The following is a 72089-nucleotide window of genomic DNA, read 5'->3' as shown; positions in this document are numbered from 1 at the left end:
AGCAGTTAATATTGTTGGCAAGAATATTAAACGCGTTAGGATACTAATCTTGTTTAACTAAATGTTGTGTTGTTGAGGGTCGAGGGCAACTTTGTTGGGCGTTAACTTTTATGTGTTTAATGAGACAAGGGCTACCGAGAGTTATTGTGGAGTCATCCGTGATTTCGGAGTCATCAAAGCTCAGCAAACGATAAGTTAGATAGCCTTTACTGGGGACATTTGCATCGTTTTAACCGCTTGTACATAGTACTTCATGGTGAAAGCTTTTCCTTTGAACTGCTGTGAGGGCTTCCGTGACAAACTGAAACTCGGAGCGTGCTGTTCAATCATTGTACGTGCCATTTATTTAGCAACCGAAGCAAGCGACGTCGGTAAAGCCGGTGGTGCTCCGGCCCATTTTTTTTTTTTTAATAGATGTTCGAACGTTTCACGAATCTCTATTTGATCTCCAAGAACCCGATATAATCATCGCAACACGTCATAAAATGCTCGACCTCGAGCACCGCGTACAAGCTTCACAATTTTTGTGTGTTTCTCCCTTAGACTTGCGTGTATTGCCTCATGGTGTAATAAGCCAAAACAACAAGAACGAAAATGAAGGGAGAACTAGACAGGACACGGCGTATTGCATGTTGTCAAGCAATCACAGCCGGTGAGGCCAGTGACGGGCTCCCGATCCGCGATCCAGACTAGCACTGTGAGAGTTCTAATGCATTGCACCCGCGGAGTGCTGCACGGAGAACAGGCCCGGAACGAACTTGCCGAATGCACAGAGTGCAGACTGATGCTGTCGCCATAGATCTTGTAGAAAAGTACCGACCTCAAACCGAAACTAGCGCCTTTTTGTTCGACGTGATGGGTGGAAATGCGAGAGCGCCAGTCGCTGCCATTGTTTATCTATAAACGTTGGTTGTTGCAACGTGTAACTTATATTTGCGATGACTTCCAGTTAAGGAACTGGGCTGTCAGCGATATCTACAGACCGCGTAAGTTTCCGAAACAAGCCGACTACAAAACAGCGTACACTTGAGAAAATTGATGGCACTGTACGCGCAAGAGCTCGTTTCGTTTTAAGCATAGTATAATGAGTGAACCACTGAAAGGATACGGCTTGAATCTAGTTCTTTGGAACATCTAGCATAACGTTTCGTAAGAATTTTTATTTCCCTGGTGAGGGCACTGAGAACGAGAGCTTTCTCAACACAAAATACGACGGGGCGAGATAGCTGCCGTTCAAATATAACTTGGCTTGAGCCTCGTGCAACGTCTTCATGTTTAGCCTTCCCGGACGCTGAGTGAATGCGTCACAGGTTTCTGCTGTGGGAGCTTTGTCGAAAAATGGTCCACTTTTCACCCGCACGCAGATGATGTGAGATCTTGCGGCCTCTGTGTTTGGCCTGGGCCTTCCATTACACACTGGTAGGTTTCAGCGTCTGTACGGAAACATAACGACTCATTTTGCAAATAAAACACGGGTCGTCGATTCCTCCCTTCGTGAAATATCAGACGCTTACAGTTCAAGCTCGCGTTTAAGTTTGTGGCCCGCGGGACGCGATTTCGAGCAGAAAACCAACTTTTTCTTTCAGTTCCTCTGTGCGAATACCGCATCGTAGCAGACGAACTCTCGTCGTCTGCTCTCGCTCTTTGCCTGGGCGAGGCATGAGGGGATTGTCGGCACTAGAGAGCTCTAAGACAACGCACAGCGAGCGGAGTGAACGCTCGCCTCCCCGCGCTGTCTCGTGCTCTCGTGCAGCGCCTAGGGATCGCGGGGGATTTTTCGTCAAAAGTTGCGAAGTTGAGCGCGCGCAGGGGGGAGGAAACTTTGCGGCGTTCTTTTGGTCACTCCCCCGCTACGTCAAAAAGCGAAGAATGTTTTGCCCCACGAGTTTAGCTACTCTGGGTAGCTAAACTCGAGGAGCACAACTTTGTGTCCGAAAGTTGCGGAACGCGCTAATTGGACTCTCGCGACGCTGACGTCAAGCCGAGCGAGGTGTCAATCATTCAAGCTCTCTCAGTGCTCAAATTCCAGCGAGAATGTAAAACACAAAGTAGTAGCGAGCTCCATCGAAGCGCGTGCGAACAACACCGTGGTGCCAGCCGATTGAACGGCTGCACTGATGACGTCTCGCCCGAGTTTCCCTACATCCTTACGCCGCGTTAGAGTCCAGGATGCGTAGATTGTACCTAGGCGGCCGGTAAATACTCTGAACTTTCTCGTCGCAAGATCGTCGTTTGTGGAAGTTATTGGTGACGACAAAGTGACGTTTCACAATTTTGGGAAGGAGTTTTTTGAGCCCAAAATCTTCGCTTCGGAATCGAGGCGAAGATTGAACTTTGGGATGTTGTGGAGCCGTGCGCGGTGTACGCGGGCGGGTTTATAGAGTTCATCTTCCGCCACTGTCAGCAACGCCACCCGAGTCACCCACAGGCGGTTTGTGCAGAGACGTCGGTAATGTCTGAGAGATGAGGGGAAAGAGGGGATAACAGAAAAAAATCCAAAGAAAGGGGAATAAAAAAAATTAAAGACGTTTACAAATCTTAGTAATGCGAAATGAGAGCTCAACGCTTGAGGAGGAATAAGGGAGGGTACGGAGGGGAGGGTATGCCTCTCCTCCTCCCCTCTTCCTCTCGTCCCCTCCTCCTCCCATTCACTGTCTCCCCTAAATTTAGCAGGGAAAAGGACATCACATTAAAATCTAGTGGAGAAGTGAACTGGCGTTGAAGTCGCGTAGCTGGGAATTGAATTGGTGTTGAGGTCATGTGACGTCAATTTCGCGCTAAATTGAGCGGGCCGTTTACGCCGACGGCGACGCCCACGCCGCGAAAACCGGAAACGGGCGCCGAAGAGCTGCGCTCTAAAGAAAGAATTAAGGTTTAAAGAATTAAGACCATGTTTTTTCTCGAGAGGCAAACTGCGCGGTAGTGCCACTTCCGTCGCAGAGGATTTTTCCCCCGCCACTTGTCTTGCTAGAAGAAAGCTGCTCGAATTCGCTAAGGCTCATACACAGTCTTTTAGTCTACGCTACAACAAAGTGTTTTTTGACGACAAATGTTTTTCTTACTGCGCGGCCAGGGATGCCGTTTGTGAAGTCCGCGATTATATCACGCCGAGTACGAATTCCATTCCTGTAAATGCTGACCCTGTGGTTGGTTTGTCAACGTCATCACAATAACATAACCTGATACGGAACAACTCTAGTCCTTATCTTTCAGTGCTCTTCACCAACATTTGAAGTGTTCTTCGCAATCGGGATGACTTGTCTTCTGCCATCGATTCTTCACTCGCCGACATTGTTGTACTCACTGAAACTTGGCTATCTAGTGTTGTACGTGACAGCGAAAGTTTTTGTTGCGAGAAACGTTTCTCTTTTTATCGATGAGATAGGCTATCTAGGCGTGGTGGTGGTGTCATAATCGTGGTAATTGATAGCATTGAGTCTTGTCTTGTCAACATTGTTACATCTCTTGAGTTTATTGGCGTGAGCTTGCGTTTTAACCATAAGCAGGTTATTTTGTGCTACCGTCCTCCCAATGCCGCAGCAAACTTTTTTATAGATTTACACGATGCTCTGAATAATATTCGGACAAGGTTTCCTGCCTCGCCTTTGCTTCTTTTGGGCGATTTTAATCTCCCCGGCATTGAGTGGTCTGGTCTATATCCTACCATATCTTCAAATTCTGCTGCGTGCTCCGAGTTTTTGAGTGTCTGCTCCGATTTTTTGTTAACGCAGATAGTTACTAGGCCGACTCGTGTTACGGCAACTTCTGAGAACGTGCTGGACCTTATTCTTTCTACTGCGCCTGATCTTGCATCCTCTCTTACGTATTTACCTGCCATCAGCGATCACTGTTTACTTCACTTTCACCTAAGCGCTTTTGTATCTGCCTTTACAAAAGCGAAAAATAACTTTTTTCTTGATTATGGCAAAGCTGATTTTGAGGCTATAAACAGCGAGTTGGCGCAATTCCTTGACGTTTTCCTATCCAATTTTATTGAACGCTCTGTCGAGGTTAATTGGGCAATGTTCAAAAATAAAGTCAATTCCCTTATCAATTCTTTCGTCCCACGTCGCTTTCTTACTAATAGCTCCACGTCCCCGTGGTTTAATAGTACCTTGAAAAGACTTTCAAATAAAAAGAAACGCCTGTTCCGCACTGCTAAGCGTGCAGACACTGTTGAGCGCTGGGCGGCTTATTACAACGCTGAAAATGTATACAGAAATGCAATTAAGGACGCTAAACAAACTTTCTTCAGCCAAACGTTGCCCCGTCTGTTATCAACTGGTGTCAAAATGTTTTGGAGCGTTATTAATGGCAAGAAAGACAAGGATATTTTGCTTTGTGACTCTGATGGCATTGTTATGTCTAACAATGACTCTGCAAAAGTCCTCAATGAGGAGTTTGTACAATCGTTTTCTAAGGATGTAAGCTGTTCCATTGTTACTTACCCTAATTATGATTTCTTTCCTGTAGACCCACTTGTGTTTGATTTTGATGGGATTGTTAAGCTGATTGACAACATCAAAGTGTCTTGGTATTGATAATATTAACACTAAGTTTCGAAAGAATACTAAAATTTACAGTGCAATTTTTCTTACTAAGATTTTTGTGTAATCTATTTTTACTGGTGTCCTTCCTGAAGATTGGAAAACTGGCAAGGTGGTTCCGCTTCATAAATCAGGAAACAAACACTGCCCCGAGAATTATAGACCCATTTCCATAACCAGTACTCCTTGAAAAATGTTAGAGCATATCATTTATTCACATCTTGTTAAATATCTCGAATCCAACTCTTTTTTCTCGTCCTCACAGCATGGCTTTCGTAAATTTCTTTGTTGTGAAACACAACTTCTTGTCTTTATTAACGATTTATTTTCATTACTTGTTCATGGATCCCAGGTTGACTGTATTTTTCTTGATTTCTGCAAAGCATTTGATAAAGTTTCTCACCAACTACTACTCTTCAAGTTTAGCAAACTCAATCTTGAACCTCAGATACTAACTTGGATTGAGTGTTTTCTTACTAATCGTTCTCAGTTTGTTCATGTAAATAACTCTAATTCTTCGGTGTCTTCTGTTACTTCTCGAGTCCCTCAAGGCTCCGTTCTAGGTCCTTTGTTATTCCTCATTTACATCAATGATTTGCCGTTGTGTGTCTCATCATCGCTTAGTTTGTTCGCGGATGACTGCGTTATTTATCGTAAGATTACTAATGATTCTGACTCTCACCTACTTCAAAACGACTTAAATGCTGTTCTTGATTGGTGCGACCTGTGGTCCATGACACTTAACACTAAAAAATGTAAAACAGTGAAGTGTCTCGCCGTAACACTTCGCCTTTTATCTATCATCTTGATAACGTTTCTTTAGAATGTGTGACTTCATATAAATACCCTGGTGTGCATATTACTTCTAACCTCTCCTGGCATATTCATATTAATCACATCATTGCTAATGCCAATTCTATGTTAGGCTACCTAAAACGTAACTTTTCTCTAGCGCCAGTTTCTCTCAAACTAATAATATTCAAATCTTTGGTTCGCTCGAAATTAGAGTATGCAGCTTCAATCTGGGATCCTGGTCAGACGACGCTCACTTCTCATCTCGAGTCAGTTCAGAACCGCGGCGCTCGTTTCATACTTAATAATTATCACCGGACAGCTAGTGTATCATTCATGAAATCTCTTCTCTCCTTGCCACTGCTTTCTTTACGCCGTAAGTGTTCTCGTCTATGTCTTTTCTATAAAATATAAAATTCCAACCCCATTCTTAAAGAGAAGCTCTTCCTCGTCCCACCTTACGTTTCTCCACGCATTGATCATCAGTACAAAGTCGGCGTTCCTCATTCTCCAACCTCAGCCTATCACGATTCTTTCATTCCTAGGACTTCACCAGAGTGGAACCACCTTCCGGCGTCATTAATATTATTAGCCTCGTTAGATGTGTTTAAAAGTGCTGTTACTAATTATTTTTGCGAAAGTGACCCGTGACTTATAATGTCTTCTATTACTGTTTAATTGTTGTTTTTTTTTTTTCACTCACTCCCCTCTGTAACACCCCCAGGGCCTTGAGGGTATGTAAATAAATAAATAAACAAAAGGTTTGACGAACACACACACACTCACAAACAAATAGGAGTCTGAAGAAGGGTTCTAGAAATTGGGAATTTTGGATAAAGAGTGGGCACGTGGAAAGTGACGTGGGTGTTTTTAAAGTGTATATAAGACTATGTTTTTCCACAAATAAAACTTCAGTTGCGAGTGCGCCTTGTGTCGTCGTCTTCTTACCTTGTCCTAGTCTTTCGGCGCTTGTCTTTTCCCATTATGAACCAACTGATCCAACTCACCATTTTGTTTTAGAAATTGTTCGGGAGAGAGAGAAAGAGAGGAGGTGATGGTGGTGAAGGAGGGGGATATTCCTTTCCCCTAATATTTTATTATAACTCTCTGAAATGCTATGGTGGTTCGGGGCTGGGGCGATACCCCCCTTCCACCCTTATGCCCCTTGCCCCCTCTTTCGACGCAACTGGGGGAGGGGGGGGGGGCTAAATTTCCCCTCCCCATCCCCCTGTTTCGACGACCCTGCTTAGAGGTGTTCCAATGAGCAATGACGAGGAACAGCACAGCCCGCAATTTTCGAAATAACGGTTCAAGAGATTCTGGAATTAAAACGGCTCGCGTTCCATGAACTCAAGAGTGGCCATTACAGACTTTCAAGCGAAAGACTCGTGCCAGGGCACGTATACAGTGTGCGGGCGCGTTCAGTGACGTCATTTTATCGTTGATGCCTTTGACGATGGGGTCAGGATTATTAGTTGTGAACGACAAATTTGATGGTGCGTGTTCAAATCGACGATGTCAAGTTTAGTGTCCTTGAGTTCTTGAAGCATCACCGCCAATATTGACAACCTGACAGTACTTTTATTTCCTTATTTCCTATGATAAACATACTTAATCCCAAACTGACTGATCTTCGAATGTCTACCATAAAATGATTTTATCCCGCCGATGAAGGTAAAACTGCCCGGAGGCGAAATTCGCCCGAAAGTGGACAACGGTAGTCAGCTGGTTGTGACCTAGCCACGTCGGGCTACACTTTGGCCAGATTCGATAGGCCCAGGATAGCTAGGTTCGACATTGTACATGTACCTTTTTTCAGTACACGGAAGTGACGTCATCACGTCTGATTGGTTGGAAACAAAAGTGACGTAATTTCCCTAGAAAAATGTGGGCGGAGTCGGCAAAACTGGGCGGAGTCGGCTACCGGACGGGACAACAAAATGATGTTTCGTTTTGTACCGAGTAGGTTTCAAAAGGTACTTGCTCGAAACTAGGTGTCATTGGCAGCATATTTTCGGCGTCGAGGCGTCGCCGTCTCGTCTATTCGACTTTTTCTTTAATAGAGTTTTTTTTTTTCGCCCGAAAGGCTGTATCGGGAACACCGCGATGCATTCGAGCTCCCGGAGGAGATCTTTCGGAAGCAATACCGCCTGCACAAGATCCTGGTGCGGTGGTTGTGCGACGAACTTCGCGAGGAACCGGAGGTGAGGAGAGTGCGTACCTCGTGGACGGTCATGACTGTGGAGCTTCAAGTGTTGTGTGCACTGCGCCTCTACGGCACGGGGAGCTTCCAAGGCATGGTGGCGAGCGACGAACACGTAGCGCGGGACCAAAAGACAGTCAGCGTTGCGGTCCGCGCCGTGTCCGTCGCTATCGTGCGTCGTCTCGGGGTCCAGCGTGGCTGCATTCACTTCCCCGAGACGCCGAGCGAGAGGTTCGACGCGGAGAAGGGCTTCAGGCTGCTCGGCAGGATACCCGGCGTCATCGGTTGCGTGGACGGGACCATGGTCTCCATCGTCGGCCCGTCCAAGAACGACTCCACCGTCACGAAGGCGGCGTACTGGTGCCGCAAGTACTTCTACGCCCTCAACGTGATGGTGGTCAGTACACTCATGTTACGTTGTCAAAATGCGCCCCAAATCTGTAGAAAAAAAAACAAAAAAACGTAATGCCGATACGGTTTAAGTATGCCGTTTTATGACTGCGGGCTGTGGGGTCTCACGACTGCGCGAGAGTGTGCTCTACGTAGACTGTGAGCCGTGAGGCTCTTCTCCCAAAAATAATACTTGTCTGTTAAAGCTTCCGTAAAAAACAAAAACAAAAAAAAAACATTATTTTTGTTTCAAGGCACCTTGCATCCAGGAAGGTGTGTTGACATGCATGTGTCAGACAAAATAACTTAAAAGGTTCTGAAATTGCGACTGCTTTGTGAACCATAAGTACAACCTACGACTTGTGGATTCAGGTAATTACATGTCAATATCTCTCTCACTTTCAGGTGTGTGACGCCGACTGCCGGATAATGTGCATCGGCCCACGGTATCCCGGGTCGGTGCACGACTCCTTCGTGTGGAAATTTTCCTGGCTCCGAAACCAACTCGAGCAAGGGCAGCTGCCACGCGACGGCCGGTTCCTGCTTGGTGAGCATACTAAATTCATTCCTTACGCACACGGTGGCTCCCACTGCTTGAAAGCCACAGTACCACACGTACTGTGCTTGTTGTGAGGCACACAGACACAGTTGCTGGAACTCCTTGAAGTGAGACGACACCCAAAGTTTGGCCATTAACCTCTGTTTATGTCCACATAACTCTCACACTCTGCAGGCTACGAAAGCCACACTACACCAATCTCACGACAGTGATAGACTGCGCAAGGCATGCAACCGCAGTGCGAGTCGCTGTCCAGTTCGGCCCACTCACTGTTGCTGTCTGCCTGTACTCTCTTGCTGGTTGGTTTTTGCATGAAGTTGGAGCTCTTTCGCCGATCCCTGGGGGCTCGCCTGGTCGCTTTGAGTCAGTTTGTACGGAATGGTATCAATTCCTCCTTGGCCACTTGGGGCTCGCCAAATCTGTCCTCGTATCGTCTCTGTCCCACACACTGGATTCTTTTCCTGACCCTTCTTCTTCGGTCTGCCTATATAGCTCCTCCTATTAGACCCTCCGTGTCCCAACAGGACCTGACTCCTTTCCAATCTAACCACCCCCTCTCTTTTCCCCATCTCCAACTCCACCGAGGATTAGGAAAGAGGTTCGTCGAACTGGCGCCTTATCCCCTTGCTTGCCAAAGACAAGGCCAGCGTGTTCTGCTCTGCCCGTGCCTAAGGTCACGGCTACACTCCCAAAAGCAACAGAGCTGTTATCTGTCGGATGCAAGGGCCTAATAATGCACTTGCATACAACACAGCACCCCTAAGGAATCGTGCACACATCCCATACAACCCACCACGAAAACATATAGTTACATGAAATAACAGGGAGTTTGCAGGCAAGCTGGTGCTAATTAAATATGATGTAAACTGATACTGTAGTGCAGAAATATTAACACACTTTTAAGTCACACTTAGGTTACATTATAATTGACATAGTTGCACACAGCTGTTTTCTTGCCTTTCATTTTAAAAGTAAAGAATGTAATATGTTCCATCCTCTACATGTGCAGGTGACAGCGGCTACCCCTTGGAGCCTTGGCTCATCACCCCTGTCCCCGGGAACCACGCGACCACCACCGCTTGCGGCCGGTTTAATAAGGCGCATTCCTCGATCAGGTCTGTTGTGGAGCGCTGCATCGGGCTGTTGAAAAACAGATTCCGGTGTCTGCAAAGGCACCGGGCTCTGTTTTACCACCCTTCAACAGCCACCGCCATTATTTCGCATGTGCAGTGCTCCACAACATCTGCCTTGCATCGAGCGAGCCAGAACCGGAGTCAGACTCCGACCCTGAAGAGTCAGAGTTGGAGTCTGAGCCGAGCTCGGACGGTTCTGAGCCGAGCTCGGAGAGGTCAGCGTCGGCTCCCGAGAGGCTGGCTCCTGCCGGCCCTCCGGTCGGCCTTCCGGTCGGCCTCTCGGACAGGGGGAAGGCTCTGAGGCAGCGCCTTGTCGCCCGGTTCGGAACTCGCCGCAGACGTGCCCGTGCGGAGCGCCACACGCAAGGGGTCCGCCGCCACGACGGTAGTCCCGACCACCAGGGACACCGTCCGGAAGCCCCTCAGCGCCCTCGCCGCGGTGGTGCCCAGCACGGACGCCGCCAGCGACAGGGAACCTCTCGCCACCACGACTGAGGTCCTGACCACCCAGGACCCCGTCACATCCTTGCCCTCAGTGAAGCCCTCCCCGTGGAAGCCGTAAAGTGCACACTTCGCTTCCTGCTCCACTGTCATGGCCGTCCACAAGCTACATACTCTCTTCAGCTCCTACACCTTGTGAAGTTCGCCGCACAGCCAGCGTGCTGCCTCCGGATACGTGTCGAGTGCATCGCGGTGATATCGATACAGCCTTTTTTATTTTTATGAGCAGAAGGCACGAGACACAGTCGACAGTGACAGAAAAGGTTCGCAGGTTTAGTTGCCAAACGAACAGGTCATCTGGATTGCCCCTGCAAAGAACTGAGAATTAATTTAGATTACCTCTAGAAAGAAATGCTTGCTTTAGCAGAGGTTGCTTTCTTAGTTGCTGATTGAACCAGGGATGTTGTTGTCGTGGACATTGTTTCATATTACAAATGCTTCAAAGCGTCCTGCCTTCTGCTCCATTTCATTATCTCTTTTATGGCACTTCATCAAAGTTAGGTGATTGTGTTATCTTAAGACAGTGCACAGGTAGTTTGTTTTGAAAATTGCTTTATTTCTTAAAGAAAAACCAACGGACCCCTGGACTAAGGGCCCCGACCGGGACTCGTCAGTCTCCTAACCTTTTGAAAAATAAAGTTATACCACCACCACCACCCCCTGTGACTTCATGAATAAAAGTGTGACAACATGGAATGTAATATTTCAATCATGGAAGTAAAACTGAGCATTGACTGGAACTTTGTAAACAATTGGGCAATCTGAAGTATATATCACAGATATCTTGTTGAACACTCTGGTTTTATTTGAGCACAATAGTTAAATCTCGAAAGGAAAAACAATATATATATGCTCTGACTAGCATACCACCATATAAACACTGGACCACTCTGAAAGAATTATCACAGATGTTGCTCCAAACATTCTTATTTGAGCTTTGAGCAAGTTCTCGAAAAATACAAAACTTATTTCTGACTAGAGATGCACCATATAAACACTGGGTCATTCTGAAGAAATATATCACATGTTTTAAGGACACTATGAAGCACATAGTCCCTAGATTGCATATTGTCAGACATATGACAATGCTACATATAAAAAGCATAAAGACCAAGTTCAATGCTTAGGTAAGACAAAATGAATGTAGCTGCTATTGCAACCCATGACTAGACTGCAGGCCTCTTAAGTTCTCAATGAAAAATTTCTCGACAATGGAAGAACACTTCCTATAGTTAGCGACGGGTTAAGAATTAAACGGAGGCTCCTCCCACCTCTTCCTACTTCAGCAGAGCAAAGGCTGGAGAGGAGCTTGCTTCCTCTCTACTGTTCGCTCTGCTAAAATGCAAAGAGGTGGGAGGAGCTTCCACTTCACTGTTAACCTGTTGCCGAGTATAGCTGCCGCTGTTCGTCAAACACAAGACATGGCTTGCTTGGGCATAAATCCGTTGTTGCCCAGCCAATATTTTCTACTTCCTTCACGGGTCATAGCCAAGGAAAAAGGACTAACCGAGCTCTTGGCAATTGCTGTAATCTGACTATTGCGCCAATCTCGGGCTGCAAAATTAAATGGCCGGCTTGGCCATGTGGATTAAATAAAATAAATAAATAAATAAATCTAATGTTCACTTTCAGGGGGGGCGGGGGTTGTGATTGTGGCCAGGGCTGCGGCCAGGGCTTCGGCCAGGGCTGCGGCCCGGGCTGCGGCCGGAGCAGCGGCCGGAGCAGCGGCCGGAGCAGCGGGGTGAGCCGGGGCTGCGGGGGGGGGGGGGGGCCGGGGCTGCGGGAGGGGCCGGGGCTGCGGGGGGGGGGGGGGGGGCCGGGGCTGCGGGGGGGGGGGGGGCCGGGGCTGCGGGTGGGGCCGGGGCTGCGGGCTGCTCCAGCGCCCTGCTGGCCAGCAGGAGGAGCGCTTGGACCAGGGTGCTGTGGGTGTTTTCTTGTCCCGAGGCCGCCCTGTCAAGGTTTGCGGAGATCCGCTCCAGGACCTCCAGGAGCTGAAATGGCAAAGGAGTTTCATTAACATTGGGCAGCATATTTCCATACACCCACAGTCTGCCAAGACCTTGCTCATGCCACACCTGTGTCATTCTGCACCATTGTGGACATGCACTGCTTTCTGTGGCCTCGTGGCAGCACCTTGGTCCTAACCTTGTTAGTTGTAAGTGCGTGTAAGGTTAAGTTAGAGCCTGTACCCGGCCTCGGAACTCCCTCTCCTCTGCAGCCTGGTCCACGTTCTGCTGCAGCAGCAGGGCCTGTTGCTCCACGGCCTGGATGGCAGCCGCGTCGTGCCGCTCCTGCCTCGACTGCCAGGGGGGGGGGGGGGGGGGTGGCGCGAGGCACGGTTGGCCGCACCCACGGCCCCCAGCTTGTCGTTGTGTCTGCCAAGAAACCGAGTATGGGTGATGATGGTGCTCATACCTGCACCACTGATGATAGGTCCCAGATGCTCTAGCAAGAGAGCTTACCTCGTGAGGTGGAGGGCACCGGCTCAGCTGCCATCTGGCGCCTGCTGCTGCTTGGCCTCTCCTGGAAGGAGAATTTCTAACAACTTGTGAGAACACGCAGCCTTGTCTGTGCTTCCCATTTGTTGACCAAACATTTTGACGAGCATGCATTCTACTCGGAGGAGAACATTTAGAGAATGCCACCTCAGAGGCACTCTCACTTTCTTTTTTTGACAACGTTTCCATTGAGTACCGGGATATATGTCTAGTGCTAGCACATCATCTTCCCAAAAATTACAAGCAAGACACCATAGGGATTTATTGCAACAGCCAGGGGCGAGGTGGCAAAAATGACGCATGTCCCTGTTTGGGTGTCAAACATTAGATTTCGCCACTACATGGACAGATGCGATGTCTTCCGCTAGAGCTCCTAATATTTGCAAAAGGTCAACGTGTTTCTTAAATGCACCCTCATTGATATTCCGCGGTGCAGCAGATTGGTGACCGCTGCCCTGCACTCTTTGTTAACATGATGGTAATTGTTGAAGTACGTACCTGCTGGTCGCCCGGTTCACCGGGGACCCGCACCCCAGGGGCCCCGAGTGCCGAATCTGTGCCCACTAGCGTCAGGATCCTGGCCAGGGACTGCGCTAGTGGACGCACGGTGGAGCTCCCGCCCCCGGTCCCTCTGTTGATAACGAAAACGACTGAATAAATTTCATTGCACTATCAGCAGACTACAAAGATTACCTTGCGGTCTCGTTGAGCTGTGCAGCTCGCTTCCGCGCCTTCATCACGCGCCGGGACCAATGCTCCTTCCATTGCTCGTAGCTCTTGTTTGGAGGCCCCAGCGCGTTCAGGCGCAGAGCGAGCTGCTCCCAAAGACGCCGCTTGTCGTCCCGCGTAAGGGCGGCGGAGAGGTCAGTGGCGTTGCGCGCGAGCGACGGGTGCTCACACATGAAGGAGAGTTGCTCCTCCTTCTGAGCAGCCGTCACTCGCGCGCTCCTCGTTGGTCCCGCCGACCCTCCGCTGCCCCCGGCACCCCCGGCTCCTCGTGGTCCGACCCGTCCGACATTTTGGTTTGAAGAAGGCGCGTGGCGCACATCCCGCACAATATTGGGACAACTTTCTCTGCAATTAATTCTTAAATGCATTGCAAAAGGATACAAAAAAGCGGTTTGTTTTAAGAACGCCCAAAAGGTTTTGATTGTTTTTCAATACTTTTACCTGTACTAGAACAGATGCGACGGCCAGCGAGGCACAGGATTGGTTGCCGTTCCTTCGATAAACGCAGGAACTGCTCCCCGCGTCGTAGTAAATCCTACCCCGTATCCCGCGCGTAGGGGCGCCTCAGGGAATGCGTAGCTACTTCGGCTCGTCGGTGGTTAGCTCCGGACGTCGCTCAAACGGGTGACAGGTGTCAAGTTTGCGATGACGTAGCGGCGTCAAAGTGGGCAGAGCCGCCGCGTGAGTGTTGCTAGGATACGCTCCTCCTTTCCATTACATTACTTCTATGTACCTTTTCTCAAATGTCCAACCTAGCGATCCAGATAAATCAAAAGAAGGCAGGGACGCTTTTTAGTAAATTCTGCTTTATCGGCGGAAATAAGAACGATACCAAACTATCAGCTTGGACGGTGTTGATTTTAAAATGCAATTTCCAAGCATCCATCATGCTTTTTAGAGACCATCAAACACGACGGTCGCAGCTGATAATCTTTGTTGTGACGTCACACGTATGAGCCACGGGCGTCTCCGCGCGCTCTCTAGCGCTGCTCTTGTTCGGTGCCTAGGGAGGAGTAGGGATTTTTCGTCCCTTCAACGAAAAACGTCACGAAGACAAACGGATCTGCGGGCTTGTGAGAAAAGAAAACTTCGCAGCAATCTTTCAGCTCCTCCCCCCACTATGTGGGGGGAGGAGCCGCGTTCCTGAAGTAACGCGGCATTAGGTTTGCAGCCGATCTTGTCAAGCTACGCGAACTAACAGTGTACTATAGAAACTAGCATCCATACAGCCAAACAACAATATTTCCAGGCATTTGAAGAGATGGTGAAGGGTAATCCAAAGGAATTTTGGAGATATTCCGTTCCGCCGTTTAATCACGGCCAATGTGTTGTGCCAAGTGATACCCATAAGGCCCAGCCTTACTCCATATTTTTATTCCGCATTTAACCCGCCTGAACAGCGGGATGTTTTTTTCGATGCGCCCTTTGCGACTGATTAGTTGCCTGCAGTCACACTCGAAGTAGAAGGGATTAGAAAGCTTTTAAATGAACTTGATGTAAGTAAGGTAAAAGACCCTGACAGCATTTCTCCTTGTATTCTTAGGTCATGTTTTGGAGTAGTCTGCATGTATTTTTAGGTTATTTTTGACAGACCTTTAGATACAACATTATTGCCGTTAGAGTGGAAACTTGGTCGGGCGGTCCCAATACGCAAGGGTGGCACAAGGGACGTGGTCACCAATTACCGCCCGATTTCACCCACAAGTATCGCTTGTAAGGAAATTGAGCACGTGTTACATACATGCATAATCCATCATGCAAATGCCTCGGGAATACTGCATTCGTCGCAACACGGCCTTGGCCTGGGGTACTTGTGTGTAACACAATTAGCAGAGTTTGTACTTGAATCGACCTTCTGCTATATCCACCAAGTGCCCCGGCCCGCGCTGAAAGAATCATGGGAACGGTGTTCCTTCGGCTTCTTAGTGATCGGTAATTTCAACCCTATTCTTGGTTACACAGATTTTGAGAGTAGTTCGAAGTCACCCTGAACAAGCGCCTGATATATCCCAATGACCTGCCATATCGCTTTTAAAATTTCTCCTCAATGTCAGTGCGTGTTTCGGCCTTAGTAGAGTTCCTGTATTAGCAGCGAGATGTTTCGGTGGCGCCCTCGTTTGGTTACTTTTCGTGACGTCATTACCTTGTGAACAACAAGTTCGGCGGTGTTTGTAATGGGCATGGTGGAAGGCTGAAATCATAGTGCTCTCACAGCAACACTGCCCACACCGTCAAAATTGAAGTTCTTACATTCCTCTTATTTGCGTCGATTTGATATCCTTTGCTGACCTCCTAATCCGCATTCGGCCAATTGTGGTGGGCCGACCGCAGCGACGCTTTCGATCGCTCACATTGCCAATAGCCTATACAGGAACTCTAGGCCTCCGCGTTGCTACGTCGATGTCTCGGCAGCGCAGGCATGGCGAGTCAAAATCAAAGTCAAATTGGACGTTTTAGTGATTTATACAGCCTAAGGTTGGTCTGCCAGTAGGGGCGACACTGGTTTACACTGTAGATGAGCAATTTTGCAGTGCAGTACAACCGCTAGCCTGGGGTCTTTAACGTGCACCACGCAGTAGTGATACACGACCGCATGCCGGTACGATGCTCATCCAGATCGAAACGGGCAGGGGTGGGGCTCGAACCCAGGATCCCTGGGTTCTGCAGCGCGAGCTTTCGCTCCACGCGCGTCGAGCTGGGTGTGCGCTTCAGCCCCCTCGGCCACCGATGGCGAGTCAGCTTGTCACTTGCGTCCGCGCTTTGACGGACGAGGAAACTCAGGAACTGTTGATGAATTAAGACTCAGATGAAAGTGATAACAATAATGCAGCTCAGCTAAGCGACTTGTCCAGCGACGACAGTAAGGAAGATCCTCAGCCGCCTAAGAATCAGAGGAAGAAGAAAAAACTTGAAGAGCGGATTTTCTGTTGGCAGAAGAGAGAATTCAACCCCCGAGAGCACACCTTTGAGCCATAATAGAAAGTTTTAGTAGATCGTTCCCATGACTCCGATAACGATACCCGATACTCCGCCACCGCCTCTGTTGTGCATGCATAGTATCGTTATCGGGGCTATCGGAGGTATCGGAACGATCTGCTAAAACTCTCTAATCTTGAAGAATCTGCAATGGCATTAGACCGGCGTCCAGTGGGTTCGAGGTGTGAAAGTTCGTTTACGCCGGACACTGCGAAAAAAAAAAGAAAAAAAAAACGGCAGTGAAATGTTTAACAAAGTCCGCAGAAAAGGATTGTTTCAAACACCGTTCCATGTTGTGACATCATCACTTACGGGGTCAGTTGTTGAAGTCAGAAAATGAAGCTTACTAGAATGGAAAGTTGGGAAGAATGGAAAGAAGAAGCCGACCTCGCGTGAATTTCTATGTATGTGTTCTGAATAGACAGTTGATAGTCAGCGCCTCGTCCTGCGTGTTCCTCCTTCTTGTCCGTGTGGTATTCGCGCTGTTTTTCAAAATGAATTCATACCAACTCGCCCAACTTTCCATTCTAGTAAGCTTCATTTCTACTACAAAGGGCTCTTTTCTATGTTCTTCTCACCTTCTTTCGGACCCTTCATGGCTATCTGCTTTAATCGCCGTTTACGTGTGCAAGGCCAGGGCGGCATCGTGGTACGCAAAAATGTCTATGTGCCCACCAGAATTACAAGCTGTCTCCGGTTGGTTGGTTCCGTCGCCGGGTCATTCGAGGAGAATGTGCCGAATTTTAAGATCCGAGTGGTGGCATCAAGTTTGCTTCTTCAAAGACTGTCTTCGGGTGGCATGTACCAACAACGCACGGCATCCTCGAGATTTCCGCCTGTATCAAGAATGGACTAAGATCTCCGTCCAGACCACGGAGTTCCTTTGGCATACAGTCCGCCTCACGCTACCTCCCAAGAAGAAGACGCCATGTAAAGAAGGCAAGATATTGATCCTTGGAGAGCAGTCGGTTCCAGAGGTACGCCAAGATCTCTTAAAAAAAGGACCGAAGTTTTGCTTTGAGCCAGGGTTGGACCGGGTAGATAAACTGGTTTTATCACGGTCTGTGTCACGGCGGGTCGCGGAGGAACAAAGGCCTAGATGCATCGGGGAGTGCGTGGGAATGTTGTCAAAAAACGAAGGGAAGCCCCCTAGAAGCAGAAATTTAGAGCCTGTTATCGGTTATCTGACAAATAATGGGTTACGTATTCTGTTGTCCGACAAAGAGGGCTTTTTTGTTATTCTGCCGGAAGGTAATTTTGATGCGAAGGCTAACGCAGCTGTACAAAAGAACTTTAGGCAGGTCAAGGAACAGCCACAAAAGGTTAAAGCTAAAGCCTTGCAGCTTCTAAGTAGCTTAAACCTGGAAAGGGTCTTAGCTGAAGCCAAGAAAGAGAAAAAACTTATGTTAGAGGTATCTTTTACCGCAAAGACGCATAAACCAGAAATACCATTCCGCACAGTAGTGTCGGAGCGAGATTCCTGGCTCAGGGCAGTTTCAGGATATCTGCAAGTCCACCTCAACTCACTGCAGATTGATGACCCTTTTAACATTCCAAACTCGATGTCTGTTATAAAATTCTTAAAAGACAACAACCCAGAAAAATGTAGCGCATTTAGCATAGATGTGGAATAGTTATATTACTCTATGCCCCATCATGAGCTCATGAAGAGCGTAAAATAATGTATTTTTGAACGTAACGATGAAACGAGGTTTAGGACCAAAAGTGGGGTCTCAGTTGAAGGGTTCCTAGAGCTTTTGTCCATGTATCTAAAATCCACGTTTATCGATTGGCAGGACAACGTTTATGTACAAAAGTCAGATGTATGTATAGGTTCAAGAGTGGCCCCTATGCTGAGCAGTATTTTTCTAGGTAAAGTTGATAGGGCCCTTGAGCACAGGCTGGCGAACATCACCAAAAAGGTTGTCAGATATGTAGATGATTACCTGGTTTCCGTAGAAAAAAACAATTTTAGTAGAACAATGAGTGAAGTGTTAAAGACGTTCGCGGAGGAAGGGTTAGGACTCCACTTCACTTCCGAGACTCCTAAGGAGCACAAAATCCAGTTTTAGACATCCTAGTTGACGTGAAAGAAGATCATGTATGTTGGATGCACCACCCCAGATCCACGAAGAAACAACTAGACTATCGTTCAGCACACTCAAAGCTCGTAAAAAACGGTATTGCGTATTCCTGCTTACAGTCAGCGTTGACAAAAACCTGTTTTCATAAGATGAAAGAAAGCTTCTCAGTACAGGTCGCTAGACTCAGAGAATCTAATTTTCCCGACTCAATTATTACTTCAGCCTGCGATAAGGTGACTCGGTATATCAAGATTGATTCCAGTAAACCTGAAAAAGAAAAAGCCAAGATAGACAAAAAGAATGTCGCCGTTATTCCTTACATTCATCGTCTTTCACACGGGTTAAAGGGAGTCGGTTCGAGGTATGGGGTCAACGTAATTTTTTCAGCGCGTAACAAACAGAGCAAAATTATAAACGTGGTTAACAAGCGTGCTGACAGGAAAAGTAAGCCAGAACTGTTTGGATGTCGCGTCAACCATGGCATGAAGTTCATGTCCTGTGCACAGGGGACCGTTTATGAAATACCTTTCTCATGCGGTCACTCATATATAGGTCAGACGGGACGTTGCCTCAACATTCGTCTACGCGAACACGTTCATTAAAAGGTAACGCATACTCCCATTTAGCTGTCCACTGCCGTGATTGTGGATGTGAGCCGAAATTTAGTGACACAAAAGTGCTGTTTAAACACAAAGATCAACTATCGAGGGAGCTAGTAGAAGCTTATCATATAGCGAAACGAAAACCCGGGTGCGTGAGCCAACCATCCATTAGCATAGTAGACAGTGAGGTAATTTTTTTGAACATGGGTTGACCTGAGAATTGAAGATCGAGATTGAAGATCCAAGACAGAAGAAAAGAGGAAGACGCGATGACTTATACCTGTGCTGGTGTGTTTTAATGTACTCGTGTGTTTTAATTTGATATGATTTACAATCTTGCGTGCTTAATGGCGAATGTCTGGAAGAGGAAAAAGAAGAAGCCGACCTCGCGTGAATTTCTATGTATGTGTTCTGAATAGACAGTTGATAGTCAGCGCCTCGTCTTGTGTGTTCCTCCTTCTTGTCCGTGTGGTATTCGCGCTGTTTTTCAGAAAATGAAATTCTTCTCCGCGCTATTGATCCGAAACGCATGTGAGCAAAAGCAGCGTCGGGTGGCGAAATGGAATTCATGAGGAACGTAAAACCGTGTTCCTCAGATTTCAAATAAGTGTTCAAATAACTTAGAAAACAACAATTTTACTCACCAGGATGGCTAAACAATCAAAATCCTGCAGCGTAAGGGATTTTTTTTTTCTTCTTTTGTGGGTTGTTTTTGGTTGAGGTGTTTATGTGGCTCAGGATCACTAGAAATGTTCGGACTTTAAACCGTTTGCTGTCACCGCTGGTGTCATTTTAATGCACTAATTATGATCCACGAAACGCATTTAATATATGAAAAAAAAGGCAAATAGCATGTGGACGTCATACTTCAAGTTCAATATTATCATCGGCGATGAAAGAAAACCCAGGGAGGTTTGCACGAGCGCACGAGAGAGCTCGTTCTTCGTGTCTCAGCTGTCTCGACGACCTACCCGTTCCATCGGCTGCAATCTACGAAGACTTGCCGAAAAAGACGGTTGCGTTAAAGCCGCTGAAGTTCCTCTCCCAAACAAATGTCGAGCCTGAAGGCCCTCAAGCTTGCCAACCCAAACACCGAGTTGGCCAACATCCGCAGCAAGTTGCCAAAAGCTCCTTCCACTGAAGAGGACATCCACGTCTACGGCTATGGCCAGTTCCAGAGGATGGCGCTGCTCTGCTCTATCGTCTCGTTCTTTATGAATGTAGTCCACAGCCAGACGCTCCTCGTCATGTCGCCTACTGTGGCCCATTGGTGCAAGCCCCCCGACGAGTATGCCGGCTTGTCCGTGGACGAGTGGAAGAACACGAGCATCCCCAAGGACGTCGACGGACAATTCAGCAGCTGCACCCGCTACGAACCGCCAATGCCAACGCCCGCGGACAACAAGTCCGAGGTCAGCTGCGACTGCTGGGACTACGACAGCGAGGTTGGCGCCACCATTGTGAGGGATTTCAGCCTTGTCTGCGACAGGAAGTGGCTGCTCCGGGCGCTCCGGTTCGTATACTCACTTGGCGGATCGGTGCGCCTGCCCATCATGGGCTCAGCGGCCGACAAGTCCTGGCGCAGAGCAGCCCTCGGCCTAACCCTCTTCGGCCTGGTTTTGTCTAGTGTGGTGACGTCCCTGGTGAAGACACTGGTCGAATTCGCGGTGCTGCAGCTTCTCACGTCTACATCAATCACCACGTTTCAGGTTGGTGACGGGGTGCGCGGTTCCGTTTTTGGATAATGATGTTACAAAGTTTTTTTTTTATTTCAATCGATTAAGGCAAGTGAACAGTACAGCGCACAAAACGACAAAGATATATCGCTTCTCGCCCCTTGAACTTGGATCGTTTGAATTTGATGACAAGGACAGATGAAAGAAACCTGCACGACACGCAAGCGCTGACTGGAAACAGGATTTATACTCAAAAGGAAGAAGATAATGTACTGAAAGTTACGCTATGCCAGGGTGTGGCATACGCCACACAACAGCATCTAACTAATATGTCTTCGCTTCATATTCCTATATAAACTCAAGGTTTGTGATTCTAGCAGAATGACTGATGGGTTTCCAATGCAGCGGTCCCCGAAAGTATTAATATAAGGCGCTTCCGAAACATTCGCGACTTGTTTTGTTTCCAAATATTGCTGTGACGTTAAATGGGCTATGCAATAATTTTGATTTCGAAAGAGTTTGCAGTTCCTAATTTTTTACAACGTTTATCTTGCAAAGATAGGGCGGAAAAGCCACCTCAATCTTTTGAGATTCAGCAGTCTCGCGATAATTCAAACCTACCTATTTCGTACATACGGTTAATTTAAACAAATTTTAAAATTATAGTTGTCCTGAAATGTTTTTTAATGTATTCATGAGCAATTAATTGGGACGTTGTTTTCGTTCAATTCATGCTTTTTATTCTCGCAGCCCCGTTGAGTGCTCTTACTTCCGAGCACGGGTGCACTGCAGAGAGACAACGTGCACAAAGCGTATTTCCGGGGGTGTTGCTTCTTCACAGTACACTGGTGCTCAGTAAGAAGCGCACTCAACGGGGCTAAAGCAGGGCGCACACGAGCTAAGAAAACGGGCACCACGCAGAAATCCACTGAGCAACTTGCGCGGACGCTGTTGCCTGGCAGCACGGAATAGGTCCACGTTACGGCATAAGCGCAAGTTGCTATGAAAACTGCCACTCAGTGCCCATTCGCATCACTCATGTGTCACCCGCTTAATAGTCCACATTAGACAACATGTTGGCCTGATGAACAAATCGAAATTTCGTTTTCAGTTGTCATGCGCTGTCTAAACAATCCGCTATTTTTGAGGAATAAATAAAATTATGTCAAGCATTTCGCAATTGTCTTATGTCTGGCATACCTGCTCATGATCAGTAGGCCTATGTAGAGGAAATCATCAGCGATCTGCTTTGTACGAGAAAAGGGGGACACAAAACCGCGCGCTACCGGGTTTTCGCCATGCAGTACGTCATACACTTAAACTTAAAGGGGCTGTGCAACGATATTCAGGTGGAATGTTTTTCACTATACACAAGCTTACTGGCACTAGTGGGAGTTCAGGTTACTCGCAGGCAACGCCGCTGGCCAAGAAACTCCTTTGTTGCGGTGTAATTTGAAGGACAAAAGCGATCATTTTTATTTCATCTCTCCTTTGCAAAATTTGATGATGTAACGTGGGGATCGCAATATTCCCAAGTGACGATATTCGAATGCTGTTCATAGATTGGACCCGAGCATTGCGTGGGCACTCGATTTGGGCTCGTGATAATTACTAGCTCGAGAAGCATTCGGGTAGTGGGCCGTGCCCAATCGCTGCAACGACGACCATAGCCGAGCCATAACAATATCTGGAACTCAGCGCGTGTCTTGCGCTTTGCCAACCCCAGCGCGTGGCTATGATCAACACTGGCGGCATATAATCGGCTCCAGATCAGGTGGCCGCTTGTTCTGGCTGCGAGTTGAGGGGGTGAACGCTGCTCGTTTTTCTTTAATTTTTTTTTCTGGGACTTCTATTGCGTGGGGTGAAAAACGAACGCGTGTTTCATAGGTCATTAATAGAGAGTATTAGCTTACCGCCTACCGGGCGACCGGGGGGTTACCGCGACCGTCACTGCAGAACTGCGCATGCGCCAATTATGCCACGCTACTCGGTTTACCGCGTTTACCGTCAATGGCGACTGCCGGGCATCGGCTCCGACGGCCGGCGTAGACTAATCACTTACTGTTTTGGAATGGCGGGGGAGGCGTCTAGAAACAATCGTCGCACCACAAAACATGGGAAAGGGCAAGTGAAGCGGCTCTGGTTGGCTTATAAAGGCTTTCGCCTACCCGAGGTCCATAGCAAAAATCCGGGCTTCCATGGCCGCCGGACAGGCCGGTTGAATAGACGGATGGTAACTGCTATGCCCCTTGTTTCGGGCGGCAACCTGAGCCACCTAACCGACATTAGAGACTGGTGCTGATAGCAATGGAGCTGCGAATGCAAACAAGCAGCGTACAGGATGATGCTGTTTGCTTGCATTCGTGGGAGAACGGTGGCCGAGTGGGCTAACGCACCACAGCTCGGAGCACGTGTCGCGAAACCTCGCGCTGCAGAACTCAGAGCACTGGGTTCAAATCCCCGTCCCTGCCCGGTTCGATCTGGACGGGCATCGTACCGGCTGCGTTCGTATAACCATGACTGGTGGTGCACGTTAAAGACTCCAGGTTTTCGGTCGTACCGCACTGGCCACACTGCCCATCTACAGCGAAGAAACAGTATCGCCAAATTCAGGCAGACTAACCTCACCCTGTGTAAATATTCACACAACGACCAATTTCACTTTTTCTTTTGGCTTGCATTCGTTCCAATAAGCTTTCTATTCATTTGCGGGCTCCAATAAATTACCAGTTGCCACAAATATCTTCAAGTAACCGCATGTTTTTTGTTTTTTTATCACAGGGAACAAACAAATATATGAAAGAAAAGTAGAGGATCCAACATTACATTGCAATTTCTTAGCAAGCTAGCCAAGGCTAGACTGCAGCGTCTTAGCGATCATGGCAATGGCGCGTAGTGAGAAGGTAGTATGTGGCCCTGCGCCTGTTTTGAGAATGCGTTTCAGCGCGTTCGATGATATATGTCTTTTGCAAGAGGCCGTCAATGCAGCACCATTTTCCAACCGGGCGAAGCGCGACCAGTATCCAACAGCTTAGCTGACAAATTAAGTTACTTGGTCGTATACCAAGGAAGTACCACTATAACTACTCGTAATGAGGAAAATATTTTTTAAAAGTGGCTTTTTATGCGGCATTTGTCCAAATAAATGTACCGCTTTAAAAACGAACCACGCCGGTATTCACTATCATCATCATGACTTTTTCCAGCCGTTGGAGAAAGAAGAAACTTCCATAGGCGTGGTCAGGCGAGGTTACGGTATGCTAAAACGTTCTTTACCCGCTACGCTCTCGGTCCGGTACCGGATCGATGGTCGCGGTCGCGGTAACCCCGGCGGTCGCCCGGTACGCGGTAAGCTAAAACTCTCTAATGTCAGGGATCCGTTCTAAGCGGTATTTGCGCAAAGTACAAAAATTGTTGCACAGCTCCTTTAAAGGGACAATGAAGGCGATTTTATTAATTTTTTTCAAATAGTGTTTGTAGGCTTCTTGGGAACCTGGCATACTGCCCAATTTTTATAGGCATCTGTGACGCGTATTTCTGTACCTACGAAAGAACTGAAGAAACCGAAACTGAACTATCTGCGTTTCTCGTTTTTGGGCCACCGAAAACGGAGGTGACGTAGGGAGTGACGTCACATGTGAATTGTCGGTACCGGTAGCATTTAGGGCGTCGAGACTCTGGTTACCGCGGTGGGTTATAGCAGCGCGGTGGCGCGGTCGTTTCGTCGGACCAACAATGCTCGCGAAATCGGCATTGCTCGCGAAAGCGGCAATGCCGCTTTTGCGAGCAAATTCGGGCTCCTGTTCAGTGACCTGACACCAACAGAACGGGAAATGCTCCTAAAAACCCGAAGGAAAAATCCATCAATGTAACCCTGTTTGGCAGTCAATGTTTTCTAGTGGACCGCTGACTGTGCCTGACTGTACGTTAAGCATGTCTGATTGGCCAACAAGTTACTCTGACCGACAGTCAAACTCCAGTCAGACTCCGCTTGTCGGCTTTCTGATGGTTTCCTGGTGGAAGTTGGCCGCCGCGAAATGCCATCAGGATGTCTTGGTGGCGATTCTGACTGTACATCGATTGTCTCTGACTGTACGTCAAAAAGCTTTGACGTGCAGACAGACGTACGGTCAGAGGACGTAAAGTTCGTTCGGATACCACTATTTCGTCAAATCTATGAATACGAAAAGTAATCTATGCACGAGAAAACGATTTCGGGACGTGAGCCCATAAAACCGCTGACGTTAGAGATATGACACGCAACCGACCGACAACATTGATCAGAAGCCCGCCGAAGCGCCGAACACAAGGGCCGAACACGACACTTCGCTGACTTCGCTTCGCCCATAGAGGCTTCGCCGACCTTTCATGAACGATCGCTCTCGACTCGTTTTGTTTGCCCGCTCGCTCCAACCTGTCGATCCTGCCCGGGCTCTACAATGTCTTATGTTTTAGTGGAATTTCTACTCGACAAGACCCAGCCTGTTGTGAGTTCCGATGATGTAAGGGACTTTAGCGGTGTAGTTGAAGACAAGGTGTACCAGGTCTACTCGGCCGGTGACGCGCGAACAGAAGGATCGTTCTACGACGCGAAAGTACTCTACAGGGCAGGTGAGTAGAACTGAAGTACGGCGAGTGATGTACGAGTGCTTTGCATAACATGCGGACGGCTTAACTGCATTTGCAGCCGAAGCAACACGTATAAAATGAATAGTCAAAGCGAGTTTCCGAAGCGGTGGCATAGCATAGCGGTTAGGGTTCCCGATATGCACGCAAGTGGTCGCGGGTTCGATGCCCGGTAGTCCTGCTTTTTTTTTTTTTTTTCTCGAACATCTTGTTTTATTGAGGCATTTGGCGATATTTATGAGTGCGTATAGCTTTACTCTTATATAAATGCTACCCTTGTTGATTAAATTCCCTTGGCAGTGGCAGTCAGACGTCATCTGATGGACCATCAGATGACGTCTGATGGTCCATCACGTTCCACCAAGGCTGCTGACTGGCAGTCAGTGTCGCAGATTACGTACCTTGATGGAATTTTCAATAGGGAACACGGAACTCTGGAATTCCTCTTTACGAGGACGCCCCAGAATTGCCGCTGACCCAGAGTAATTCGCCTCACACCTACGCCTAGACTCCGACTAACCTAAAGGTTCTGTTTAAAGTCTCCTGACCAAAAATGTAGCGAACAAATTCTGACGCCATCGCCGAGACCTCTGCGCAAGACAAAGCTGTTCAACCAGAGACTTCGCAATGCTTCCTCGCTTGGGAGTAGGTGAAAACTAGCGTCGCCCGAACGATAACGTGTCTCCAGTCGACCGTTTGAACATCCTTCAACAGCGCACAAATTTGGCATGACTACCGCTTTGCAGAATCCCTCGAGTGCCGTGTTCCTAAAGCAAACACGGCACCGACACCTGAAACCAGAGCAAAAAAACTCCCGCGTGCTCCCCGCTGTGTTCTTTATTTTATATATTTTGTTTGCCCATAGTTTCTCGTTGCCCGTTTCGCGTGCAGTATAGAAAAGAGAAAAATAATTATGATGTTTTATTTACGGTTTAGTTATCATTTTCGGTTCGATTTATAGTTTTGATGGTTATTCAAGTGGAATTAGAACAGTGTTCCTAAAAACCACGAACCAAAGCGTGACCGAGGGCACGTGTCTCGTTTCGACCAATCGCTGACACGTCTCTTGTGACGTCACGCTTCCAGGCCCCGCAGGGTCACGTAACCTCCGCTTCTGCTGGTTTCTCCCGCAACTCTCGGGGCGTCGCCTCGATCGATCCCGGTACGATTATTACCGTGACTGTTTAATTGATTTTCGCAGCAATCAAGCGCCGGTTTTGGCTGAAATTTGGGCAACGTGGCCTGAGGCGTGCCGGGAACCTAGTTCAATCACCAAAAAAAATATTCGAATTTGCCTTCATTGTCCCTTTAAGGTGCAACCCCACCCCTGGTTAGTGTGATTCTGAACCAACAGATGGCGGTGGGATCGCCTTCCAGGCCTGTACATCAATGCGAGAAATCGTGTGTGGTGGCGCTTCGATACAGTTGGATATTCTTCTATATCCAGAATTTGACACCCCTGGTCCCTTGCTTGGTTTTCTCTGCACGAGCTTTCTTTGGAACGCGCACGGCTGCGCCAGTTATCGTGCAAGGGGGCCAGTTACCACGCTCCGAGCTCACGTCTCCAGAAATGTAGGCAGAACAAAACGCGAAAATGGTCCCGAGCCAAATGGCGAGACACATGCACAACAAAACTACCGACGCGTTGAAAAATGCAAAATTGCCTGTGCGCCGTTATCGGAGATTTCAGAGGCCAATGACACATATTACAATGTGATCAGGTTTATACTGATACGATTGAAGGTGAAGAGAGGACGAACAGTGAACAGAAAAATAAAGGTTTATTCGGCGAACTTGTTCCAAACAAAAAAAAAAGTAAACAAAGAGCGTCGAGGTAGCAGAAAAGCAGGCGGCGATTCGGCAGCGTAACAAAGAGCGAGAGCGAGACTGACTCGACAAGGTCGCTGGCAGCTGCATGTCTGGAGTGCGTCACGTCACCATCTCGAAATTTCGGTAAAGAAGGTTCGAGCGTCGCGCGTTCGGGGCGAAGATGAACTGGCACTTTCGAGGACAAGAAAACAGGGCGAAAGTTCCGTCTGGTGCAAGAAGGAACGCGAATCTTCCAGAAGTCCGTGACTGAGCGTTGCTTTCTCGGCTCTGCGGGCGCCAATATGACGGGTCGGCCCTTTTATCGTGCATGTGTTTGGATCTTTGTGGCTTTTCAGCAAAACGTGATGACGTCATAATCTGGTTTTCAAAATTCTAGCTTGAGGAATTAACTATCTAAAAGAAAATACTATTTTTTGGACGGTCAGGTGTCTTATTTAGGTAGCTGGGTGTTTATTTTGACCCAAACCACGAGACTGGAAAACACAAAAAATGACACTCAGGTTTAGATGTTGAGTTTGGTAAACCCAAAGTAGGACTGGTGCGGGGGTCATAATCAAAAATGCCGAGGTTAAAAATAAACTCACAGCAATAAAGAATAATTATTAATTTTAATACCAATTCGGTGATAAATGCAATGACTGACCATGCAAAGATTTTGGGTCTGTTGATAGCTTTTGCACATAGTTTAAGCAACTTGCAGGGTGTCACAAAAGAAAAAAAATACAGGGTTTCTTTTACCGCAAGAATAAACTAGGCATCGCCGAACGCTCATTCTCCGCCCATAGGTAGCGCTAGAGGTACAGCCAGATGTCAAAGTTTCAGCTCAATACGATACCTTCTTCAAACATTATAAGTTATTTTCTGAAAAGTTCAATGGGAAAAGAGCGGCCGACGGGGTTTTCGAATACATGGGGCTCTATGGGCACCAGAAACAAAAAACAGGCAAGACTGGGCTCCATTTTTCTCATTGGAATTTTCAGGAAATTCCTTATAACTTTTGAATAAGGTGTCCGTTCGGGATGAAACCTTGGCATCTGGTTGTGACCTAGCGCTACCTTTGGGAGGAGAATGAGCGTTAGGCAACCCGTAGTTTATTTTTGCGGTAAAAGAAAAAACCCTGTAAATTGTTTTTGTGACATCCTGTGCCGGTCTTAATTTGGTGATTCATGCGCGCAAGTAGTGGTGTGCAAAAATGAAAACGATGCAAACGGGTAGGCTTTGACGTTGTATAAAGTATAGTGTAAGCACGCACATGGTACGCTGATTAAGAATGAAACAGCCCTACGTTTTACAGTAGTGTTGAGCGTGTCAAAAGTTAAGAGTGCATCAAAAGCTAAAGCTTGTACACATATACTGCTCAGGCCATTGTGTTTGAATGCTTGAATGCTCATAGTAATTTATTACCCTCAGATTTGGTGTCAGTTGTCTCCTTATTGCTTACAACAGAAAGAAGGAAACATTCTAACTCTGGGTTGGTAGAAAAACTCCACATGCTGACGGCCACCAATCATCTCGGCGCCGATTATGAGTATTCACTGCATGCCAACGGTCGCGTGCTTAGAACGAGTTTTTCCAACGTGATTTCATACGATCGCAATTGTTCTTGACAAACAACAATGTTTAGTCAGGCAAGCGGTCATATGTGAAGCTTAGAATATTTTCTATTGGTTGTGGCAAACGTGGCAAGTTGCACAGTTTTTTTTTTTCTTATAATCCGCGAAAAAGAATGTTCTTGGGTTCCCTTGGTCTCTAATAATTCATGTAGCACACAAAAGAGCACGAACCGAATCGCTGTGGAAAACGAAAACAATAATGATAAACAAACGTGTAATCGCGCGAAAACTGAGGGCATTGCACATATACAGAAGGTAAGCTTTGTCTCACTAAATGCATAACCAATAAAGTATTTAGTTTTATCCTGCGAGCGAAGCGGAACATACAAGTGCGAGCATACTGTCCTGAACTACACTTCCAGTGAACAAGCGCACCGTCCAAAGCACCGAGCTCGTCTTTATAGCGTTTGGTGCGCTCAACCATCCCCCACTGAAACAAGCGCACCATCCAAAGCACTGAGCTCGCTTTCATAGCGTTTGGGGCGCTCAAACCTTTGAAAACACAATTATAATCTATTATTTCAATTACTTTTATTAAGTGCGCCTATGCGTTTTCTTTTTTTACTTTTTCGTTCACGTGCGATTTTCTTAGTTATATAATATTTTTCCAGAAGTCTGACAACTATAGTCTGTTTCGTTATAAGTGAGAGCCACATAATCAAAGATGTCGACAAAAAAATAAAAATAAAAAAGAACGCGAACAGACATTAAAAATGCGATTTAACGGCGCATTCCAAATTAGTCGTTAGTTTTTTAGAGAGCAGCGATTTCGTAGGACAACATTGTTACCCGATGAAGGTTATAAAAAGTGCAGTGCAACTGTTAGCTCATGGTCTTTAACGTGCATTACGCAGTATATGTGATACACGATCGCACGACGGTAGAATGCAGATGGGCGACTGAACCCAGGGTCCCTGCTAAAGCCCCTTGATAAAGGCGTTTTTGCAAGTTCCGCCAATCATTATTGTGAAAACGCGCAAGACACGTGCCACGAGCGGGCGCTCCACCGCCATTCGCTTTCAAGGGCCAGTCATTATATACCCGTGCCCACGGTGCCCGTGCCACACGTTCAACTCGAATTCCATTTACAACGAATGACAATTGAAGGATCGGACAATCAGCGCGCGACACTCCGAGCGTGGGGCGTTCCACGCGCGACAGATCGCGAGCCGATTTGTTGATCACATGAATGTAATTCATTGTAAATGACATTCGAGTTGCCCGTGTGGCACGCGTGCCACACGGGCAACTCGAATGTATTAGTGCTGCGTCGCCATTTGTGTCCAAGGGCCGTTCGAGACACGGGCCTCGTGCACTGGCACCTTTCTGGTTATTTGAGAGATCAACGCAAATACATCGAGGCGATATAGTCCTTGCACGCTCTGCAGCGGGAGCTCCGTGCTTTGAACGGAGCTCGCACTCGAGCATTTCTCCAAGAGCTCTGGATAGCTAGGTTCGACATTGTACATGTACCTTTTTTTAGTACACGGAAGTGACGTCATCACGTCTGATTGGTTGGAAACAAAAGTGACGTAATTTCCCTAGAAAAATGTGGGCGGAGTCGGCAAAACTGGGCGGAGTCGGCTACCGGACGTGACAACAAAATGACGTTTCGTTTTGTACCGAGTACGTTTCAAAAGGTACTTGCTCGGAACTAGGTGTCATTGGCAGCATGTTTTCGGCGGCGAGGCGTCGTCGTCTCGTCAATTCGACTTTTTCTTTAATAGAGCTTTTTTTTTCGCCCGAAAGGCTGTATCGGGAACACCGCGAACACCGCGATGCATTCGAGCTCCCGGAGGAGATCTTTCGGAAGCAATACCGCCTGCCCAAGATCGTGGTGCGGTGGTTGTGCGACGAACTTCGCGAGGAACCGGAGGTGAGGAGAGTGCGTACCTCGTGTACGGTCATGACTGTGGAGCTTCACGTGTTGTGTGCACTGCGCTTCTACGGCACGGGGAGCTTCCAAGGCATGGTGGCGAGCGACGAACACGTAGCGCGGGACCAAAAGACAGTCAGCGTTGCGGTCCGCGCCGTGTCCGTCGCTATCGTTCGTCGTCTCGGGGTCCAGCGTGGCTGGATCCCCTTCCCCGAGAGGCCGAGCGAGAGGTTCGACGCGGAGAAGGGCTTCAGGCTGCTCGGCAGGATACCCGGCGTCATCGGTTGCGTGGACGGGACCATGGTCTCCATCGTCGGCCCGTCCAAGAACGACCCCACCGACACGAAGGCGGCGTACTGGTGCCGCAAGTACCTCTACGCCCTCAACGTGATGGTGGTAAGTACACTCATGTTACGTTGTCAAAACGCGCCCCAAATCTGTAGAAAAAAAAACAAAAAACGTATTGCCGATACGGTTTAAGTATGCCGTTTTATGACTGCAGGCTGTGGGGTCTCACGACTGCGCTAGCGTGTGCACTACGTAGCATGTGAGCCGTGAGACTCTTCTCCCAAAAATAATACCTGTCTGTTAAAACGTGCAAGCTCCCGTAAAAAAAAACAAAAAAACATTATTTTTGTTTCAAGGTAGTTAGTTGTACCTTGCATCCAGGAAGGTGTGTTGACATGCATCTGTCAGACAAAATCACTTAAAAGGTTCTGAAATTGCGACTGCTTTGTGAACCATAAGTACAATCTACTACTTGTGGATTCAGGTAATTACATGTCAATGTCTCTCTCACTTTCAGGTGTGTGACGCCGACTGCCGGATAATGTGCATCGACCCACGGTATCCCAGGTCGGTGCACGACTCCTTCGTGTGGCAATTTTCCTGGCTCCGAAACCAACTCGAGCAAGGGCAGGTGCCACGCGACGGCCGGTTCCTGCTTGGTGAGCATACTAAATTCATTCCTTACGCACACGGTGGCTCCCACTGCTTGAAAGCCACAGTACCACACGTACTGTGCTTGTTGTGAGGCACACAGACACAGTTGCTGGTACTCCTTGAAGTGAGACAACACCCAAAGTTTGGCCATTAATCTCTGTTTATGTCCACAAAACTCTCACACTCTGCAGGCTACGAAAGCCACACTACACCAATCTCACCACAGTGACAGACTATGCAAGGCATGCGACCGCAGTGCGAGTCGCTGTCCGGTTCGGCCCACTCACTGTTACTGTCTGCCTGTACCCTCTTGCTGGTTGGTTTTTGCATGAAGTTGGAGCTCTTTCACTGATCCCTGGGGGCTCGCCTGGTCGCTTTGACGGTCGTCAGTTTGTATGAAATGGGATCAATTCCTCCTTGGCCACTTGGGGCTCGCCAAATCTCTCCTCGGGTCGTCTCTGTCCCACACACTGGATTCTTTTCCCTGACCCTTCTTCTTCGGTCTGCCTATATAGCTCCTCCTATTAGACCCTCCGTGTCCCAGGAGGACCTGACTCCTTTCCAATCTAACCACCCCCTCTCTTTTCCCCATCTCCAACTCCACCGAGGATTAGGAAAGAGGTTCGTCGAACTGGCGCCTTATCCCCTTGCTTGCCAAAGACAAGGCCAGCGTGTTCTCCTCTGCCCGTGCCTAAAGTCACGGCCACACTCTTAAAAGCAACAGAGCTTTTATCTGTCGGATGCAAGGGCCTAATAATGCACTTGCATACAACACAGCACCCCTAAGGAATCGTGCACACATCCCATACAACCCACCAGGAAACCACATAGTTACATGAAATAACAGGGAGTTTGCAGGCAAGCTGGTGCTAATTAATCATAATGTAAACTGATACTCTAGTGCAGAAATATTAAGACACTTTTAAGTCACACTTAAGTTACATTATAATTGACATAGTTGCACACAGCTGTTTTCTTGCCTTTTTTTTTAAAAAAGTAAAGAATGTAATATGTTCCATCCTCTACATGTGCAGGTGACAGCGGCTACTCCTTGGAGCCTTGGCTCATCACCCCTGTCGCCGGGAACCACGCGTCCTCCACCGCTTGCGGCCGGTTTAATAAGGCGCATTCCTCGATCAGGTCTGTTGTGGAGCGGTGCATGGGGCTGTTCAAAAACAGATTCCGGTGTCTGCAAAGGCACCGGGCTCTGTATTACCACCCTTCAACAGCCACCGCCATTATTTCGACATGTGCAGTGCTCCACAACATCTGCCTTGCATCGAGCGAGCCAGAACCGGAGTCAGACTCCGACCCTGAAGAGTCAGAGTTGGAGTCTGAGCCGAGCTCGGACGGTTCTGAGCCGAGCTCGGAGAGGCCAGCGTCGGCTCCCAAAAAGCTGGCTCCTGCCGGCCCTCCGGTCGGTCTTCCGGTCGGCCTCTCGGACAGGGGGAAGGCTCTGTGGCAGCGCCTTGTCGCCTGGTTCGGAACCCGCCGCAGACGTGCCCGTGCGGAGCGCAACACGCAAGGGGTCCGCCGCCACGACAGTAGTCCCGACCACCAGGGACACCGTCGGGAAGCCCCTCAGCGCCCTCGCTGCGGTGGTGCCCATCACGGACGCCGCCAGCGAGAGGGAACATCTCGCCACCACGACTGAGGTCCTGACCACCAAGGACCCCGTCACATGCTTGCCCTCAATGAAGCCCTCCCCGTGGAAGCCGTAAAGTGCACACTTCGCTTCCTGCTCCACAGTCATGGCCGTCCACAAGCTACATACTCTCTTCAGCTCCTGCACCTTGTGAAGTTCGTCGCACAGCCAGCGTGCTGCCTCCGGATACGTGTCGAGTGCATCGCGGTGAAATCCATACAGCCTTTTTTTATTTTTATGAGCAGAAGGCAAGAGACGCAGTCGACAGTGACAGAAAGGGTTCGGAGGTTTAGTTGCCAGACCAACAGGTCATCTGGATTGCCCCTGCAAAGAACTCAGAATTAATTTAGACTACCTCTAGAAAGAAATGCTTGCTTTTGCAGAGATTGCTTTCTTAGTTGCTGATTGAACCAGGGATATTGTTGTCATGGACATTGTTTTATTTTACAAATGCTTCAAAGCGTCTTGCCTTCAGCTCAATTTTATTATCTCTTTTATGGTACTTCATCAAAGTTAGGTGATTGTGTTATCTCAAGACAGTGCACATGTAGTTTGTTTTAAAAATTGCTTTATTTCTTAAAGAAAAACCTGTGACTTCATGAATAAAAGTGTGATAACATGGAATGTAATATTTCATTTTTGGGAGTAAAACTGAGCACCGACTGGAACCATGTAAGCAATTGGGCAATCTTAAGTATATATCACAGATATCTTGTTGAACACTCTGGTCTTATTTGAGCACAATAGTTAAATTTCGAAAGGAAAAAAAAAAATATATATTCTCTGACTAGCATACCACCATATAAACACTGGACCACTTTGAAAGAATTGTCACAGATGTTGCGCCAAACATTCTTATTTGAGCACAGCAATAGCAAGTTCTCGAAAGAGAAAAACATTGTTTCTGACTAAAGCAGCCGTCACTCGCGCGCTCCCCGCTGGTTCCGCCGACCCCTCCGCTGCCACCGGCACACCCGGCTCCTCGTGGTTCGACATTTTGGTTTGAAGAAGGCGCGTAGCGCACATCCCAAATAATATTGGAACAACTTTCTCTCCAATTAATTCTTAAATGTATTGCAAAAGGACACAAAAAAGCGGTTTGTTTTAACAACGCCCAAAAGGTTTTGATTGTTTTTCAATACTTTTACCTGTACTAGAACAGATGGGACGGCCAGCGACGCACAGGATTGGTTGCCGTTCCTTCGCTAAACGCAGGAACTGCTCCCCGCGTCGTAGTAAATCCTGCCCCGTATCCCGCGCGTAGGGACGCCTCAGGGAATGCGTAGCTACTTCCGCTCGTCGGTGGTTGGCTCCGGACGTCGCTGAAACGGGTGACGGGTGTCAAGTTTGCGATGACGTAGCGGCGTCAAAGTGGGCAGAGCCGCCACGTGAGTGTTGCTAGGATACGCTCCTCCTTTGCATTACGTCACTTCCATGTACCTTTTCTCAAATGTCCAACCTAGCGATCCTGATCTACGGGGCCAAAACACACTTTGCCAACGATCCCCCACCGCACTTGATTTATCCTGTGAGCTAGACCAAATGAGCTAAACTTAGAGTATCGGCAATTTTCCCCCCGATATTGTTTTGGGTGCCGCCATGTTGGTGGTTAGCAACAAATCAAAGGCAACTGGCGGTCGTCATGATTCAAAAGTGCGACTTCCTCAGCAATAGTTTCGGTGTCAGGAAGCTCACGTAATATTGCTTTGCTTTGTCGCCAACTGTTTAAACATTTGTGGAGGACAGAAAAGCGTTTCCTGTGATTTCAGATAAAGCTTCAAATAACTGACAACCGTCCTTTTAAGCATCCATATCTGTATGAAGCGTAGCTTATTTAGTGGGTCTAGTTTAGCCCGACCGCATAGGCACAGAAAGAGAACGAACAGCTTAACTTCGCGCTCTTGGCACTGCTTCAGTGGCTTCATGAGCCCGTAGCGTTGGTTGCGCTCCGAACTAAGGTAAAGCAAAGCAAATATTCAGATCTTACGGTTTCACAAGCCAAACGAACAAAAAGCACTTAACACGCCCAAATAAAAAAAAATTATTGCGGGTTTATTTTGACTAACCGTAGATCTTTTGACGTGCAACCGAAATCTCAAATTGGCCTCGGTCGGATTGCGGGCACCTCGGCCGATGTTTAAACCCAACAAATATAGATTCATAGGCCAGCGCGTTGGCTGAGAGGAACTGACACGTTTTAATGTCATTTCCACTTAAGAGCTACCGAGATTCCGGTAAGCATAGTTTGATATCGTAAATGATTTATGCAAGTGAAAAAAACATTAAAATGTTTTCGCATACGTGGCGGAATCTGAAATGGCAGAATGCATTTCATGGCCCCCATTTCATTTGGATCACGTCGGGCGTGTGCACCGACACACAGTAGAACGCGCGCAAAAGTAGCCCTGGTACACCCGCAGCCTCGCGATTGTTGTTCTGACATCTCTGGCTCGCTCACCGCGGGCATCCAAGCATCTGACACCCTGACGTCTGGCGCTTTTTCTGTCTTTTACGTGGCGTTCCAAGCGCCACACGACGGAAAATGCACATCAAGCTGTTCTTGAACACATGTCGCCATCTGTACTTTATATTAAGAAACTACAATTCGCCGTAACTGAATAGGAAACGTTTGAGGTCTTATAACATTCTTAACGTGTAATATATCAATATGGAAGGTCTGGAAAATGTAATATCGAAGGATGCTTCATAATTTAATGTCTCGTTATTTTAATTAATTGACGTGATTCCGTTTTTATAGCGCTTTATAATATTACAATTTTAAACTTTATTTATGCATTATCTGTACGGTTCGTTGCTTACTTTTTTTTATTTTCTTACATCTAACCGAACGCTCACGTAAAATATCGTGGACGATGGGACGTTATAACTCGAGAAATAATTTTTTCACTATTGGAGACTGTGGTCTATTAAAAGCCAAATAATTAACTAACAACAAAAAATAATCGTGATATCAAGACATTAAATTATTGTTGAGAAACTGCTCTTTAATTTGACACTAACTTTATAATTGTAAGGTACATGGAAAGAAAGTTATAAGCCGTCGGAAAAGCACCAAAACGTCATGCACGGTGGGGTTGCACCTTAAGGTGCAACCCCTCCCGTGGTTAGTGTGATTTTGAACCAACAGATGGCGGTGGGATCTCCTTCCAGCTAAAGCCCCTCGATATGTTTTCGTTTGTCTTAGGAAGTAGCGCCAAATGCGCGAGCGCACGTGGCCCAGGTCTCGAGCGGCCCTTGAAAGCAAATGGCGGCGCAGCACTGAAATGAGCGGCCCTTGGAAGCGAATGGCGGCGGAGTACCCGCTCGTGGCAAGTGTCTTGCGCATTTCCACAACAACGGTTGGCGGTACTTGTAAAAACACCTTTATCAAGGGGCTTTACTTCCAGCCTGGTACATCAATGTGACAAATCATTTCTGGTGGCGCCTTTGATACAGTGGGGTATTTTACTATATCCTGAATTTGACATCCCTGGTCCCGTGCTTGTTTTTCTCTGCACGAGCCTTCTTTGGAACGCGCATGGCTGCGCCAGTTCTCGTGCAAGACTGCCAGTTACCTACGCTCCGAGCTCACGTCTCCAGGAATTGTGGGCAGAACAAAACGCGAAAATCGTCCTGAGCGAAATGGCGAGAAACATGCACAACAAAACCGCCGACGCGTTGAAAATTATAAAATGGCCTCTGCGCCGTTTTCAGAAATTTCAGAGGCCAATCACACATATTTAAATCTGATCAGATTTATATTCTCACAAATGAAGGTGACGAGAGGACGAACAGTGAACTGAAAAATAGAGGTTTAATCGGCGAACTTGTGCCAAACAAAAAAAAAAAAAGTAAAGAGCGAGCCAAGAGGCAGCAGAATAGCTGGCGGCGATTTTGCAGGGCAGCGTAACAGAAAGCGAGATCGAGACTGACTCGACAAGGTCGCGGGCAGCTGCTTATCTAGAGCGCGTCACTATCACGAAAGTTCGGAAAAGAAGGTTCGAGCGTAAAGCGCTCGGGGCGAGTTGAACTGGCACCTTCGAGAACAAGAAAGCAGGGCGAAAGTTACGTCTGGTGCAAGAATGAACGCGAATCTTCTAGAAGTCCGTGACCGAGCGTTGCTTTCTCGGCTCTGCGGGCGGCAATACGACGGGCCGGCCCTTTTTTGTGCATGTGTTTGGTTCTTTGTGTATTTCCAGGAAAACGCGATGACTTGATTGGCTTGAGTATCCAAAATTCAAGTTTGAGGAACTAACTACCTAAAAACTCAAAACAAATGAACAATTTTTTCGGCGGTCAGGTGTCACATTTAGGTACGGGGAGTCCATTTGACCAGAAACCACGAGACTAGAAAATACAAAAATTGAAAATTAGGTTTAAATGTTGAGTTTGGTAAACCCAAAATAGAACTGGTGCGGGAGTCATAAAAAAGATGCCGAAGTTAAAAATTAACTCCCTGCAATAAATGATAAGAATCAATTTTAATACGAATCCAGTGATAAATGCAATGACTGGCCAGGCAAATATTCTGGGTCTGTGGATAGCTTTTGCACAAAGTTTAAGCAATGCAGAAAAAAAAATACAGTTTTTTTTACAGCAAGATTAAAATAGGTACCGCCGAACTCTAATTCTCCACCCAAAGGTAGCGGTAGAAATCACAACGAGATGTCAAAGTTTCAGTCCGATCTGATACCTTATTCAAAAGTTATAAGGGATTTTCTGAAAAGTTCAAGGGGAAAATAGCGGCCGACGGAGTTTTTGAATACATGGGGCTTTATTGCACCAGAAACCGAAAACGAGCAAAAATGGGCTTCATTTTTCCATTGAATTTTCTTTAATCACTTATAACTTTTGAATAAGGTGTGCTTTCGGGGTGGAGCTTTGGCATCGGGTTGTGACCTAGCGCTACCTTTGGGCGGAGAATGAGCTTTAGGCAATGCGTAGTTCATTCTTGCGTTAAAAAAAAAACAAAAAAACTTTACATTTTTTTAGACATTCTGTACAAGTCTTAATTTGGTGATTTATGCGCGCAAGTAGTGGTGTGCATAAAGGAAAAAAATGCAAACGGGTAGATTTTGAGGTTGTATAAAATATAGTGTAGGCACGCACATGGTACGCTGGTTAAGAATGAAACAGCCCTGCATTTTACACTAGGGTTGAGCGTATCGAAAGTTAAGGGTGCATTAAAAGCTAAAGCTTGTATGCATGTACAGCTCAGGCCGTTATGTTTAGGGTTGCCGCGAACCACCCTAGGTTCGATTTCGATATTTTTGAACCGAACTGAAGTTCGAATTTAGAACGTTTCGATCGTTTCAACCGCACGGAGATTCGATTTCGAAAAATTCGCAGCTTTAAAAATCGCGGAATCTCGAATTCAAAAAGTTCGAAGATTTCACGGTTTCTAAAAATTCGGGTTCGTATATTTCAAATATTTTTTTAACTTGAGGTTCAAGAAATTTGAAGATTTCGAACTTTCCGAACTTGAAATTCGGGAGAATCGAATTTTTCGATTTTCTTTGGGTCTGAAATTAAAAAAAATTCGAACGTTTGGAATTTTTTTAGACATAAATTTCGACGAATTCGACGATTTCGAATTTCTTTCTACATAACGTTCAAAAAGTTCGAAGGTTTCGACTCTCTTTTAGCGCTAAATTCGAAAAAGAAACTTAGATTTCGAATTTCTTTAAAGTCCATGTGCGCAAAGTTAGAAGTCCGGTTTTCATGTTCCGCCACAGTTTCAGTTTCAAATAACGTTTTCACGATTCACTGGTTTCCACAAAATCAAGTTTAGAAATGTTCGGGTGTTATATTCAGATTGCGCGAAGTTGGTCAGGCAATTAAATGAGACGAGTTCCCCCGGATGTGCTAGATTATTTGCCAGTGCAGAGTGACGTGTGCAGATGAGTAATTATGGCCGCCAGCCCGGGGGGAGAAGGGGGGGGGGGGTCTTTAACGTGCATCAGGCTGTAGTGATCACACGAACGAAAAGTCCAGGGGCAGGCAGGTGTTTGAGGTTCAGAAAAACCTTGAACTGATCTGGCAAACTGTCTCCCTACCCCCTTGCACGCTGGTAGTAATCCGATCGAACGCCGCCCGAGTGACGCTGGCATCTAGTAAGTTTAGTTTGTACATGATGTAAACTCCTGGGACTGGGAATGAAATTAGAAAGAAAAAGTGTAAGAAGACAGTAAAAAAGCGACAGGACAACGTCTCATACTCAGCTCAGGACAACGTCTCAAACTCAACTCAGCTGAAAACTCAACTGAGAAATAACGTCTCAAACTCAACTGAGCTTGAGACTTTGTCCTGTCCCCTTTTTTCTTTCTTTTTACACTATTTCTTTCGAATTTATTTTCCAGTCTCGGGATTTTGCATCATGATCAACATACACCAGCTCGCCGGCACCTTGACAATTTTTTAATTTGTAATTGTTTTGGAGGTTTATTTTCGGAGACGGAGGAAACGCCGAGCAAAAAACACAAGCCGACACAACTTGAGGTCGAGGAGCGTTCTACCATACCAGCAGCGTAGGAAGAGAAAAAACGGGAAGGGGGGAAAGGGAGGGAAGGGGGGGGGGGGCTCCAGCCTCCCCCCCCCCCCCCCCGCAAGATATTTCGGACTGTTAAAGAAAACAACACCGGAAAACAGGGCATGGTCGAGCTTATTTTAACTTGAAATTATTTATGCATATGTATAGCTACTGTCGGTCTTCACTCCATAAAAGATCGCGTAGATGGTCATTGTTAGGAACTGGTTCTCAGAAGGCACTACTCGTCACATGCTTAGTGGTTCGGGAGTTCAAAGCTATGTCTTTTCGACCTAAATAACTGTGCCGTTGGTAAAAAGTAATAAACAAATAAACATAACAACAAATACAAAAAATAGAAGCTGAAAAAAAAACTATCAAGAATCCGCCGGAAGTGTGGTATTCTTGCATATTCAAAGGCCCGGAACTATGAAACAGGTTTCTCTTACCAAAATGTGTACAGGCTAAAAGAAACACGTCCCAAAAATTTAAATGAAAAAAAAAATAATAATAAATGTTTTCATGACGTGCCGAATTTGAACAATATTAGAAATCTTTTTTCCCGAGTTAATTCATTCCTAAAAATTAAAAAAAAAATATATATACATTAATTTGTATTCTGCAGATAGTAATGAAAGTGTTACGGTGATTATGGTATATTATATTTTACAATGAACGAGAGGTTGAAAGATGGCAGTCCTGCGAAATCCCAGAAACGCTGCTGCTTCCTCTTCTTTTACCCACAGCCGAGCTCAAACTTCTTTCTCCTCTTCGTATCACTACTCGCCCGCCGGAGGAAACGGCGTCTCGCCGTTTTCAGGAGTTTTGTATGGCTTGAGTCGCAGGACATGCACTGTCTGGGGGTGGTGAGGGTGCTGATTGCGATGAGGGCCAGAAGGTTTGACAATACAATTGACGTCGGACGTTTGGCGGATAATCCTGTACGGGCCACGATACCGTGGGAGAAGCTTTTCAGCGAGGCCAACGCAACACCGAGGTGTCCAGAGCAACACCGAATTACCAGGGGAATAAATGGCGAGGTTGTGCCTGTGATCGTAGCGGGCACACTGACTGTCCTGGGAGTCTAGAGTTTGAAGGCGTGACAGTTGGCGCGCCTCCTCGACACGGCGTGTGGCGTCGATCGTATGGCCGGTTAGCATGAAGTTGTGTTGAAGTGGAAGCAGGGAATCTAGCATGAGCGAAGGTTCACGGCCGAATAGAAGGTTGAAGGGCGAATAACCCGTGGTGTCGTGTCGAGAGGAGTTGAAGGCAAAAGTGACATATGGAAGGATTGTGTCCCAATTGCAGTGGTCGGAAGATATATACATAGAAAGCATCTCGGAGATGGTCCGGTTGAGTCTCTCGACCATTCAATTGGTCTGGTGATGATAGGCCGTTGTTTGTTTGTGCACGATGGAGCAGTATTGCGAAATTTCAGCAACAACTTTCGATACAAAAGGTCGGCCTCGGTCAGAAAGAATTTCTCGTGGTGCGCCATGCTTCAAAATGACGTCTTGAAGGAGGAATTCGGCGACGTCGACAGCAGTCCCAGTCAGGAGTGAACCTGTAACCGCGTAGCGTGTGGCATAATCAACTGCAACTGCAACCCAGCGTGTGCGAGTGTAGAATTATGGGAATGGGCCGAGGAGGTCCACGTCCAGTCGCTGAAAGGGGTGTTGAGGAGGTGGCAAAGGGTGAGGTACGCCTGCGGGTCGCGTAGATGGCGTTTTGCGACGTTGGCAGGAGTCACAAGAGGAGACATACCGTTTGACTGTCTGGTACACGTTTGTCCAGTAAAATCTTTGTTTAACACGGGTATAGGTCCGGATGACACCTAAATGGCCGGAGCATGGTGAGTCGTGCAGCACGACGAGCACTGTCATTTGAAGGTGTTTGAGAACTACAAGAAGCAGAGGAGCACCGTCTGGCCGATAATTTTGGCGATAAAGGATGCCGTTTTCAATTCTGTAGGGAGTGGAAGTTCGGCGAGTCGTTGCAGCCGTGAGGTCATTGATAATGGTTTGGAGAGTACGATCGCGGCGTTGTTCCTCTGCGATGTTAAAAATGGCGGATATTTGGAAGAACGGGAGTGCCTCGCTATCAGACGTTGAATCCGGTGCATCCATGTATGTCGAGAAAGGCAGTCGACGTCTTGGTGAAGTTTTCCTGACTTGTGAATGACCCTATAGTCATACTCCTGAAGACGAAGGGCTCAGCGTCCAAGGCGACCCACAGGGTCTTTAAGTGAAGAGATCCAGCAGAGTGCGTGGTGGTCCGTGACGACAGAAAATGGACGGCCGAAGAGATAGGGGCGAAACTTCGTAATAGACCAGACGACAGCCAGACACTCACGATCGGAGAAGGTGTAGTTTTGTTCGGCCGACGAAAGGGTGCGGCTGGCGTAGGCGATCACACGTTCTTGGCCTTGTTGGTGCTGTGCCAAGATAGCTCCAATGCCGTGGCCACTGGCGTCTGTTTGTAGCTCACTAAGGGCGGTGTGATCAAAATGGCCTAAAATGAGATTGGAAGTTAGGGCTGGGTTCAAAGCTTCAAAAGCCTTGCGTTGGTCGGCAGTCCATAGAAATTGTTGGTTTTTCTTTAGGAGGCTTGTAAGAGGACGGGCAATTTGAGCAAACGGGCAAATGAAACGACGAAAGTATGAACACAATCCGAGGAAACTGCGGACGTCCTTAGGGGATGCTGGCGTTGGAAACTCTTGGACAGCCTTGGTTTTGTCGCGGTCAGGTCTAATACCATTTCTGTCCACAAGGTGACCTAGCACTTTAATTTCAGAGCTACCAAACTGGCGCTTGGAAGAATTCAATTGAAGGTTTGCCTTCCCGAAGAGGGCGAGAACCTTGTCGAGTCGCTCGAGGTGAGATGCAAACGTTGTGGAAAAAATGATGACATAGTCGGAGGTAGCATAGGCAGGTTGTCCATTTGAGCCCTTGTAAGAGACGATCCATCATGCGTTCGAAGGTTGCAGGGGTGTTGCATAAGCCAAACGGCATCACTTTAAATTCGTAGAGACTGTCTGAAGTTATGAATGCAGTTTTTTCTCTATCTAACTCGTCGACGATAATTTGCCAATAACCGGTGCGAAGATCGATGGAAGAAAAGTACTGGGCGCCGTGCAGACAATCGAGTGTGTCGTCTATACATGGCAGTGAGTATACATCCCTTTTAGTGATCTTGTTGAGCCGACGATAGTCGACGCAGGATCGCCACGTCCCGTCTTTCTTTTTGACTAGAACAACTGGGGAGGACCATGGGCTGGCGGAAGGTTGAACAATATCTGTCTGTGGTGTTAATTTAAATGCGATGCCTCAAACAATTTGGACGAAAACAGTTACCAAGTTTAGGGCATATTCACCCGTAGATACATATTTGGATATTTCTTCGAAACTCGTCTTGAACAATAATCATATCTTAACTCGACACTTACCTAGGTTAAACATTGATCACTCTTAAAAGGTTTAACATTTCTACCATAAATATCTTCGGCTATAGCGCGCTTCAAATATGACACAAATGACAATCGTCAAAAACTCGTCGTCTTTCCTCGCTCCTTCGGAAATTAATTTCTTTAAAACAAAGCATGCCAGATGATTGAAATAAACGGCATTGTTTTTCGCAAAGAATGCGGCACCGCATGTAAAAATGCGAGAACAAAAATTACGTATGTACCTCAGTGCTTAAATCAATATGAAACCACCCGCCCGTCTTCGAACTTTTATCCCAAAAAATTCCAAGTTCGTCGAACTTTTGACTTTTCAGAAATCGAAAGTTCGACAATTTTCGAATTCTTTAGATGAATAAGTTATAAAGTTCGAAAATTATCGAATTTATTAGCGTAGGAAGTTTGAAAGTTTGAAAAGCTTCGAACTTTTTAGTGCAAGAAATCGAACGTTCGAAAATCATCGATTTTTTTAGTCTATCAAGTTCGAAAGTTCGGCAAACATCAAATTTTGCAGCGTAATAAGTTCGAAATTTTGAAAGCGTCGAACTTCTTAGTTTAACAAGTTCAAAAATTCAACTTCCGTTCACTTTCTCGATATGGAAAGTTCGAAAATTCGAAATCGTTCGAACCTTTCGAACCGCTTGATTCGATCATGGAAACTTCGATTCGAAAAAGTTCGCGGCATTCCTAGTTATGTTTAAAAACTCATAGTACTTTATTACCCTCAGATTTGGTGTAAGTTGTCTCTTTATTACTTACAACAAACAGACGTAAACATTCTAACTCTGGGTTGATAGAAAAACTCCACCTGCTGACAGCTACCCATCATCTCGGCGCCGGTTAGGAATATTCACTGCTATCCAACGGTCGCGTGCTTAGATTGAGCTTTTCGCACGTAATTTAATAAAATCGGAATTGTTCTCTACAAACAACATTGTTTACTCACGCAAGCGGCCACATTTGAAGTTTAAAATATTTTGTAATTATTGTGGTACACGTGGCAAGTAACATAGGATCCTTTTACAATCCGAAAAATAGAATTCTCCTGCGTTACCTTAATTTCTAATGCATATAGAATATAAAAGAGCACGAGCTGAATTGCAGTGGGAAAGGAAAACAATCATGATAAACAAGGGTATACTCACGTGAAAACTGAGGGCATTGCACATATACAGAAGATAAGCTTTGTTTCACTAAACACGTTATCAGTAGTAAAGTATTTCATTTTATCGCGCGAGCGAAGCGGAACATACAAGTGCGAGCATACTGCCCTGAACTACACTTCCAGTGAACAAGCGCACCACGAAAAGCATTGAGCCCGCTTTTATGGCCTTTGGTGCGCTCAAACCTTTGAAAACACAATTATATTCAATTCTATTGTTTCAATTAATTTTATCAAGAGCGCCTATGTGTGTTTTCTATTTTTGTCTTTTACGTTCACGTACCATTTTTTAGTTATATTTTTTTCCAGAAGTCCGACAACTGCAGTCTGTTTGATCATAACTAAGAACCGCATAATCAAATATGTAGACAAAAAAGAAAAAAGGGAACGCGAACACGCTAACACACAATCAAAATGCGATGTAACGGCGCATTCAAAATTAGTCGTTAGTTCTTTAGAGAGCAGCAGTTGCGTAGGGCGACATTGTTACCCGTTGAACATCATAAAAAGTGCAGTACAACTGTTAGCTCGGGGCTTTTAACGACCATTACACAGTATATGTGGTACACAGTCGCACGACGGTAGGATGCAGATGGGTGAATGAACCCTGGGTCCCTGCTAAAGCCCCTCGATAACGCCGTTTTTTACAAGTACCGCCAACCATTGTTGTGGAAACGCGCAAGACACGGGCCACGAGCGAGTGATCCGCCGAAGAGCCAGTCATTTTAGTGCTGCGCCCCCATTTGCCTCTAAAGGCCGCACGAGACACGGGCTTCGTGCACTGGCACCATTTGAGGTTACTTCAAAAACCAATGCAAAACACGTCAAGGGGATTTAGTTCCTAGAGGTTCTGCAGCGTGAGCTCCGTGCTTTGAACGGAGCTCGAGCCCGAGCATTTCTTCACGTGCTCTGATCTGCGGTGCCACGACACACTGGGCGAATGATCCCCCACCGCACTTGGTTTAGCCTGTGAGCTAAACCAAATGAGCTACGCTTAGAGTGTCGGCACTTTTCCCCCGATATTTTTGTGGGCGCCGCCATCTTGGTGGTAAGTAACAAATCAAACGCAGCTGCCGATCGTCATGATTCAAAAGTGAGACTTCTCCAGCATTAGTTTCGGTGTCAGGAAGCTCACGTAATATTGCTTTACTTTATCGCGAACTGTTTATAAATTTGTGTCGGACGTAAAAGCGTTTCTTGTGATTTCAGATAAAGCTTTAGATAACAGGACAATGACTTTAAGGCCACGGTCCCACTGAATGTGGCAGTTTAGGTACTTTTTGGCAGGTCATAACCCATCTCCTTTTTAATACTGCTTTGTGGGATTGATGTCATTCGAAAGGCAATGCAATCCTCTTTTATTTGATATTATGTGTGTGTTGGTGTTTACTGTTCATGCGCATTTGTAGCGTTGCGAATATGATGGTACGGACCCTCACTTGCTCCGCTAGTTCATGTTTTATGAACGATCCATTAAAGATAACGCGGTTCCAATATAGCAGTTTTGTTAAGATGATGTCCGAGCAGAATGTAACGATACACTTTTTTGGTATTTGCACTACTTTGTTTTTTTCATCCCTCCAAATATTGCCCTAAAATTGGCATTTTTCAGCACAAATATTTTTTTAATGACTAGAGCTAGGACAATGAAATTAGCTACAGATGTAGTGCTTATAATTGGTAATATGCAGACAAAAATTTAGTGCTTTGTAAAATTGTTTTGTTTAGATATTTTATATCAAACGTAGCACTTTTTTGTGCTTCGAGTCATGGTACTTCAAATGCCGCTGAGGAAATAATTAAACTATGATAAAATCCTTTATCACATTTAGAGCTATAATGGTTGCCCAAGAGGTGGACGATGGCTTTTTTTCATTTTCAAAGTCATAACGCTCCAGGAGCCCTTCAAACTTACCTGTTTTTGACGCATATCTTTTTTGGACATCAAACAGATTCATTGGCATCTAATAACATTTATTGTTTGGTATAGATATACATTGCGATGTATTAGATTCTCAGAATGATCTTGCTTTGGTTTTTTAATAGGTGTAAAGCTTAACTAATTTTAAAAACAATTAAAAACTGTTTGGGTGTTTTGTTGCGCTACCTGGCGGATGACAGACAAACTGCTGATTTCTAATGTTCAAAAAATTTCCGAGGGCGGCGTTGGCGTCTGTATCATCATCAATCTCCGTGTCTTTTTACCTTCACATTTAAAAAAATATATTGGAAGATTTAGTATCGATAAATGAATGGTTTAAGTACTGGGTCAGGTTAATAAATCTAAGACAAATAATTACATAAGCGTAGCGTGATATAATGTGTTCATTATTCGATACGATTGAAATCACTAAACAATAAAGACGAAGAGGAAAATAGTACACCCGAGTTCACTTCATGCCTAGAGTCACTAAATGAGCTCTAAAGTATCGGCACTCCGTTCCCCAAAATTGTTTTGGGCGCCGCCATTTTGGGTCTTGTTCAGAGCAAACGCAACTGCCGATCGTCATGATCCAAAAGTAAAGGAAGCTGATGCAATATTGCAATGTTCTGTCGCGGGTTGTTTAAACATTTGTGGGGGACGGAAAAGCGTTTCCTGTGATTTTAGATAAAGCTTCAGATAACTGGCAACCACGATTTTAAGTCACAATATGGCCAAGTGTCGTTACTCTGAACCGTAGCTAATTTACTGACACAAGCGGGAACAATGAAGAAGAGGCAGGTGTCAAAAGGTAGTGGCTTGTGGAATCCACGGGGCTTACGTCATGGCCCCTCCAGGTATTACTAAAGCCCCTCGATGTGTTTGCGTTTGTCTTGCAAGTAGCGTCAAATGCGCGAGTGCACGAGGCCCATGTCTCGAGCGGCCCTTGGAAGCAAATGGCGGCGCAGCACTGAAATGAGCGGGCCTTGGAAGCGAATGGCGGCGGAGCACCCGCTCATGGCACGTGTCTCGCGCGCTTCCACAACAATGGTTGGCGGTACTTGTAAAAAACGCTTTTATCAAGGGGCTTTAGGTATTACAAGCCTCTTTAACAAGAGCATGAATAGTGTCATTAAATAAGCTACGCTTCAGAGTAGCGACACTTGGCCATATTGTGGCTTAAAATCATGGTTGCCAGTTATTTGAAGCTTTATCTGAAATCACAAGAAACGCTTTTCCATCCTCCACTTTAAACAGTTTGCGACAAAGCAAAGCAACATTACATGAGCTTCCTAACACCGAATCTAATGCTGAGGATGTCGCACTTTTGAATCATGACAATCGGCAGTTGCACCTGCTCTGCCCAAGCACGAAAATGGCGGCGTTCACAACACTGTAGGGGAAGAGAGTGCCGATTTTCTAAGCGCAGCTCATTTATTGGCTCTACTTCCCTCAAATCTTCTTTCCCCTGACTGAAACTGAAACTGAATATGAATAATACACTATTATTATACCTTATTTAGTTATAACCAACTACACATAATGAGAGGAGGAAGCGGTCGGGTAGGAAAAACGCGGGTTTTATGTGCAACCGTTCTTACCGTCTCAAAAGAAAGAACGCGCGAGCTTGCGGTGGCTTACAAAAATACGATCCAAAGAAAAGAGGCGGCATGCTGTGTTCTTTGTGATTGTGCGTCTAATTGCAAATTGTTGTGGGTATGTTTATACAGCCAGAAGTTAGTCTGCCTTAGTGGGCGTCTGGTGTCTCAGCTGTAGATGAAAAATTTAGCCAGTGCGGTACAACCGCAAACCTGGGGTCTTTAACGTGCACCACGCAGTAGTGATACACGACCGCACGCCGGTACGATGCACTTCCAGATCAAAACGGGCAGGGGCGGGGTGGGTTCTGTAGTGCGAGCTTTCGCACCACGTGCTCCGAGCTGGCGTGCGCTATACTCCGTTTCACCTAGGGTGTCTCAATGTCCTTCTGCTTAGAGTGATACCCCCTTTTGTAGTACCCGATGCCGACAGCACGCGCTCACGGGGAAAATACAAAGAAATCGACGAAAACAAAATGTCGCCGTAGCACAGTCAGCGCCACACACGCGTGCCGGGGTACGCCCTTTCACGCGCTTCTTAACAAAAAATAAAAATAAAAGTGGGGAACAAAATGGCGAGATGTCTCCACCCTAAGCAAAGCGCACATGAAGGCACCCTAGTTTGACCTTATGTTGTACCGCGGAGAGGGCTAGAAGCCCGAGCTCATTAACATACGAGAGCTTCTGCCGCCGAGATGTGCCGTAGAGCAAGGAGCTCGCGCTTGTACCTTTTAATGCGGTACATCATAATGCGAAACAAACTAGAGACCATGCACTCGGCCACCGACCCCCTCCCCCTTTGTGCGTCTAATTTATATACAGGTATAAGTATTTGAAGATCGACGATGGACTTCGGTCGTCTCAAGGTAATGTAACGTAATAACATTATATAAATAATAAACTTGTTGAAGGACTGAACGACTAAATTTTTAATTCTTGGATTGTAATAAAGCGGTAGCCTATTGTACTTACTGTTGATGAAGAGCAATATGAGGTGACGAGGTAATGATTAAATGATGAGGCTCTACAAGGACGACGACATTAGTGGTTGTCGAACCACAACGTACATTGCCAGACTTGTTTCAAGTATCGTGTACCCAAAGACCTTTCTTCACCCGCAATAGAATATGGTAGAATCAATGACGATGCTGTTTTACAACTGTATGTGGAACAGGAAAACTGCACTGTGCAGAAGTGCGGCTTATTCGTAAATATGAGAGACGGATTTCTAGCAGCATTCCCTGATTGACTTCTTGGAACAAATGGCCTCGTTGACGTAAAGTGCCCCGTTCCAAAAGATTCTTGAAGCCTGCTAAACCGCAAAGGAGTACGGGGCGAAAAATAAGAAAAATGAGCCTGGTGTGATAGGTCCAAATCACCACTATAGCTTCTACTACCAAATACAAGGGTAGTTACACAATACACAAAGAGAGTTTTGTGATTTCTTTATATTTACACTGAAGGGCATTGATATCCAACGTATTCAGAGGGATGACACCTTCTGGTCAACCAACAAAGAGCCATTTCTACTCAAGTTTTACATGGAAGGCCCGACTTCCGTTGAAATTCCTCAGGTAGACGAGTTGTCCGACCGAATAAACTGCCATTATTCCCGATGTGGGAATCTCTCGATCTTCGTTCGTAGGCCATAGTATCATGAGATCGAGGGGTGTGGCTCTTCGTCCGCCGAACATTGCTTCGGCGGGTGTTTTTACCATGTAAGATGAGACCGTCGCGTGTTGCTGGAACAAGAACCTGGCGATTCTTCACTGAACTGCTTCTTCCGTAAGCTTTAAGAGAGCTTCCTTCGTTTCGCACACCATCTGTTCTGCTTGCCCGTTAATTGGAGGATGGTATGGTGCACTAAGGTGATCCCTCATGCCGGTTTTCTTTTTTTTTTTTTTTCAAAAAATTTTTTTTATTTTATTTGAAGCAAGATTTGGCGCGTTATCAGAGAAAAGTGTTTTCGGTAGGGCAGAAGTAGGAAGAACAGAGCATAGAACGTCAATGACGCGTTTGGACGTCGTGACAGGCATCGTGTAAACTTCCAACCACTTAGAGTACGCATCAACAATGACCCCGCAGATGCGGATACGTTTCGCCGCCCACCGACTCAATAATGGATCGTTTTCAATTACTGTTTATGATGGCGCTGGACTCGAGGAAGACTTTGAGTCATTCCACAAAGTTAATCCAGGTGCCAGCAGTGTTCGAAAAGTCGACAACGTCGGTTGCCACGTGCTGTGCTTGATACTGGACGCTTACCACTCGCTGAGAAGAAACTGGCTTGTTCGTCTGCCACGAGTCGTCCGATATCAGATCGCCACCGCTACTCCATATCCGGACAAAACAAGTCTTCATTGTCCGCATGTCCATAGTTAGCAATCACGTGAACTTATAAATTCCCGAACGCTCATAACTTGCCGTCGCTAAACGCCGTTCATTCATAGCCTCTTCATTGCAAATAAACGTCATCCTATTTATTCTGATGGTTTTTATCATATTCCTCCTAAGCCACAACATTATGTGTGTCGGTACTTCCGAAAATATTGGAGCGGCGTTTGTTTTTTCTGGGAACCTCCTATAATGTAACAACCTTTACAACATCTTCCGGATCCCGTGAAACATAATATTTTGTGACGTCACTTTTCAGTCGTCATTATAATGTTGAGGTAAGTACCGTAAATCGCGAACGAGTTTACTTGACGGTGTCCGCTTCCACTGGTATTTTGGAAGATTGAGTCTGCTGAGCGTGCATTCCTGCAGAAGAAATTTTCATTGATAGAATATTGACACGTCAATCAACATTTGATTCCTTCTTGGTAAGATTTATTGCGAAAACCCGTGACAACCGCCGAACCGCATTTATACCCAGCCTGACATTCTCGCATACAGGAGTTCGCTAGGCCACGCTACTTGAGCCAGCTGAGCACAGCTGGCAGCGGCGCGAGCAAGGCCACGAGGGGAACGTGATGGTGCTCGAACCATCCCACCGTGAAACAATGTTTCGGCCACCCCACTAAAGCCCCTTGATATGTTTTCACACCCCACGAGTGCGTGTCGCCATCTATTGGTTGAACTAACGCTTTGTTCAAGATGGCTGCCGTGGGACCGCAGCCTTAAGCACCAGGATTTGTATGAAGCGTAGCTTATTTAGTGGCTCTAGTTTAGCGCGACCGCAAAGACACAGAGAGAGAACGAACTGCTCGATTTTGAGCTCATGGCGCTGCTTCAGCGGCTTCATCAGCCGGTAGCGTTGACTGCGCTCTAAACTAAGGTAAAGCAAAGCTAATATTCATATCTTAGGGTTTTGCAAGCCAAACCAACAAAAATCACTTAACACGCCCCAATAAAAGAATGATAGAATTGAGGGTTTATTTTGATTATCTGAAGTTCTTCGGGCGTGCAACCGAAAGCTCAGATTGGCCTCCGTCGGATTGCGGCCACATCGGCCGACATTTAAACCCGAAACATATGAATTCATGGGCCAGCGCGTTGGCTCAGAGACACTGATACGATTTGATATTTTGTTTTAATATAATTGCCACTTAAAGGGGTACTCCGCCGATTTTTGAGCTACCTCAACTAACTATATTTTCTGACTCCCCGGCCTTTACCCTTTCTGGTATGCTATTTAGTATCGTGAAATTCATAATAGTTATTGCGAAATCGGCAAATGAAAATCATGCAAAAACAAACATTCAAATATACCCGCCCTTTTCAGGGCCGTGACGTCATTGGAAGGTCAGCTTGCCAGTCGGGCGAGCAGTCTAAAAAATAGAATATGTCAATCATTTGTTCCGTGATGGAGCGCGGGGACTGGAGCGAGCTTCCAAAGCATTCATTTGACACCATGAAACTGCTTCAAATCAGTTGGGAACAAATTCTACAGTCCAAAGAGTGAACCGCTGCACTTCCAATGACGTCGCTTTTTCATTGTTGCCAGTAGAGACTTTCAGTTTGAAAAACACGGTGAGGACCAAAATTGTAAATTCAATAACTACGTGAAAAAAAATTATTTTGACCTAATATTTGGGATACTATTTTGGCGATGTTGTTTGGCGAGTTTAGTGAAATTTCAAGCAAATCGGAGACCATGAAGAAATCGGCGGAGTTCCCCTTTAAGGCCACGGTCCCACTGAATGTGGCAGTTTAGGTACTTTTTGGCAGGTCATTACTCATCTCTTTTTGAATACTGTTTTGTGGTACTGATGTCATTCGAAAGGCAATGCAATCCTCTTTCATTTGATATTATGTGTGTGCTGGTTTTTCCTGTTCATGTGCATTTATAGCGATGCGAATATGATGGCGCGGACCCTCACTTGCTCCGCTAGTTCATGTTTTATGAACGATCCATTAAAGATAACACGGTTCCAATATAGCAGTTTTGTTCAGATGATGTCGGAGCAGAATTTAACGATACACTTTTTTGGTATCTGCACTACTTTGTTTTTTTCATCCATCCAAATATTGCCCTAAAATTGACATTTTTCAGCACAAATATGTCTTTACTGACAAGCGCTAGGACAATGAAATTAGCTACAGATGTAGTGCTTATAATTGGTAATATGCAGAAAAAAACTTAATGTTGTGTAAAATATTTTTGTTTAGATATTTTATATCAAACGTAGCACTTTTTTGTGCTTCGAGTCATGGTACTTCAAATGCCGCTGAGGAAATAATTAAACTATGATAAAATCTTCTATAACATTTAGAGCTACAATGGTTGCCCAAGAGGTGGACGACGGCTTTTTTTCGTTTCCAAAGTCATAACGCTCCAGGAGCCCTACAAACTTACCTGTTTTTGACGCATATCTTTTTTGTACATCAAACAGATTTATTGGCATCTAATAACATTTATTGTTTGGAATAGATATACATTGCGATGTATTAAATCTTCACAGTTATCTTGCTTTGGTTTTTGAATAGGTGTGGAGCTTAGCTAATTTTAAAAACAATTAAAAACTGTCTGGGTGTTTTATTGCGCTACCTGGCGGATGGCAGACAAACTGCTGATTTCTAATGTTCAAAAAATTTCCGAGGGCGGCGTTGGCGTCTGTATCATCATCAATCTCCGTGTCTTTTTACCTTCACATTTAAAAAATATATTGGAAGATTTACTATCGATAAAAGAATGGTTTAAGTACTGGGTCAGGTTAATAAATCTAAGACAAATAATTACACAAGCGTAGCGTGATATAATGTGTTCATTATTCAGAAATGATTGGCGGCGAAGGCGTGACTGTAGAATTAGAGGAGAGTATGTTCGGGCGGCGAAAGTACCATCGCGGGTATTTAAGGCCTGGCCAGTGGGTTTTTGGCGGTGTGGCGCGTTGCACCGGGTGCTGCTTTCGTGTTCCCGGGGAGACCCGTGACGCTAAAACCCTGCAAGGGCTAATAGTTGAGTGGGTCCGCCCTGGAACAAGAATAATCACAGATTGATTGACTGGCTATCGCAAGCTTGCAGATGACGCTCGCTTCACGCACCTCACCGTTAACCACAAGCTGCACTTTGTCGACCCGAACACCGGTGCGCACACCAATACGGTGGAGGGCACCTGGGCCCACGTCAAAAACTCTCTTCCGTCTGGACGGCGCGAGAGCCACCATTTCACTGGTCACCTTGCAAAATTCATGTTTTGGAGGAGAGAGAAGGCGCGCGGAAACACTGATAGATTCCAGTCGTTCGTCACCGCGGCCGCCAAAATCTACAGCCCCGATGCAGACAGGGACCTTCCCTATAGTGCGGAGGACGAGGATTCTGACGGCCCCGGTGACTTCGAGTGATCCGCTGCGCTGAGCCCGTCGCCCGCCTGCGTGCATAAAGACGACTTATGCGCCAACCGCTCGTCAAGTGCTCGTTACGTCAGTTATAGGTTCTGGTAGCGGTCTAAACGGCCCTTTTCAGGGCCCCCATATTTTGCAAACGGAGCTGTGTTTTGAATGCGGCACCCCGTGTCTCTGTAAAAAGTTCACAGGAAAGACACAGCAAAAGTATCTGGTCCCCAACTTGGATATCGCGTGTTATGATTCAAATAAAAGTTGTTCTTGCTTATTTCGCGCCTTTGATCCCAATAAATGCCGCCGTTGCAGTCGTCCCGCGGTGTTGTTGCTTGCTCGATCGCCGTCGGTGTGTCTCAGCTTCGTCGTCTTTGCCAGCGGCGCACCGGCGGAGGCGGTTGATCTGACACACCGCGTTCGGCTTTGGCTAGCAGACGGCGTTCGTAAAATGGCGTCAGCTGTTGCCGGCTTCACGCGGCGGTACTGTGCGTGCTTCTATTCATTCGGCGTTCGTTGCCATGGTGGCGGCGAAGAAAGCAGACGAACTTTTTGGTGCGGAAGAACGCTGCGGCGCAGCGATACCAGGTGCGTTCTAAGGCCCTTCCCGCATGCTTTTCAATGGGCGGAAGGCGAACAAAAAGAGTTCGAAATAAGGACTTAACGCAGAAGGCTGCATTTCTCCAGCGCCTCATAATTTGACGAGCCTTAAACGAAAAACGCGTTTTTTTGGCCATCGCGCGTCCTGTTTTTTTTATCCGTAACATGGGTCTAAAGTATCAAACTGCCAAAATTTCCCCGCTGAATCTAGCGGAAATATTTTCCGGCTAAATCTAGTGGAAACATTTTCCCGCTAAATCTAGCGGAAAAATTTCCCCGCTAAATTTGGTAGAAAAATTTCCCCGCTAAGACTAGCGGAAATATTTTCCCTCTAAATCTAGTTGAAAAATTTCCCCGCTAAATCTAGCGGAAAAATTTCCCCCCGCTAAATTTAGCGGAAACATTTCTCTGCTAAATCTAGCGGAAAATTTCCCCGCTAGATTTAGCGGAAAAATTTCCCCGCTAAATCTGGCGGAAACATTTCTCTGGGGGGTCACGTGACACCCCCAGGTCATGTGACCCCCCTTAGGCAATACCACCTAGAACACAAGGCCTGCGCGTTTCCTCCTCTAAACGTCATCACTAGTAGATCCCCTCAGCGCCCCCTAGCTAGCCCGGATGAGAAACATCGTCTGCTACATCGTCTGCTCCCTCGCCTGCTTCAGTGGTTTGTGTAACAGATAATGAAACAGATGCTCACGCCGAGTGTCTCTTGCAAGTAGCATACGATGAAGTTAGACGTTCACGTGGAGCGTCAAATGCATGAGCGAATTTGCCTTACTGCTGCGCGAAGGGCTGAAAAGCCCTTCGTTGGACGCTGGACGCTGACACTGGACGCCGTTTTCGAGGGCGCTGTTTATACCCCGGATAGCTGCTTCGAAGCCTTCTACCGCAGAACGAGCGCGCGCGCTAGAAATGCGCGTCTCAAAGCCAGGAGCGCGTGCTAGCTCGCGCTCCTGGCCGAGGGAGCGTTCGCGTGCACGTCGCAAATGCACTGGAAGCTCGCTATCAGCTCGCGCTCAGCAGTCACGCACACAGCTGCGGCCGCAAGTGAATGCGACGTAGTTGTGACGCGGCCCCTACTCTCGTCAAGCTTCAGCTGTTTGCCACTTGGGGCGGGTCGGGGATCTACTAACGAAACGTCATGCGCAGGCCTTGTCTTCTAGGTGGTATTGCCTTAGGTCACGTGACCCTCCCCCCGAGGTCACGTGATCCCCACGTGATTTTGGGGAGGGGGTCATGTGACCTAGGGGTCACGTGACCTCAGTGGGGTCACATGACCTTTGTGACCTTGGCTCCTCCTGAAGAGCTGCGCTCTAATTCGGCGTTACAGGGAGTTGTAAACGGCTTTTGTCCCCCTCTCCACACTGCTCAGACAAACCTTCAAGGTCACCATGTGAATCCCAAGCAGAGGGCGCGCGAGCAGGAGGCTCTGGAAAAGAATCTAAAGGGGATTCTCCGTGCCCTTAGTCCACCCGGAACTACGTCACAGATCACGTGACTCGGAAGATTATGTAAGAGTTGAGAGTGGTTTGGAGACGCCGAAAACGTCAATTGTATGACTTTTTTGTTTTCAAGAAAGAACACGCGAAGGCAAATTTGTTTTCAGTTTTTTTTTTTTAATCCAGACATGAGAGTGAAAAACCAGAATTATTCGACAGCGTTAAGGGGTGTCCAAACAGGACACTACAAAACGCACGACTCCGACAAATGGTGAAAATTGAAGCGAACGCTTCTATTTTTACGATTTGTCGGAGTAGTGAAAAGTTTTGCAGGGTTCGTGAAAATTTTCACCATCATGACTTCTCTCCTCGCCTCCTCCACTTTTCCCTGACGTTGGTGCTCGTCAGATTTGACGTCACACGCCACCTGCGTCTGGCTCACCTCGCCAATGCCCTCGCGTACCACCGTCGCCTCGGCTCGAAGGCCAAGGAGGTCCGGCTTCGGGTGGATTTGGGACATTCCTGCGTCGAAGGATGCGTTTCGGCCGCCCTGGCTCAGTTTCTTTGTCTAAATCCACGGTCGTAGCTCAAAAAAAAAAAGAAAATAAAGTGCGGTGCGCAACAGTGAGACTTTTAGTTGTATGTAGAAACACTGAGAACTTAAGAATATATCATTTATTTTATTAAATTCCAAACCAACCAGGTTTGTTTGTCTATAGGAGGTACGTTAGGAACAAGATGGGCGGGAATCCAATCCTATCCACATAACTGCTGGGAGATGACACGACCTTGGATACAACGCGAGCTCGCCTGGCTTGCCCCCTTACACTCTAATCTTCCCTTTCCCGTTTTCGGGACCTTAAAAACGGCGGAGACCTTGAGCGATTGACCGGCAGCCAACAGAGCGTGTGAGTGGCTCTCCGGACCCACGTGATGGGCAGAGCAAGGCCACCATGGAGGAAGCGAAGGGTAGATTTGACAGGGGGAACTTTCCACCCCGGCAGCTTTGACGGAGGGAAATTTCCCCCCGACGGCCGGAAGCGGAGCGCGGCACGATTTGCCAGAGTCGTGAGTTTTGTAGTATCCTGTTTGGACAGGCCTTTTTTCGTTGAAATAATTGTTGTAGTCTTCCCTGTCATGCCTGGATTTAATAAAAAATTTACTTTGGCCCGTTAGTTCTTAAAAACAGAAAAGTCAAACATTTGACACAATAAGTTCAATGCCAGTTAACTAAGACTAAAAACGTTAAGGATTACTTGTCACCAGAGGTCGGCATTTTAGGTCGCCCTCGCTCACCCTCACCCTCACAGCCACACTCACCTAAGCCCCTCACTCACCCTCACCCTCACAGCTACACTCACCTTCAGCCCCTCACTCACCCTCACCCTCACAGTCACACTCACCTTCAGCCCTTCACTCACCCTCACTGAACCTCACGGCCCTCACGCACTCACCGCCCTCACGCCCCTCACGGCCCTCACGCCCCTCACTCACTCACGCCACTCACGCCACTCACCGCCCTCACGCCACTCACCGCCCTCACGGCCCTCACCGCCCTCACGGCCCTCACCGCCCTCACGCACTCACGCACTCATAGCCCTCACGCCACTCACCGCCCTCACGGCCCTCACCGCCCTCACGCCACTCAACGCCCTCACGCCGCTCACCGCCCTCACGCCACCCAACGCCTTCACGCCACTCAACGCCCTCACGCCACTCACCGCCCTCACGCCACTCACCGCCCTCACGCCCCTCACCGCCCTTGCGGCCCTCACACCCCTCACGCCCCTCACGCACTGATGGCCCTCACGCCACTCAGGCCAGCTTCAGATGGGGCAATTTCGCCCAGAAACTTTACGTCGCAACACCAGCAACACGGGCCGCCCGCGATCACACGCAGCACCCAATTGCTGCAATTCGCCATCGTCATCATAAAATTTTATTTTTCTTGCACTATTTAGACACAATTACACGTTATAAACGTGTTTATATGCATTTAAATCTCGTTAAGAATACTAATGCACCTTTCTGAGACAGTTTATTTAAAAAAAAAACGATCGATTTCAAACCAGAACCAAGTCTTCCGGTGTCATCATCACCGGCACGAGGTATCACGTGAAAATTTTGTGTCCCTGATTGGATATAGCCGCTTCAAACGTATTCGAATTGCTCGGAGTTGCTTGCTTATTTCGAGCCGGACCCGATCTCAGCACTTCGTGTCAATCTAGGGAAAGCTAGAGAACAACCCGCCATTAACACCCAAATTGCTGAGAAAGATGCTCGATCTGAAGGGGGCCTCACGATCTCACCGCCCTCACCCACTCATGGCCCTCACACACCTCATGCACTCACCGCCCTAGCACCACTCACGCACTCATGGCCCTCACTCCACTCACCGCCCTCACGCCCCTCACGCACTCATGGCCCTCATACTCCTTACCGCCCTCACCGCCCACATGGCCCTCATGGCCCTCACGGCCCTCATGGCCCTCACGGCCCTCACCGCCCTCACGGCCCTCACGGCCCTCACCGCCCTCAGGGCCCTCACCGCCCTCACGGCCCTCACGGCCCTCACCGCCTTCACGGCCCTCACGGCTCTCACCGCCTTCACAGCCCTCACGGCCCTCACTCATGAATTTTCCTGGTTCAGAAACTCACTCACCCTCACCTCACCTGCGAAGATGAGGGTCAGTGAGGGTGAGTGAGGGCCCTCATGAGTGAGGTTTGCCGAGGTATGCTTGTCACTAGTGTTCAGAGTTAGGACATAAATATTGTGAAGTTTTTTTTTAATCTTTCTCGCCTCCAAAACGGCATGAGAAGGCGACCGTAGCGCAGGCTCCAATTGTATACATGTCTCGCACTTGATGTCATCGAACCATACCAATAGGCCTTCCTTGTTGTTCTTGCCGAGAAAACAAATTCGGTGTTTTCGAAATATGTGGTGCGCGAGGTACACACACAGCAGTGCAAGTCATGTTTACCAATGGGAGATGTGACATGCTCGTCCTTATCACTGTCTGAACGGGTTCAAAGATGACTAAGAATGTACCTTCCTGAAAAATCCCGAAAGGCCTCTCGTCATTCCCATATTGCATCGCGCGGGGAATCGTGAAACCGTTCCGATGTATGTTCGGGCCGGCTCGAGCGTTTTGTACGTCCTGGAATAAGCTTAATGCCTCTAGCTTACCACTAACAAACCAAAACAGACGTAAACAAAGACAAACACATCCAAAAGCCAAAGCATACCCTAATATGTTGTCATGATGTTTTTTTCTTGTTTTTTTTGCGTTATGAAATCGCGAAATGCTTGACCAGCATGAACCACTCGTACTGATTGTACTCCTTCACGCTGCGTAAATCGAATTGCCGTAGTACGTCCAAAAGACGATGAGAGGCGCTGCGCAATTTCGGAAGCGTCTATTGGTATGTCTAGAGCATCGAAGTACCGTACCTCAGGAACGTTGAAGAGCTTCTGACACGATTTCCGTATCCCCCCAGGCTATCAGCACAGTGCTGCTCGCCGAGGTGACTTTGAAAGACCACCGGATGCTGTTCTGCATGCTTAACATCTGCGTACCCCTGGTGCTGGGTACCGTGGTGCTCGGCCTTATAGGCACAACCTCGATGCACTGGTCGGCAATGCAGCTTGTTGTGTTATCGCCCACCCTACTGCTGCTGCTGACCTACCACTTAACGGACGAGTGTCCGCGCTGGCTTATCACCTCATGGAAGTTCAAGGAGGCCGAGCGGGTTATTTTCTGGGCGGCAAGAAAGAACGGAATCCCGGACCTGGACAAGGTACGCTCAGCTCAGCGTACTTCAGGGTCAAGGAGAGCGCCGTCTCGCGTGAGGGGTTCACCGCCAGGCCCACCATCTTCAACATCGTTAGCTCACCGCTGTGGCGTTCCCAAACGCTCATCGTTTTCGGTGGTTGGTGGGCCATCTTCAACTGCTACTACAGCATAGCTTAGTACAAATCGTTCGGAGGCGGTGCCTTCCCCTTCTACATAATGATCGGGATCGCCAATATGTTCACTCAGACCGTCAGCTACTTTGTCCTGAGCGGCTACGGCCGCCGGAAGCCGATGTCGGCCTACTTTCTGGGGCTGTCCGTGCTGATGACGTCACTGGTGGCATTGGTGGCTCTGGGGATGGAGCTGGCGTTCGCGAAAGTCGCGGTCCTGACCGCCTTCCTGGTGGAAGTGTCGTTCGCAACCATGTTTGTGTTCACCGTCGAACTCTATCCGACAGCGGTGCGCAGTGCTGTCATGTGCGGCGCTTTCCTGTTTGGACGCCTAGGCGGCATCTCAGCGTCGCTTTTCAGCGCCCTGCGGCTTCTGGATCCTCCGATGGACAGGCTGATCCCCAAGCTCGTCAACGCGGTCGTGCTCTTTACATTAGGTTTGCTGGTCCTCTCGTTGCCAGAGACGTTGGCGATAAGTGCAACCGACAAGGGCCAGGAGGCTGCGCTCGAGGACAAGTGGAGTTTGGACTCGCCGCTGAAGCGGAAGAAGAAGAGCAGACAGGTTCCCAGGAAATGCATTGCTCGAAAACTTGAGCGATAGGCACTCCAGCAAGTCCCCGGGGGGAATAGAAGGCGGGGATGTGCTCAGAAAACTAGTCGTCGGTCTTCCTTGAACCAGTTCAAGCAAGGTGAATAGCGAACGGTATCGGACTCACCTGGTCACTGACTCAGTGGCTAAGAGGCGTAGGGTCTTTTCTGCCACTCAAAGTGCCTGACAATGAAACCACGACAAAGATCGTCCTTTTCATTGTCTGAAGGCATTAAAGAAAGACCAATGACTGGCTCTCCGAACTTAATGAGGGGCGTGATACATTTAAAGGGGTATTCACACGGGGGATGATTTTCGGGGAGGGATGTGAATACAGTGATCAGTGGAAACTTAGCTACTCGCTCCCCGACTCAAGGTTTTACACGAACGGCGGGGAGCCAACATGTGCGTCTTTGTTATCGGACGCATTTAGCGGTCGTACTTTTGACAACAGGGCTCGGTGCACGCTCACGAGAAAAGAAAAAAAAACAAAAAAAACGGAGGAATACACGAAACGGCGATACGCGATCGTAGCAGTAGCGCTGTTTGATCCAAAATTTGGCGAACTGTTTTCTGCTAAAACAAACGTGTTCTTGAATTGGTGAACGGAAAACACAAAGAATGTAGAATCAAAAACGAGTTATGAGGAGCGGCTTGGGGAAGGCATTCGTGAATATCTAATACACTATTTACACGATGATAAAGGTACCCTTAGCTAAGAGACCTTCATTCTCTACGGTGAATAAATTCCCGACCCTCTTCACGTGGAGTGTGTTCGCAACCCAAGACCGGAGGCTGGTTCGCTGATTGCAAAGGGACCTGTGTTAAAGGTACCTTTATGCTCCCCGTGTGAATGGGGTAATAGACTCCTGAGGGTGCCTCGTACAAAATGCGTAACAGCGCCATCTAAACTAAATTAGACGATCACGATGGCACCGCCGGAATCTTGCAGAGCGAAATCCCTAAAGTTGCCAGGCATGTGAACAAAATACCGCCAGTTGCAAAGAGAACCCACGCAAGGCTGGCAGTGTTTGTGCAGCACGTACAAATTCTCCCCTAGCCACCTGCGTGACGTTCTTACCAGTAATGCGCTTCTCGAAAAGCAAAAGAAGGAATTTCTCCCCTGTGTGAATGCCCCGCAACGACTACAGCTCATCACCCAGCTGCCAACGGCCTCGTCGAACGAGCCAACAAAACGCTCAAACAGGTGATGCGAATCACCACCTCATCTGGAGAGAAGTGGGCTGATGTTTTGCCCTATATAGTGTTCTGCTATAACACAGGATATCAGGACACAGTTCGTACTTCTCCTTTTTTCCTTCTGTATGGACGTGACCCTGTTTTCCCCTTCGATGTGGCTTATAACAGGAAAGAGCTGCAAGAACTGCAAGCAAGCTCCGAATACGCGGTGCTCGTGCGTGAGCGCTTGAACGAAGCGCGTAGATTGGCTGCACGACACATCAAGTTGGCTCAGGAGAAGCAGAAGAGACTATTTGACGAACACCGAACTGACATAACGCTAGAACGAGACCAGTTGGTGTTGTTGAGGGCCCCGCCAGTGGGGCTTAAAAAACGGACAATGTACACTGAGCCTCATCGAGTTGTGGCCAAGCTATCGCCGGTGATTTATGAAATAGAGTTCGGTGATCGTTCAGGACGGGACATCGTGCACGTAGAAAAACTGAAACCGCATCTGGAGCCTGTTGCAGAATTTTCACTATCCTAAAACTGTTCAATAGAAGACTGTTTTATACTTGTACAGGAGTTGCAATTACCACGTGGGACGATTGTGTCGTGTCTGTACTCGAAGGTTGTATTATATGTGTACAGTACTTGCAATTACCGCTTCGGACGATTGTGTTTTGCGTGGACTTAAATACTGTTTTATACATGTACAGCACTTGCAACTACCGCGTGTTTTGTGTGTGCTTTAAGTGTCTTCATAACACCAGTTTCTTTGCGTGTTGTGTGCGTCGGGTCGACGCCTTTTTGAGGCGGCGGCATGTGACGGTGTCGCGTGAACGCTGGAAGAAAAAGGAAACGAAGAAGAAGACCGAGCTGAAAAAGAAAAAGAATATCACCACGCCTCAACGGAGCCGTACATTAAAATATATATTTCGACGACCAATCGAGCTTCGTCGCAACGACCATCCACAAGATTGCACTGGCTAAATTTCTCGTCTACAGTGGGTAACAATGTTACCATGCTCCGTCAGACTAAACTCGTGCTGTCTAAACAACTAACGATTCATTTTAGGACACACCTGTTCGTAGTTCATTGCAGGGTATCAAAAATTGTTTCTTATGACCGTCTGATGACTGACATGCAATTCCAGAAGCTTGGCGTGGAAAGGTAAAATATCTAGTTGATACAATAAAATGCCATCAGCAACCCATCCAGATTTTATTGCGTGATTGACAGTAGCTACAAACCGCAACAAATGGTCAACTGAAGACATAGGTACTAAGCGTGCACTAACTTCGAAGCGGTAGAAACCCTGAAATTTTAACGTCAACTTACCACCAAGTTGTTAATAACAAAATGGTGTTTGCGGAAAAGTGTTGGAGTCCTTCAGAACGGTGACGATATCCTTCAGACCGATGATGATGGTGACGAAGGTTCTGTTAGATTCTAGGTTCCGTCAACGCACCCCACGACGTCGGTGTGCTTGTCGTGGTGGCGACAAAAGCCTTCTTTCGCACATGCCTCAGCTGCCTCGGTCCAGGGTTTCGTCGACCCAGCCGTCTCTTCCTAGCCGGTTGACAGCGACACTCGCGACGGCCGTCACGGCTCTGATCACCATCCACTGGGCATTAGGTATATGATCATCGGTGGCAACCGCGCTCTTGTAGTTCCCCGCTGCGAAAAATCTCAGTGCGATTCAATTAGTAGCTGCTGCTCGACGATCATCATCTTTCATAGTCGCCGTCTCTCGTCGCGCAGCTGGCCACTCTGCGATCACACGGTGCTTTTCGACAAGCGGTATTGCCGTCAGAAACAGTCGTCGTGCATCGCGAAGGCTACCGGGTGCTCGCGGAAAACCCGTCATTGTACGCGTTAATCGAGCCATCGTTGCGCAACAAACATCGCCGCCATTTTCTACGCTCTGGAATCCTGCCCAAAGCTTGTTCCCCTTCGTGCAATAGAAACAGAAGTTAAAAGCACGAGCACATCACCCCAAACGTTGCTTGCACGAACGTTGGCTTGCACTGCGCAAGCGCGCCTGCTCGACAGGGACGTTGAAAGCCCGGAGCACGTTTATGTAGCTACTACACCCGCACTAGCTCGCACTAGGGCACCCTAGCTCGCACTCATAGTGAAACAGAGAGTAGGGTGTGTCGAGTAATACCACAGTTAATCTAGTTACACGACTTCCGCTATGTGCTACGTAGGTCGGACGTGGTCATACGTCACTTTGTCGTCACGGTCCGAACTCGAAGAGCGACAGTTACGGCAAACGGTTGCTTTCGTGTTTCGGGAACGGTCCCGTGGGAACCGCGTGGAATTATCACGCGGGCTGTGGCCAATCGGAGCCCGCGGTTCGCAGGGGGGAGCAGTTTTCGAGAAACACGAACGTGACCGTTTGTGACTAGAGCCACTCTATATGGCAGCGTAGCTGCCAGAGTAGCGACAAGACGCAAAATTATCTAGATGCACGACGTCAGAAGCGCTGATAGTGACCTCCATTTTGGGCCTGGGAGGTTACCATGGTAACCGTGCTTCTAGCTACGCCGGGTGGCAACCTTTGTAGTCTAGTTGATATCTCCATTCGTTCATTGAAAAGTGGTATAATACCCTAGTTACACGGGAGCTTTCAACTGCCATTGAGTCAACGACAGTTGACTCAATCGCGATCGGCCGGAGTTACACGGCGGCGCCAACTGTCATCGAGCCGCTAATGACAGTTGAGTTCAACTGAGCTCCCCTACCTCAGTTCAACTGAACGGACTTCCCCAACTGAGGTAAAATGGCGCCTGTCCGCGGGACCGCTGCCGCCGACCATCGTTTCCGAGGCACTTACTGTTTCGGAATGCAGGGGGAGGCGTCTAAAAAGAATCGTAGCAGCAAAATATCCGGGAAGGAATAGCTTTAGGCGTCCGAGCTGCCGCTAAAACGATCCCGGCTAGCCGGCAAGCCACCAAACGAGCGAAGATGGCGGCGGGACCAGCTGTGTGAATGGACAAATAGTAATGGGCGCACCTATCGTAGCGGGTGGTAGCTAACACCACCTAGCGTAAAATATGCGCAACTTAGCCCTGAATCTGCTTTGGCACTGATGTAAACGCCGCTAAAAAGCAACAAGGTATTGAACATAATGTACGATTTGCTTAAAGTAAATTAAATATGTTTCTCCGAGTAGATTACTTTAACAATTAGACTGATCACGTGGCACTAGAACTAGTTTCGTTTTAGCTTCAACTGGGTTCTAGAGAGCCGTGTAGCACCATCTCAGTTCAGTTCAGTTCAATCACAGTTGGGGCCGATAACTGGGATTGAACACAACGACAGTTCAAAGTGCCCGTGTAACTAGGGTATAAGACGCTTGGCATTGCGGTACGGCAAGAACCTCTGGGGTGCTGTGTTGCGCTTTTTGCACTCCCAGGAGACTAGGAAGAGGGGAGTGACGTCAACGACTAGAGCAAAGGCAGATTGGATGTTGACAGAAGAAAACAAAATCAACATCCAATCTGCATTTGATGCGTTGTTGACGTCACTTCCTTCTCCCTAGTCTCCTGGGAGTCCAAAAAGCGCAACATAGCCCCCCTGGGAGTGCAAAAAGCGCAACATAGCCCCCCTGGGAGTGCAAAAAGCGCAACATAGCCCCCCTGGAGGAACGGTCCCTGTTTTTTTCTGAAAAGTGAGACGACTTGCTTCCCGGAGACTGTCAAGCGACGAGAGCTGCTATGGCATCATACGTGGACGGATAAGGCGAGCTGTTTTCGGCGCCGCCGGGATGGCGGCCGCTTCGTGGGACGAACGCACCGTCCAAGTACTTTCAGACTTCGCTTCGATGGAACAAAATCCGATTGCGCCGGCCACGACAGGACAATTCGCTCGGAACATGACTGCTGCTCGACTGCCCCATAGTGAGCGAGTAGATATGATTAGCATCATACTTCTTCAAGACCCGATCATCCCTTCAAGGTGAGATTTTCTCACCGACCGGTGAGGAGCGACGTCGACGGGGTTCAACCAAAAAGGACGCATGGTGGTCTCTAGAGAACTGTTGACGCCATCAAAAAAGACGGACGCCGGATATGTGGTGTTCTTGCCAACAGGCCAAATGGTCTTCGAAAGTTTACCGGCATTCGAAAAGTCAATATTTTTATCTGGTGTAGCACACATATCAGTGTTAAAGGGGCCACGAAATTATTTTTAAACTTCTTCTTCCTTACCTGCAATCCTCAACTCAGAAGAGAACTGTGAAATCACGCAGTCGTGACATGCTAGGACACCGGTGCAATGACCACAAGCTTTCACCGTGCTTTTTAAGCACACCGTAGAACTTGGCATTCGCAAGTCATGATAAGTTCCGTCAGGGCACTCATTCGCCAGGAACGCGAATTCAAATACAGTGTAATCCACTTATAACGATACCAGATATAACGATATATCGCTTATAGCGATCAAATTTTTTAGATTTGTCAATTCTCCCATCGCCCCTATGTAAAAATAAACCATATATAACGATAGAATTATCGGCGACATATCGGATACAACGATAGAATTCTGGCCGCCCGGAAGGTGCTTATCACGAAAAATTTGCCTGGAAATTTGAGAAAAATTAAAATACTTGAAGCGAACGACATGAAAACTAGTAAAAATATCAAAAACCGGTCGGCGTGGAAAGATCCGCTAGGTGACGCGAGGCGCCGCCCGATTTAAAAAGTTCAGCCTCATCCTTCGGAACTAAGTGCTATCGTCATCGCAATCGCTGAAGGGAGGAGAGAAAGAGCTTGCTTGGCCGCCGCCGCGCAACGCTTCCTAGTTTTCCCCCGTTTCCGCACGTTCGTACGTTCGTGAGGTAAAAATGGCGCCGACTCTATGGACGAATTGATTGGTGACGAGCGCATACATCCGAGCGACGCAGTTTTCGTGTCCAATGCGTGAGTTGGGGTCGGCTGACGTCATTTTGGCCTTTGTGGGTATTGCAAAGAGGATATTTAGAACCATACACACATGATGATAACATCATAACACACTGACATTAAGGAGCACAAAACGGGCCCAGCTACAGAAAATAAATTTTACACTCGTAAGAAAGAAATACGTCTGTAACTTGTTAATTACTAAGACGAACACACCTTTGAGCATCTAAGTTTAATAGTATGTGCATTGATGCATTGTCATATAGAAGAACATTTCATACACGTCACTAGAGCAAACGCCAGTCTTTCACTTGAAAAACAAACCAAAAACACTGCGATCAAATGCAAGCTATTGCAACAAAAGCAAGTTACATCAAAAGCTTCAGAACTGCCACTTTGTAAAATTGGCAATTAGTAAAAAAAGGTTATAGATAGCAGGAGCTTCTTCGCTAAGAAATGCTCTGATTATTCGGTGACCCAGGGCTGAAACAATTTTTCCTAGGCCCTACACGCGCCGTATACCTTTCGTTATGATTCTCAGAAATTCCGACTTTCAAAGGAAGCTAGAAAAATGCGAAAATTGTATCCCAAAAGCAATGTGGAGCGCAAGTTCGTCTGCTTCTTTTTGCAGGGGCTGTGGTGACGTCAGAACGCCAAGATCTGAGTGGCTCCGATCGAACGATAGTGAGTAGACCTAAAAGCAAGCTGCATTGAGGCCTACCCAGTATTCTTTATTCAGAACCAATCAGAGCTCGGCATTCTGACGTCACCACAACCCCTACTAAATGAAGCAGATGAACTTCCGCTGCGCATATCGTAAAATCGTTGATTAGTATACTTGGGAGTTGTGTGAATATTTATACAGCGTGTAGTTGGTCAGCCATTTCAGAGTTGCGACGAGTCACTCGCTGTAGATGAGCAATTTAGCCAATGCAGTATAACCGCTAGCCTGGCCGGGGTCTATAGGTCTTTAACGTGCACCAAGCAGTAGTGACACACAACCGCACGCCGCTATGATGCTCATCCAGATCGGAACGGGCAGGGGTGGGGATTGAACCCAGGTTCCCTGGTTCAATAGTACAAAACGTAAACATCGCAAAAGCTTCCTCGCTAAAAGTTGGTGATCATGCGGTTACCTGGGGCAAAAACAAATTCCCTAAGGCCCAACATGCGACGCATAGATTTCGCATGGATTCTCAGACACTCCACCGTTCAAATAAAGCTAAGAGAATACGAAAATTGCATGCTAAATATCTTATCGATCCTCAAACACATCCGGAAACCCGAGAACCGCTAGGGCGATAATAATGATGCTGTCGCACAGGTGCTAATATTCAGAGCGATCTTGCACAGAAAGGGTATAAAGTATCATTCTTTCAGACCTTCACGTTATACCTACGTCAGAAAGCACGAAGAAGCTCTAAGTCGTCGGCAAGCTGCGGCACATCACGACTAAGGGTCCCGAACAAACTCGCATCCACCAGCTCTGGGCGCTGCCATCTTACCGATGACATCACGGCTCTTGAGAGGTCACGGGACGAGTCGTCACTCGGTTGTTACGGAAACCGAGCCAGCTCAGCTCGTTGCTATGATACCGCTTGTAACCAATCGCGATGAGAGGCGGCACAGGGAAAAGCGTGGCGCTACTCTGGCAGCAACGCTGCGATATCGAGTGGGTCTAATTGTGACCGGAATAGCACCCCAGAATAGCACCCCTGGATGGCTACAGTTTCGTCAATCTGCAACATAAGTTTTTTTTGTTTTTTTTTGTTTTTTTTTTTTTTTTTTGGGGGGGGGGGGGGGGGGCGGGGGTTAAGCTTTTGGTTTAAGTATTATTGTGGCTAAAGTTTTGTGGCTCAGGAACGTTAGAAATATTCGGTCTTCAAACCGTTTTGCGGTCACTGCTGGTGTCTTTTTCATACACTATTTATGATCCACTAAGCGCATTTATATTATGGAAACAAAATGCAAATAGAATGTATACGTCATACTTCAAGTTCAAAATCATCATCGCCGATGAAAAAAAACGCAGGGAGGTTTGCACGAGCGCACGCGAGGGCTCGTTCTTCGTGTATCAGCTGTCTCGACGACCTATCCGTTCCATCGGCTGCAATCTACGAAGACTTGGCAAAAAAGGCGGTTGCGTTCAAGCCGCCGAAGTTCCCCTTCCAACAGAATGGCGAGCCTGAATGCCAACAAGCTCGCCAACCCAAACACCAAGTTGGCTAACGTCCGCAGCGAGTCGCCAAAAGTTCCTTCCAATGAAGAGGACATCCACGTCTACGGCTATGGCCAGTTCCAGAGGATTGCGCTGCCCTGCTCTATCGTCTCGTTCTTTATGAATGTAGTCCACAGCCAGGCGCTTCTCGTCATGTCGCATCCTGTGGCCCATTGGTGCAAGCCCCCCGACGTGTACTCCGGCTTTTCCGCGGAAGAGTGGAAGAACACGAGCATCCCCAAGGACGTGGACAGACGAATCAGCAGCTGCACCCGCTACGAACCGCCGTTGCCGACGCCTGGGGACAACAAGACCGAGGTCAGCTGCGGCCGCTGGGCCTAGGGCAGTGAGGTTGGCGCTACCATCGTGAGGGATTTCAACCCGGTCTGCGCCAGGGAGTGGCTGCTCCGGGCGCTCCGGTTCGTGTACTTAATCGGCGGATCGGTGCTCCTGCCCGTCATGGGCTCAGCGGCCGACAATTACGGCCGCAGGGCAGTCCTCGGCCTAACCCTCTTCGGCGTGGTCGTTTCCGGGGTGGTCACGTCCCAGGTGAAGACACTGTTCGAATTTGCGGTGGTGCAGCTTCTCACGTCGGCATCGATCGCCACGTTTCAAGTTGGCGACAGCGCGCGGTTTCGTTTTTAGATAATAATATTATAGCAATGTTTAGTCGAATTGGTTAAGGCAGGTGAACAGTACAGTGTAAAAAATGACAGGGACGCATCGCTTTTCGACCTTTTGGCTTGGATCGTCTGAGTTTGAAGGCAACAACAGAGTAAAGAAACATACACGACCCGCCAGCGGCTTCTCGCAACTGAATTTATATACAAGACGAAGAAAAGAACGTGCTGAAATACACGCTATGCCGATGCGTGACATATCTACCATACAATACCATAGAATTAATATGTTTTGTTCCATAGCCTATATAAACACAAGGTTTGTGGTTTAAGCAGTGTGATGGATGGGCATCTAATGCAGAGGTCCCCCGAACTATTATTACAAGGCGCTTCCAAGAAATTCGCGAGTCGTCTAGCTTCCAAATATTGTCGTGCCGCCAAAATCCTATGCGTTATTTTGACTTCAAAACTTTGTTATTTAGTACTTCCGCTTAATTCAAACAAATTTCAAAATTTGAGTTGTCCCGCTATGTTTTCTTATTATATTAAAAAACGCTTAATTTGAACGGCGTTTACGTGTAAATAATACTTTGTATTCCCGAGGCCTCTTGAGTGCTCTTATTTCCCAGCACGGGTGCACTGCAGAGAGGCAACGCCCCACAAAGCTTGTTTCCGGGGGTGTTGCTTCTTCGTAGTACACTGGTTCTCTGTAAGAAGCGCACTAAACGGGGCCAAAGCAGGGCACACATGAGCTAAGGAAACTGACACCACGCAGAAATTTATGTAGCAACTTGCACGGACGCTGTGAACTGGTGGCACGGAATAGGTCCACATTAAAGCACACACGCAAGTAGCTATGAAAACTGCTACTCGGTGCCCATTTTTAACGCTCATATGTGCCCTTCATTATAGTTCACATTAGACAACTTGTTGGCCCGATGACGAAAACTTCTTTCGTTTTCAGTTGTCATGCTCGCTGGAAACAATCCACGATAAACAACATTTTTTGAGGGATAAATAAACTTATGTCTTACGTTTTGCAAAGGGTTTATCGGTGGCATAGCTGCTCATGAACATCAGGCCTATCTAGAGGAAATCATGAGCTATCTGCTTTGTATGTCTAGCCGTTCATATTGCAAATCATAACATTAGTTTCCAAGATATTTAGATTCATTTCTATTAACTGAAACAAAAATCATAGCTTCCTACAGTTGCAATTAACGAGAGTCTACCGTATGGCAATTATGTTGCGTAAAAGCAAAGCAAATAACAGGAATATTTCGAGATTTGCAGCCGCGGAGTGGCGGCATTGGGAACTAAGCCAAGAGAGATGTGCCATTACGTGCTCGATCAAATCCTATATATTATAAATTTTGTCGTTTCAACATGCGTAAATGCGTCAAAAACTTTATACCATTGGCGTGTCAGAGGTCCCTTAAGGTGCAACCGCACCGTGCACGACGTTTTGGTGTATTTTTTTTCACAATTTATACCTTGTTTTTATGTGTCCTACAATTCTAAAGTTAATGTCAAATTAAGGAGCTTTTTTTCAACAATACTTTAATGTCTCGAAGTTACGATTATTTTTAGTTGTTATTTAAATATTCAGCTTCTAAGAGACCACAATCTCTAACATTGAAAGAAATTATTTCTCGAGCTATGACTTCCCATCGTCCGCAATATTTTACGTGAACGTTCGGTTGAATGTAATGGATTAAAAAAGTAAGCAACGAATTGTACAGATAATAAATATTTAAAATAGAAAGATAAAGTTTAAAAAGGTATTATTTTGTGATGCGACAAAAAAGGACTTACGTCACATAATCCAGATTGCGAGACATTAATATATGAAGCATCCTCCGATATTATATTTTCAAGAAATTCTTTATTGATATATTATACGTTAAGAATGTTATTAGACCAAAAACCTTTCTCATTCAGCTACGGCAAATTGCAGTTTCTTAATATAAAATACAGATGGGGACACCTGTTCAAGAATAGGTTGATGTGCATTTTCCATCGTGTGCCGCTGGGAACGCCACGTGAAAGATATAGAAGCGCGAGATGTCAAAGTGTCAGATGCCTGGATGCCCGCAGTGAGAGAGCCAGAGATATCAGAACAACAAGCGCGAGGCTGCGGGTGCACCACAGCTGCTTTTGCGCGCGTTCTACTGTGCGTCCGTACACACGCCTGACGCGATCAAATCCAAATAGCGCCATGAAGACCAAGGTTACTTTGATGAAGACATTCCGCTATTTGATATTTCGCCACGTACGCAAACACATTTGAATGATTTATTGAACTGAATTGAATTGGTTTTATTTAGACACTAGGTCAAGGGTAATAGGAAAAAAGGCAGATTATCTCTGCCTGACGTGGTCCTATAACCTGTTTACAATGCTCAGCAGGCGAAAACAAGAACAATAAGCATTAAAAAAGTACAAGAAGATACAATAGCACGCCAAAATCAATCAACACCAGCAGATTTCGTACAGAACCTATACAATCGTTAGTGCACTTAACAAACAGATAATACAATTCATACGCAATGAAAATACGACATAAAAGTATTTACTCAACGTGACATGACAGAAGGTACCACTTTATACTAATTTTAAAGCTGTGTTTTGATGCACAATCTGAAATTATTTCCCTAACAGCGGGATGTTTATTCAAGAAATCAGGTATTAAGTACGCTAATTGGTCATGTTCATAATCTGCCCTAGACCGATGTATTTTAAAGGAGCCATGGCGAAGATTGTATCGTGTGTTACTAGGAAGAAGTGTGTCAAAAAAGCGAGTGGGGTCACTGATTATTTCGTTATAGATATACATTGAAAGTTTAAGAAGGAATAGCTGACTAATGGTAAGAAAACCATATCTGAAAAATACCTGTGC

The 72089-nt window shown here is 47.0% G+C and overlaps 1 protein-coding gene across 1 annotated transcript; it reads left to right on the top strand.

Annotated features, from left to right (window-relative positions):
* The first annotated feature begins 20066 nt into the window (after window positions 1–20066).
* On the top strand, window positions 20067–60274 carry LOC115332408 (solute carrier family 22 member 7-like). Its single transcript, XM_029994787.2, has 3 exons — window positions 20067–20723; window positions 59208–59507; window positions 59681–60274. The coding sequence occupies exons 1-3, from the start codon at window positions 20067–20069 to the stop codon at window positions 60272–60274; spliced, it is 1551 nt and encodes a 516-aa protein (XP_029850647.2).
* Window positions 60275–72089: the final 11815 nt, after the last annotated feature.

This window comes from Ixodes scapularis, unplaced genomic scaffold (genome assembly GCF_016920785.2).
Source record: "Ixodes scapularis isolate PalLabHiFi unplaced genomic scaffold, ASM1692078v2 PGA_scaffold6__148_contigs__length_123643588, whole genome shotgun sequence".
Taxonomy (NCBI): domain Eukaryota; kingdom Metazoa; phylum Arthropoda; class Arachnida; order Ixodida; family Ixodidae; genus Ixodes; species Ixodes scapularis.
This window is presented reverse-complemented; position numbering and strand designations above follow the sequence as displayed.

Coding starts and splice junctions, on each gene's coding strand:
- LOC115332408 (XM_029994787.2), top strand. CDS start 20,067: ATGTCGAGCCTGAAGGCCCTCAAGCTTGCCAACCCAAACACCGAGTTG. Junction 20,724..59,207: donor CATCAATCACCACGTTTCAG/GTTGGTGACGGG, acceptor GTATCCCCCCAG/GCTATCAGCACAGTGCTGCT. Junction 59,508..59,680: donor GAATCCCGGACCTGGACAAG/GTACGCTCAGCT, acceptor AGCATAGCTTAG/TACAAATCGTTCGGAGGCGG.